The sequence below is a fragment of the Gouania willdenowi genome, chromosome 14 (genome assembly GCF_900634775.1).
Source record: "Gouania willdenowi chromosome 14, fGouWil2.1, whole genome shotgun sequence".
NCBI lineage: Eukaryota > Metazoa > Chordata > Actinopteri > Blenniiformes > Gobiesocidae > Gouania > Gouania willdenowi.
In genome coordinates, this window is record NC_041057.1 from 7,512,687 (window position 1) to 7,569,262 (window position 56,576).

The 56,576-nt window shown below is 37.5% G+C and overlaps 4 protein-coding genes across 4 annotated transcripts; 2 read left to right on the forward strand and 2 right to left on the reverse strand.

Annotated features, from left to right (window-relative positions):
* Positions 1-1,629: 1,629 nt before the first annotated feature.
* On the reverse strand, positions 1,630-15,091 carry LOC114475986 (protein unc-119 homolog A-like). The gene is made up of 5 exons (XM_028467218.1): positions 14,529-15,091; positions 4,973-5,086; positions 2,984-3,083; positions 2,727-2,899; positions 1,630-1,773 (listed from the first exon to the last, which is right to left on the reverse strand). The coding sequence occupies exons 1-5, from the start codon at positions 14,764-14,766 to the stop codon at positions 1,661-1,663; spliced, it is 738 nt and encodes a 245-aa protein (XP_028323019.1). The 5' UTR covers positions 14,767-15,091; the 3' UTR covers positions 1,630-1,660.
* LOC114475987 (beta-crystallin A1-like) lies at positions 8,419-21,105 on the forward strand. The gene is made up of 6 exons (XM_028467219.1): positions 8,419-8,455; positions 19,375-19,430; positions 19,556-19,674; positions 19,760-19,901; positions 19,980-20,122; positions 20,958-21,105. The coding sequence occupies exons 2-6, from the start codon at positions 19,392-19,394 to the stop codon at positions 21,103-21,105; spliced, it is 591 nt and encodes a 196-aa protein (XP_028323020.1). The 5' UTR covers positions 8,419-8,455; positions 19,375-19,391.
* Positions 21,106-22,540: 1,435 nt separating this feature from the next.
* On the forward strand, positions 22,541-34,755 carry LOC114475629 (Golgi SNAP receptor complex member 1-like). The gene is made up of 9 exons (XM_028466613.1): positions 22,541-22,623; positions 23,954-24,056; positions 24,180-24,255; positions 24,884-24,991; positions 25,103-25,194; positions 30,687-30,761; positions 33,176-33,205; positions 34,312-34,394; positions 34,593-34,755. The coding sequence occupies exons 1-9, from the start codon at positions 22,581-22,583 to the stop codon at positions 34,715-34,717; spliced, it is 735 nt and encodes a 244-aa protein (XP_028322414.1). The 5' UTR covers positions 22,541-22,580; the 3' UTR covers positions 34,718-34,755.
* A 688-nt stretch (positions 34,756-35,443) lies between these two features.
* On the reverse strand, positions 35,444-37,427 carry LOC114475795 (trafficking regulator of GLUT4 1-like). The gene is made up of 3 exons (XM_028466902.1): positions 36,655-37,427; positions 36,356-36,482; positions 35,444-36,261 (listed from the first exon to the last, which is right to left on the reverse strand). Exons 1-3 carry the CDS (start codon positions 37,078-37,080, stop codon positions 36,251-36,253), a joined length of 564 nt encoding a protein of 187 aa, XP_028322703.1. The 5' UTR covers positions 37,081-37,427; the 3' UTR covers positions 35,444-36,250.
* Between the last annotated feature and the right edge of the window lie 19,149 nt (positions 37,428-56,576).

The following is a 56,576-nucleotide window of genomic DNA, read 5'->3' on the forward strand; positions in this document are numbered from 1 at the left end:
TAAATTTAATATATCTTTATGCTAGAAAACAGTATAGATGAATCTAGTCAAAAACAGCGAAATGTTAAATTTAATATGAAAAATCTAAAGCAATTTAACTTTAGAGCTCAGGGAGTCAGGGCAGAAAAAGTCAGACTACAAGGTTGAAGTGCCATGAAACTGAAGACATTGTATTGTATCTTATTACCTTAAAAATAAGGAACTGGGAAAAAATGTTGGAATCAAAAGGAAAATGTAATATTTTGGTTTAAATGTGTATCATCAAAATGCTTAATTTCAGGAGAGTGCGATGTGAATATGCAACAGACTTGGAATGCATGTTTTCCATTTACACAAACCAAGAACGTACAGGTAGTTGATCTATTGATAGTAAGGACTTGTCTTGATGTTCTTGTGCCCAGTTTTCTTCCAGCAACATTATGAAGGAAACATGGGAACACATCAACACACCACTGGAATGCATTCGTGTAAAAACAAAACAGGTAACTGCACATGAAATGCTTAGGTGTTGTTTTTGTGCACACATTTTCTATTGTAAACCCAAGCTATTCGACTGTATATGAGTTATTATGACTTGGTGTGTTAAGGTGTACAGTATTACATGGGTTGGGCTAGGCTAGGAGTCAAAATAGTAAATTATCGGTACATGTTAGACTGGTAAAGAGGTGATTTTTTTTTTAAGGGGGCATTGACACACAGTCAAATAAAAGCAGTCCCTCCTCAGTTTGTCACACATGAGATCCAAAAATAAATAAATAAGCTTTGATGACAACATCTATTACACAGTGAGAAACCAGCAGGGGTTTCTGGTTGATTTAAAGCAGGTTACACACCACCACTGTCAATCAAAATGCCTTGAATTATAGAGAGAACAAGATCTGACAGTACAACAGGAGAACACTCTAAGTGCCTCGTACACAGTGCAAATTGTTTCCCAGCTGTTTCTCAAAAAATAGCATCATATTTCCAATAATGAAAGATGATTTGTGTCATCAGTCGTCAGAAAATGGCCCTGAGGATGAGGAATCTCTGACACAATGAAAGACATTTAAAGGGACAAAATATTGGAACCATTTTTGCTACATTCACCACAACATTATCCAACTTTCCATTTGCAAAGTCTGAAAGATTTTAATCACAGGGGTGTTCGTCACAAGCGACCTCATTGTCGTCACTGTAAAAAGGTTGTGCTTTTTCACAAATACAATATTCAAATGCGTTCAACAGTCCGTACCAACATCATGAAGAAAATAAATCTTGTTAATGAAAAATACCTACTTACAGTCTATGTTGTACAAAATGTAGCGACGGGTATTTGGGAAATCTATACAACTTTTGTGTTAACATGAAACAACAAGATCGAACAGACATTTTAAAGACGATCACACAAAAGGCAAGCATAACGCACACACATGCACTCAAATAAGAGTCCTCAAAGTTCCTAAAGACGACAATATAATAATACACACACACACGCACACACACACAGAGAGAGAAACAGAGTTATGTGTGCATTTTTCTGAGCAGCAATCTCTAAGAGGGAGACAGGATACACAAAGAGAAGGAAATGCTGGACAAACAGGACATCTCCCACCCCCCACCCCCCCCATCCTGCAGACTCTGGTTAAACTTAATAGCTGTGTAGTCGTTGGTGTCGTCTCTACGTGCCGCCGTTATAGGAGTAGTCTGCTTTGTTGTGCATCACCAGCTTATTGTCCACAAAGTAGAAGCTGTCAGACTGTGTTTCGTAGGGATGAAGGACCATCTCTCTGACTGCAGGAGGACACAAAGAGTTCAATGTTATCATGTTTTGTTTTTAAGAAGCGTCACGTGTTGCCTTGAGCCAATATCTACTTACAACAATGAAAAGAAACAGATTATATTGCTTTTTGATAACTGTGTGGCACAGAGGTTGAAGATGTTTGTATTTAAGAATGCAACAATTCCAAACTACACATGAAATCATTGTAAATAACTGAATAGTACAGTATGGACAAACGTTCATACATTTACTGCACATTTTCTATTCTATTTCTTTAGAGGCATGTGCAACATTGTACACAATCGCTACAATTATAATACTTTGGATGTACTGTAAATGTAGGCAGGAGCTGAAGAAAAAGCATAGCTTAAACTCTTACTTAAATATAGTTTAAAAAACTAAGTAACTTAAACAAAAATATACTCATGGTATGATTAAAAATCTGTGAAGCACTGCTACAAAATAGTGTTTCCTAAAAAAGAGGGGAGGGTAGATAAGAAAGTGAAGAAATGACACCAGAGGAGCATGCAAACTCCTCACAGTGCATTCCAGATACAAACTCACACCCTCTTGTTTAGAGGTATTAGTGCTAACCACTGTTTCTCAAAACAAAACCCGTCATTATGTTGGATTTAGGTGTGTCGTGTAGCAGAGAAGCGCCGCCATATAGTTATAGCCCAGTACTGTCATATTTATAGCCTCTACTATTGTATTGTATTGTCAGATTTATCTCCTTCATTGCACTATTTTTCGGGTGTTTTTTGGGTATTCTATGTGTTGCCTTGTGTTGTTTCTTTTTACTGCACTTCATCTGATCGCAGCTGTCATGACAGTAAATTTCCCCACATAAAGATACTTTACTAAAGACACTCTACTCTAAAGTATGGCCTACAATAACTTGACTCAAACACTGACCTCTGTGTTGTTTTCTAAAGTGTGTGTGTGTGTGTGTGTGTAAACTCACTAATGTCCTCAGACAGCGGTGGGAACTCGTAGATGTGTTCACACGTGTTCTTGCTGCTGGGCATGCAGAAGCCAAACTCAAAGTCAAAGCTTTTAAGCAGTCTCTCTCTGAAATAATGTCGCTCGATCATCCTGAAGTTTTCTATGGGCATATCACCGACTGTGAACTCAACACTGAGAGGGGAGGGCATGCAAAGGGAGAGTTCAATTATACAATATGTTTGAAGAAAACACAAAGTGAACGGCATTAGAACTTACGTGGCTCCAACTTGCCGCAGTCGGAGAAAAGCAGGGGTGAATTGGTAGCGGACAAACCGGCCAGCGTTTGGGTCGATGTCCCTCCTCTCCCCGGCTTTATCTGGAGATTGACGAGATACAGTTTCATCATAAAGGAAATTGCATCTCATGACAGTTGATGCTTTGTAGGTGAAGAAGCCACTAGATCAGTGATTTTCATCCTTGGGGTAATGAACCCATGTGGGGTTGCCTGAAATTGAAATGGGGTCACCTCACAAGTGTCTAATAATTGATTTAAAAAAAAAAAAATACTGATTCAAAATATATTTTAAAATGTTTATTATTATTTTTCATCATACAATCTAAAACAACTCTATTATCAAATATAAAGATAGTTAAAGGTATTGTGGATGATTTTATTTTGGCTTCCAAATCCGGATGGATCATCTAGACTTTTGGTCCTCCTAATTGTCAATCATTCTGATGTAAGGCTGTCGTACGTGCTCGTCCCCAGCTAGTTTTTGCTGGCTGCGCATGTGCACTAAAGGTGTGTTCACACCGAACGCGACTGGAGTGACTGAAGCAACTGAAGCGACTGAAGCGACTCGGTTACATTCAAATCAATATAAATGACGCAACTTCAAGTTATCTCCCCTCAAGCGACTTAACTTGCGTGATTTGAGCGACTAGTCAAGCGTGACCTAGTCACTCAAAGTTGAAAAATGTAAACTTTTTAAGCGACTTCAAACGACAACTCCACCGTCCGTCACTGTCTGTAGAACTGAGGCAGCAGCCCCTCCCCCACCCGCTACTGTGAGACAGCTGCAGCGGAGGTCTGCAGCCAGGACCTCTTGAATTTACTGGGGCAAAATTAAAGCGGTTAACTTCTTGATTAAGGCTACATTCTGCATGAACTCATCCTCAGTTCCCTGGTCATCATGTCACTGGAGTGATTAAGTAATCAAAAAGCACCACTATGTTCAAGCGACTCATCACGGGCGATTGAAGTGACTGCAGTCACATAAACCTTTACAATTGTTTCTGTGTCTCGTGAGCAACGGTTTACACCATTTATTGAAGCTCGTCGTTGTAAACAGAGCTGTGCAAGAAGAAAACTCGTTGAATAGGCGTTCCCTCTATAGGTAGAGGTGTGCATTTTTTGAAAAAGTAGAGAGAGGCTTTAATTTCTAAAGTTTGAGAAAATCCTCCTCTATACCTTTAAAAGAAAAAAGAGAAAAAGAAAGAAAAAGAAATAAAGAACTAAATAAAAGACAGTATAAAAATATCTGAACTGACACATCTTGTCACTTTGTGGACTAATCCTAACTAATACTCTGCATTTGTAACAAATTATGATAAACATGATCCAAAACAAATTATAGAAAAAAAAGGTCTTGGGTCACCAGAAACTGGTAATATCAAAATGGGGCCATGATCCAAAAAATGTTGGAAACCACTGCACTAGACCAATAAATAATGGATTCTTAATAAATTCCGTTATTATTAGTTAGTGTGGTTAAGCAATCTAGTGAACCACATGAGCCAGCTGGATTTATAAGTTATCCTCTTTACAAACTGCTGAATGTTGGCGCCCCTAGTGGCCGTTTTGCAAACAAAAAATAAATCAATCAAAAAATCCCTGCAAATGATGAGATGTATGCTGACAGTGGCAATAGAAGCATTTTAGATGCATTTACATTTAAATAAAAAAGCAACATTTGGTGAAGATGAAAAGATTATCTGTACAATTTTCAATTACCACCAAACTAGTCCCAAAGTATTTTACAATATCACAATCATACATCATTTGTGACAATTACAGCAAGTTCATTTTGTCTTCTTTTTGAATAATATGTTAAGGTTTCATTTATTCCGACAACATTTTTTCAGGATGTTTACTTTGATCTCCTGCTGAACTGCAGGCCTCCTCAGAGGCGTCTGCTGATCTCTTTGATGTGTCCTTATAAATTGTTGCCTGACTGGGCGTGTCAGATTGGTTTGGGGACTTACCTGTTGAGGGAGGTTTAGTGATTTCAAACAGCACCGTGCCAGTCTCCATATCTCTGATCCTGAATCGGGTGAAGTCGATGTTGAAAACGTTCTCGTCCGGGCTGCAGAGATAATCTGAGATAGATCAAGAATAACTGAATGAGTCAATGATCGGACGATGACAACAAAGAAAAAACACAGACCTTACATTTATGATCGTCTATAATATCGTGTATATAGGACTTCACTTTGTAGCCTTCTGCATAGAATGCAATGTGTATTCTTCAATCTAATTAATTCCAGCAAAATCATTTTGTCTTCTTTTTTGAATAATATGTTAAAAATTCATTTATTCTACTTTATTTTCAGGAAATTAGCTTTGATCTTGATTGAGGAGATCAAAGTCAATTTCCTGAAAATTAGTTGTTTGAATAAATGAAACCATAACATATTAGTCTTCAATCTGTTTCTTATGTTTTGTCACCTCTAACAAAGCCTTACTTTCTGTGATGGTGCCTTGTTTGAATTTGTTTCCTTCATCACTTCTACTTCCTTGTAACACTTTTAATGAGGAGTGAACAGTGAACACCCCCAACTGCGAGCAGCGCAGAACAAAACAGATTTGGAGCTGCTTTGACTCCCTGTTCCTCCAACCACATGCACACAAATTGATTTTGCTTACCAGCTATTAATACTTGGCAATTCAATAAATATCCATTAAATATTCAGTCAGTGATTTAGGAAGTTCATCAGGCTCAATCTAATCCTACGGAAGACTGAACAAGTTTGAGCCGCATTAATTGGAAATCTTTTGCTTCTGATATTCACTTTAAAAATCCCAATTTTCAAAACAGAAAACTGTCCTTAATTTAAAAGTCACATTTACCTGCAAAGATATGCATCAAACCTTTCTTATTTTCAATTTTTTAATAGAAATCTCAACTGCAACGATCTATTGCAAATACCATTTTACCAACAAGAAGACCGGAGCACATCCTGAGGTGCACAGTAAGAAAGAGAAGTGAGTTATTTTTATTCCCCTAATCCTTCCTGCTCTTACCAGGGAATGTCAGCATTCATTAGAGATTCTGCTGCATGCTTGATCCAATAACAATGCAGCATCCAATACCGACACGGGTGACAGGACAATGGATGAAGCTGCTCACTCTTATTTTTGTTAACAAAATACACTTATTAGTGCAACAGGAAGTGATGCATAGACATTAGAAAATGTCAAATCAATGAAATATGTACAGTACCAAAGGGTGTAGAGGCCAAATCATAACTTTTACCCCCATTATAAAACTCTTCTAGCAGGGAAACACACTTCCATCCATCCATCCATCCTTTAGTTCATGTCCTGGAGAGCCTGATTGTAAAGGATAACACATGATTGATGACATCATCATTAGATGCAGGCGTGTTGGTGCAGGGAGACATCTATGAAGTTAAAATGATGCCAAAACCCTCACAAACATAAAATATTTATACTCACGCCCAATGGTTCACTAACAAGCTCAGTGTGGTTTGCAAATACAAAAAAATCATTCACAAACTAATAAACTTTGTTTTGTTACAAACACAGCACCCAAAAAAACCCATCTTTAATTACAAGAAATATATTTGAGTACACTACAAATTAATACTTTCAAGTGCAAAAATGTATGCTGTAAGTACAACACAGGACATTAATGTGTGGATCTGCAAGGTGGACAATTAGTGCCACAAGTCATGTGAAAGTTCTTCATTGTTGTAAAATTGTTTTTTTGTCCTTGAAGGATTTTTTTTTGTACTTGGAGGATATTTTGTTTGTGTAAAATGTTTTTCTGAAACATGATGCATTTGCTTGACAGGTACGTTTCTTATTTGCAAAACAAAATGCATTAGTTTGTAAGTGGTGTTTTCTATTTGCAATCCACACTGAGTGCGTATTTGAATTGTTGGGTGTGATAAATACATGCTTGTGTTTTATAAGGTTTTGGCATGACGTTGTAGTACACAAACATATCAGTTGTTGCTGTTATGTAAAATTGACATTTATTGGCTTCATCCATGGGGATCTTTCAAAGTAGGTTGTTTCTGTAATTAAATGTAAATGAGGTATTATGCAGGATATGATCAACCACTGATGTTGGAATATTCATGATGCTCCCTGTGTGTTACTAGTCCTGCTTTATATAAGATAATCCCTGACGAAGAAACATAGTGTGAAGTGTCTTTGCGTGCTGTAAACCCTTTTTGCTACATGAGGTGAGCGCCTGACAAAGCTGATCTGATTTGCTTTGATGCCTTTGATCCTCCATCAGTCAGCTTGCTGAGTCCAGCTCTTCAAGACACGTCAACTCTGCATAAAACGCAGAACTCAACTACATAGAAGACACACAAATCCACACCTTGTGTTCAACAAAGCACAAACACAAGCTAGTATGAAATATATGACACTCCTTTTACTAACCTGGAGTTAATAGTTAACATTGAGCTTCTTAATCAAGCCCTGTGAGAAAAGAGAGCGCAAATGGATTTTGTGTGTGCATGCATGTTTTGTTTCTCTTTCCCTTTACAAAATCTGAGTGGGGTATTGACTTCATCACTTTATCACTGTCAAACATCGTCTGGTCTGCGACAAACACCTCCACACACAACACGTACTGAACATTCAGTCTGCGCGACAACTCAGAACGTGCAGTAAATGGTGTAATGGATCACACAAAAAAGACATTTATTTTAGCAAAATACATGCAGAATAATTGTTTTTTGCTTGTTTTTTTTTTAACAATTAAAATGACATATGTCTTAAAGCCAATTGGAAAGCAGCAAGAATGTGAATTGCTGCACCCTGTTTTGACATCAACCACATTTACCATGAATGAAAAGTACACTGAGGTACAAACAGGTGTCTCCAAAGCTCTGAACCTCATAAACGGGGCCTGTTGGGACCTGCTGCTTTAAACACTGAAGATGCTGCAGTGCTGAACTAACAAAATATTTACTGTCACTTAGTTATAACAAGCCCTACCTGACAGTAATAACAACAGCACACATAAAGACATGTGGCCGTCCACCATTCTTGTTTATCTGGTGGGTTAACTGCCCCCTACATTCCAGAATTGTCATTTTTACCCTAAAACTCAGAAAATCTTAGGAGTGGAAACCAAAAGACAAAAACTCTAAACCAGACTTGATAGGAGTGGAGTTTGACTGTAATTGGACAATATCCAGTCCTTTTTAGAGCTTGTAAAGCCAGAATAGCTTTCAAAAGCTAGCTAGCTAAAACAAGCTAGATAGCTGACACAAATGGTCAGTTTCATATGTTTGAAAGGACTTTTTGACAACTGGTCCTAAACAGCTAAAACGAATTGAACTTAAAGCTGCTATCCATGTCCCGCCCTAAACTGCTCCACTTACTCCCCTGCCTCTGCCAATCTACCAGATGCCACACCTCTACTTTTTTGCATGCACAACGCGGACATAACAAGGTTGCATTGATATCGGTCTATGGGTCAGGTAAGAGCCAAAATCATATTTACCTTTTTGCAATTGTGACGAGTGGCCTTGTTTCTGTGCAGAGTTCCGCATTCACTTTGATTGACAGTCTCAAAAACAGGAAGTTGAAGCCTATTGGCTGGGCGATCACGGCGCTTGTTTCCATTTGTATAGGGGTCTATAAGATGTAGGAGGGACTTCTATACTGTAATTAAATATATATGAATGACCACCGGCAGTAGACCATAGTAAAAGTTATTTTTTCGCATTTTTCTCAGAAACACCGGATATGAGCTTTAAGTGATACTAAAGGACGTGTTTATTCTTCAACAAACATACTGTCATGTGTCATGCTTCATCTCTTTCCAGTATAACACATGCTATTTTCGCAAAGGTTCCAACATTGATATCCTCACAGATTGGCTTCAAAGAGTATTTCCAAAAAGGTGTGCAATGCTAATTGTGTTTGGTGTTCTGTATACCGTCATATTCCGTACACCTGAATGCTTGTGTAGAATCATTATTGGGGGAACTAGACTTTGTCAATGTGTAAATACACACACAGCATCGTAAAAAGGAGTCAACGATGATTGTTGGAACAGGAACCAGACAAGAACAAAGACCCAGGAAGTCATATTGTTGGTTATCACAGGACTAGCAAATGGTGAAGAAATGGGGGGGGGTCATATCCCCACCCCTGGACTCTGAACTGTAGGTGGAATAAGAGAGAGAAAGAAGCCATTGGCATCTGGAGCAGTCTGCTGTGAATGAAGCAGAGAACCACGATCATGCTTGTAGCTTTACATGTATCAGGGTTATTGATTATGTTCATAAAACTGGTCATCTGAGAAAGAAATTGACTGATGTCCAGGCCATTAGAAACACCAGCATTAAAAGTTCTACGCTGACAATACTCATGTAGTTTGAGTGTAGAAACTACCGGTAAAGTCAGTAAAAGAGTTCTGGGTTTTTACTTTGACAAGCACAAGTTAGTGAAGCTCTAACTTGAAGTGTTACCACTTCTCATGGTTGGTAAAATGAATTTCCTCGGCCTGATATTTCACTCCAATGCCCAAGTTGTCACAGGAAGTTTAACGTAGCTGTTAAGTTAGTCAGACTCGTATTAATGATGTCACTCAAGTTCTTTTCTGAGCCTGTGAATCAAGTCTCAACACCTACACGGGTAACAGTGGTAAGGCAAAGACAGAAGGAGGAAGCGTGTGGGAGAGAGCAGTGATGCACACGGCTGGCTGTGAGCAGGGAGAGATGCGTTCAGTTGCTGTAGTGACTGAAGCGTGCATCTCTGTTGCCATGGTGATACACACAGGCCTCCTCATGCCTACAGCAGTGACGTAGCAAGAAAAGAAAGTGAGAGTTTCCAACACTATATTTGGGTCCAGCGAGAAACACAAAGTAAATGTGATATTCAAAGACTGGTCAATGAGCTTACACAATAAACACTCACACTTGCTCATAAAGGATATGATTTCCCCCTATTCTTAATCTTTACTGGGTTTAAGGATGACTTTTACTATTTAAAAACACAAAAAACACATCTTAATATTTAATAAAGTGGGATGATAATAGCAGGGCTGTTTTCTCTTTATACTGTAGGTTGTCATTTATTTTTACCCATGTAAATATAGCCAAACTAGCATTGTGTTTTTCAGTATTTACCTACTACTTACAAGATGTATTTCTTATTCTTATTCTCGTTTTTGGCTCATCTAATAAAATTATCTTAGAATTTTATAACTAATCCTCAAAACCCTTTTTTTTTTTTTTTTTTGCAGAATGTGTTTTATTTGGGTATAAATTCATGTCAACTCTCAACATTTTTGCCAAAGTATTTCAATTTGGTGTATTTTGTTGTAAAATTGGAAGAAATGATGCTATTGGCAAAGAAGGAGGTTGATGGCGTTTTGGAGGCAGCTTTCATTACAAACCACCACTGTTCACCCTGACTGAACACGTCATAACAGCTCCATCCATAATCAAGATGGGTCATTCCATGTCATTTCACAAATGGCCCATGCACGTTGGTCTGATCATTGTTTGAAATTTTTACTTATTGTTCTGTGATTATTCAATAGGCACATTGTACATTTTTAATTTTGGATGAACACTTGATGTTACTAGTGAAAATCTGATTATAAGACACAGAGGCAAGCTACAATGGCCTGATTTAAAAGATATTCAATATTTGCGAGTGGTGAAATAGCCCCAAAGTTGGGGTTCCAAAACAAAAATGAAGAAGTAAAATTGTTTCACATCCCAAGAAAGTGTCATCTTTATACTATAAATTAAAACAGAAATCAGATTTTTTACATTCCAATATGCAGTTATGGGCCAATGAAAATCATTTAAAAAAAAAGTATTTCTTCGGATTTCAAGAGACTGTCACCCAAGAACCAATGCATATATCTCACTAATTATTAGTGATTTGAACAGTCCATGTACATAGCTCAAAGCTGATCAAATTACAGGGAGCTGAGACATACAGTATGCAAAGTTGTTTACACATGTTTGTGCCCCAAACCCCAAAAAACTTTTTTCCAAATTTGAGGGGCTGGAATGTCTACCAATTAGGATGTATAGCAGATATTTTTGTATAGTCTGAGTGTGTGTAGAGCTATATTACTATACCAAATTTCAGTCTCCTATATGTTGTAGTTCCTGAGATATTGGAAGCTGAAAATGGAAGAAAAATAAGAATGCATGGAAATGGACACACATCACTAGATTGGTCACATCTCAAAAGGTATTAATCTGATCAAACTAAAAATGTACAGTGTGCCTATTGAATACTCACTGGACAATTGGTAAATATTTCGAATTTTTTTGTTTTGAGACTGAAGTGCATAGTATGTCCTGAAAATGTGTTAAAATGACATGGAATGACCCAGATTTTTCCAGTCAAAACCTCGGGGTTTAGTTATACTTTGAGTTTGTCAATTATAAATTGTCAAGATGCAGATTTTTCCACTACAGTGCTAAAAACACAGAGTGCGTACCAACTTTTCACAAAATAAAACAAAAATGTCAGTCATTCCGATCAGTTGCAAAACATTTTCACTGGTAAAAACAAACAAGCTGAAATTGAAGGAGAGTGTGTGTTTGTGCAGGACAAACCCTCCTGTGTACCTGATGGTATTTCACTGCTACATGTCAAAATGTCAGCAAGGCGGCCTAGGGATCTGGACAGTTAGAAATATGGAATAAACCAAGGTTGAAATGTACTAACTAAATCATTCAAACGCCTTGTAAAAATATCTGTGAGAAGATCTGCCAGCGTTTGGATGACATTAGCTTTTGTATGTAACACGGTTGTGTAAGTGAGGTATTATACGGGCCTTTAAATAGGCTGATGCCCCGCTGCCACCTGTTAGCTAACTAAGACCTCAGCTGATGATGTGTGTAGGTGTTCCTGTGCACATAAGAGCTTCCTGCGGGTTTAGTTAGTCACACTTTAAATGTACAGAGAGAAAAAAAAACTATGTAATCAGGACAATTTTCACCGTGGCACTCAAAGCCTGTGGTTTCAAAGTACTTTAAAGAACAATTTCAGTCCCTAAATGTTCCCACTGATGGAAATGACGATGTCAGTTGTACCAAAGAACAGGACATTAGGGGCTGTTACTGGTCTACAATGGCTTATATTGAAAACTGTTGCTGCTTTGCTATATTATTTGTGAAAAAGAAGAAAGTTGCAGATTTTAGTGAATAGAACACATCAAATCAACATATGAGAAAATTAACTACATAAAGTATTAATTCAAGTTGCACCAAATTAGTTGAGGAATACACAAAAAAGGACGGTTCAGAACAACTCAAGAATGTTTGACCAGAGAGACATGTAAACCCATGTAAATTTGCGATGGTAAAACGGGGGACGGGACCCGGATAAGCAAACTACTTCTCTCGTCTCCTTTTTCAGCATGTACAAAAAAGAAAAAAAAAAAAAATGTGAAAAAAAAAAAAGTGAATGTAACCATGTCGGAAATAAATAATAAATAAAAAAAAAATAAATAAAATTTTTTTTTTTACAGAAACATAAAAAGAGTTTTATGGATTAAGTGATGGAATTATGCCAGTATTTATATTGGATATCAGTTTGATTTGTGAAAGAAGTATTGGTTTATATCAGCCAGTATCTAAAATATCCACTAAAATATAAATTTTTTTTATTGGATTTATTTACGTAATTTCTCTAATTTCTCAGGGTATTATAATTTATTTTCAGTTTATTTTAAAGATTAGGTTAAAGTTGAGACATTTCTAATTCTATTCGACACTGCTTTTAAATAAACAGTCACACGATTTAATTTGATATTATCCTGTTTGGTTGATCGATTTTGTTTTCCCTGTTTAGATTTTTCCTCAGTTTTAAATGCAATTTTTATGGTGCGCTAGCTCTTATGTGATGCTTGTTCTTTGTTTTGTTTTTTTAAAGTACTTTGAGTTGTTCTGTACATGAAATGTGGTACATAAATCAACTTCACTCTTGACTTGACATATCTTATTCAATTGTACATTCGTAACCTATTGGTTAATAAGAAATGGTTCAGTTTCTCATACCAATTGTCTGATTGACTATTGTTTTCTGTTTGAGTAAAAATCACTTGATCGAGCCTTTTCTAACATTCCACATTACAATAATTATATGAAAACTGAACTTTTAACAAACATAACTCAGTGTTTATTTTATTTTTATTTTTTTATGTTTAGTTGCTGTGGCATTCAGACTTATATGCAAACACAACCCACCCACAGTGTACTGTATACACTGACAGGTATACAGTGTTTTAAATTAGGTTTGTATTAATAAAGTAAATAAAGTAATTATATTTAAAAATGAATAAATAAAGTACCTTCATTTAAAGTATATGTAAACACTCAAGAGCTCGACTAGTTTTGCAGGTTAGAACACGACAAACAACAGAAATGTAGGTTGATGACATTTAAATAAGTAAAGAGTGTGAGTCCACATTAATATTCATCAGTTAACCGTCATCTTCTGTTTGTATCGTATTTTTTTCTAGTTCAAGCGCTGTTGGATCATAATTTGCATACATTTTATTATTTCCCTTGATTTTAATTTAACACGTGGTTAAAGCTTTTCGTTTGTGTAAAAAGCATAAAAACAAAAACGCATAACACCAGGCATCAACTACAGTGGATTTTAAATGTACAAAGAATGCATATTGTGAGTTTATGTTGCTATTTTATGTTTTGGCTGTTACTTTTTAATTTTTTAAAGTCATCTTTTGAAGTTTGAAATTACATTTGTGAATTGTTGCTGTCGCCATGTGTGCTTTTGGTGTCATTTTGTGTATTTTTGTCGTCATTTTGTTTATTTTTCTGGAATTGTATATGGTCTTGGGAGTCATTTTGTGTATTTCTGCTGTCATTTTGTATATTTTTCTGTAATTTTGTATGTTGTTTGGAGTAATTGTGTATTATTTTAGGGGCAGCACAAAATTATCGAGGGCCACGTGTGTCCATGTCTGTTACAGCAAATGCAGACATGGCGGAAAAATAAATCAATAAATAAGATTGTTTTTAAATGCATGGATTGTTTCTGACATTCTGAACTGATACAATGAGTGATTGGGAAAAAGATTCAGGCTTTCTTCGCTGAATTAACATGCTCTCTCTGTTTGCTGCAATAGAATAGAATAGAATAGAATAGAATAGAATAGAATAGAAGATAACCTGCTGCACATCCAGGTATAAGATACACAGATTAAATGTGCCATCGCTCCAACATCTCCACCAACTATTATGCTGATTGGTTCAACTCCTAAAATGGACCAGTTTCAGTCTGCGAACCTCGGGTTTGACACCATTGTTCACAGCTGTGACCTCCATCAGTGCCACTTCCACAGGTCAGAGCGAACACAACACCATCAGAGATGTTTAAAACAAGAGGCTTCACTCACTCATTCATTCATTCATTCATTCATTCATTCATTCATCCCCATGTGTGACGGAGGCTCGTGTATGTTGCAGAATAATAGAGACATGACGTGGTGCATGAGTCATACATGTAGGATCCATCACATTTCATCTTATTCTAACTCAGGGAACTTACTCTCTGTGATCTTCTGCAAGCCCAGGACGTCCTCCGGGGTGATGACGGTGCTGGACAGCAGGTCCTCCTCCGTGGTCACAGGGACCCCCACCTCGGTGGAGCTGCAGCCTTTCTTCACCTTCATGTCCGCTCTCTGCGTCGGGTTTCCGTCGCTGGTGCTGCTTTCCGTGCCGTGTGCGTCTTTGGCCGGATTAGCAGCGCTGGGTGTCTCCTGGCTGCTGGTACAGGAATAGCTCATCCTCCTCCCTCTCCTTCCCAGGTCCAGGATCCTGCTGGGAGCCTCGTCCCTCCCTCCACCACCCTGGCCTCAGCGGACACGCACACCGTGCACTCTGTCTGTCCCTCCGTCTCTGAGCTCCGCAGTCAGGCAGCAGCAGCGCGCGCTCTGCGCAGCCGCGCTTTGAGACGCTGTATTGTCTGCGCGAGACAAAGTGAAGCTTTAAACTGAAAAGAAGCGGCAGATGGTCGTTGGTGGCAGTGATGATGATGATGATGATGAGGATGATGATGAGGATGAGGATGAAGAGGAGGTGGAGGGGGGTGGGATGCAGAGAGCGGCACAATCTGCGCCAAAACCAAGCGGAGCGGCAACAGATGACTCATCCTGCATGGTTTATATGTGGTGTTCAACATACGGCCCGCAGCCCCCATCCAGCTCATTCTAGGGTCCAAGACTTTCCGAAGTAATAAAGTTGTAAATTAAAATAACTTACATATTGTGTCGCTGTTAAATTACTTATTTGCACGTATAGGCTAAAACGAACCTTGTACATGCTACTGACCCCCAATTTCATCGTATGTGTAACTGCTCCTATCTGCTGCCGAACTGGAACTGAGCTGATATTGTATTAAAGTCAATGTGCCAATTTCCACCTCATGCGTATCCAGTCTAGCAAAGCTCCATAACTGCTCCGTGATGCCGGAAGCATCTGCAACAGATATGCAGCCCTTCTATTTTTGCCAGACAAAGGAGCTGCTTAAATTCAACAAAGATAAGCCAGTGCTTATCTTTGGGACAGACACATATTATTTTCAATACTTGTGTATTTCCATCCATTTTCTAAAACTCTTGCTCCTTTTCAGGACAACGAGGGTCTGCTAATTTCTATCTCCAGCTTTCTTCATGCGCTAGGATGGGGGTACACTTGGATAGGGCGGCAGTAGGTTGCATTTCACATATAGATATTGACCACCTTATCCATGGTTGAATCACAATAATCTCCACAAAAGCGGAAGATCTACAGGGCAGGACCGATTGGATTTTCTTCTGCTCCTCTCAAAGGACACAATGAACTGAACTGATTGTATGGCTTGGTATATTGACATAACTCACTATATTGTGCGATTATGCATGAATTTGCGGGATCTCCCGAGTCCTTGCTGCAACAGACATGCAGCATCAAAGATGGAGGCGGTGGGAATAAGCCTTTTCACACTCAGAAATCTTGCTCTCGTTCAGTTCTCGCACATGCATTCAAAGGTTGAGAGGGATAAACTTGCCTTGACAGCGAGTCTGACAGAGACTTCGATTATTGGCAGTGGTTATCCGTACGTAGCCGTATCAATATACCGACATTCTATCTGTACATATAGCACCCCTCGTTGGCCAGTTTAGATGACATGATAGCTCACGTGATTAAGACGCTATGTACTTTACTTCTGTTTGCGATTAATACCTAGATTCCTAAACTACGTTGAGGACTAACAAACCCTAACAGGGGTTGTTCGTACGGCTACATACGAATAGCCACTTCAGATTATTTTACACATTGATTCCATGAAAGATTTTTTGCAAAAACATAGCATCGGTCTCCAAGGCAGAAATGCCGAGTTAGCAGCAAAAGCTAATGCTGCACATGCAGGAGCTAAAACTTTAGGTTTTTCTTGGCTTTTCAAACTGTTTCACTTATCGGCATGTCCATCATGTGCACTTCCTTCAAATTTGTAAATTTTATTAAAATAGCTTAATAAAAATTATCATGGATCTGGTTAGTGGATGGTGTACCTCATAAATGTATATTTTTTAAGTGACAACTCATACTGTCCTTTTCACACTTGTCCGAATCCCGCCCGCTGTAGACCCAGGTAGTTGTGGCATCAGCGGAAGCCCTGGTTCTCCCCTCGAGTCTGAATATGTTTAATATTAATAATATAAACACTATTAAAACACTAAAGATCTCTGGAATAAAATGACAAACGTTGTTGTTGTTTTATTCCTGCACCCAGAGAGCTAGGGGCAGATTTGTGTACTCTAAAGTGCTGGATTTGGCCTTGAGTTTGACACCTGTAGTTTCATAACTGATATAAGAAATAACAGTTTTGATTGAGTAGTGTAATATTTTAATATAATAGCCATCATTTGAATAATAGGAGGGGAAATAAGGTAATATATATATATATATATATATTCCTTCAATTGTTGTTTGCACAATTGTTCAGTTTTTCTAATTTATGTCTGTCCTACTGTTTTTATATTTTGCACTTTCATCTTATGTTGTTTTTATTTTGCTTTCTTATTAATTGCTCTTTTTTATCGTGTTGCTGCAAAAATTGGATTTCCCCTTCTATTGCGCAGGAAGAACATGTTAATAAAACGAATGAAGTAGAAAAAGCGATAGATAGATAGATAGATAGATAGATAGATAGATAGATAGATAGATAGATAGATAGATAGATAGATAGATAGATAGATAGATAGATAGATAGATAGATAGATAGATAGATAGATAGATAGATAGATAGATAGATAGATAGATAGAATGTGATGTGTGCGAATACCCAGAGGCAACACAGGGATGTTCACAATGGCCTGCTGAGTTTGCTCGTCCCTTTGGTCCCTTTGTCACGTGTTTCTGCTGCTGCTGCTGCTGCAGTCATCAGCAGAAACACACATGGACACACACTGATGTACACCTTTATATTCAGATAACATCAACACAATATAAGCCAAGTTGCAATCAGTGTTCACCGTTTGGTATATAGACAATTAAATATTTTAGAAAAGTTTCAAATTTCCACATGCACACATATGCTAAACTCACTCACTCACACACACACACACACACACACACACACACACACACACACACACTGAGTGACACGCTCGCAGACAGAGAGTCTGGATAATGTGCTGACCTCAGTACACCATTCCAAAATCATTGTTGTTCACTGTCTGCAGCTACTGGTCACTGAGTGGAAGAACTTATCCGTACTTGATCAAGTGATTACTGTGTTTCACTTTGGCTTCTAAAACACTTAATTTACATCTGTTGATGGAGAGGCTGAGGACAAGTGATCTGAGAGGGGAAACATGTTCAGATCTGACGTTTTGTGTCAAAGAGCAATGTGTTCATTCGCTAATTACAATCTCCTCACAATGATCTCTGAATGTAAAGAGTTGCCAGTCGAATGCTGGTGGATGCCAAACTTCCCTCGGTGAGCTAATGGAGTCTTTCAAATGGTGCCATGACTCATGTTAACCTTCATTGTTGATTTAAGTGGTTACAGGGATTTTCTAAAAATTGCAGCATGTAATCTGATTCAGAGATCACAAGAATAAAAGCTGAACAAATGAGCTACAGAGAGAAGATTTAAAGGATCAGATCTGGGCTTTTTCACTTACTTCACAGGGAGTTGGTGTCAATTTCATTTTGTGTTTCCAAACCAAACGAAAGGTACAGGTTTGTCACAATAGATAGAATCAACTATTGATCAAACAGATTGATAACTTAATAACAATAGTGAGGCTGCTATGTATCCTCATCCATCCATCCAGTAATCAATCCATCCATCCTTCCATCCCACCATCCATTCATCAATCCAACCACCCACCCATCCATCCATCCATCCATCCAACCATCAAACTGACCATCTATTCATGCATTTACCCATTCAACCATCCATTCATCCAACCAACCATCTATCCATAATCCATCCATGATCCATCCATGCATCAATCCATACATCCATGCATCAATCCATAAATCCATCCACCCACCCATCAATCCATTCAACCATATATCCAACCAACCATCTATTCATCCATCGATCCATCCATATCTTTAACAGTTTCAGTGATGTAAACAGTTCATGTGTCTAAAGAGACACAAATATTAATAACGGTTGGCAGTCTTTGGTTTTTGGCTCTCTGATTTACAGTGATTATAAATATGTGAGTAGGAAGTAAATACATTTAGCAAAATAATCCAGACCCATCACCCTCAAGGTAACTCATCCAGGCCTTTTTCAGGTTTAACCTATGGATTAACCACTGTGCGGTGTGTGTGTGTGTGTGTGTCCTCTTTGTCTTGTTGTGAGTCCCCGTGTGCATGGCTTTGGGTTAACCCCTGTGTGCCTCCCACAGCAAGACAATGGAGTCCAAAGCAAAGTGCTGACTTATGATTTCAATTCCCAATGCCCCTCAGCCTCGGACACCCATGAGTGTATATATACTCCCACTCACACACTAACGCTCACACACTCCGATCAGTGGAAAGCTGCGACACACAGCTCACCAGTTTAGGTAGGTCAAAAAAACGAGGTCGACGACGTAGATTACAGCGTTCAGGGGGATATAATGCAGTGTGAGCATTGGATTAATACGCATCAGGAGTATCAATAAGCATCAGGAAATGTCTTATCTGAAGTGACATAATAGAAAACATAGTTTTTTTTTAAAGGGTGGGTAAAACAAACTTTGAGACAGAAAACAGGAACCTAAATGTAGATTTGAATATTATTACTTACGAGAGGACCTTAAGTGTGTAGAATAATAGATCTTTTGAGTTATGGGTATGTTACACTACATTTTTATGACTGTTTTTGTGTGATTTTCCTTCATGAACAGCTGAAAAACAGGACAATATGGCTCTGATAAATCCAACACCCATGGGCCCATGGAAGGTAAGCGTCTCCTGTCAATAGGGTCAACACTCAGCAATACTGTATATTTTAGCTATAGCCAGAAAATAAGTAACTGAGATAATAATAATAATCCTGGCCAATGAATTTTTTTTGTACCTTCACAGATCACTGTGTACGACCAGGAGTTCTTCCAGGGCAGACGTATGGAGTTTACCGCCAGCTGCCAGAACATCATGGAGTGTGGGATGGAGAACATCCGCTCTCTGAAGGTTGAGTGTGGAGCGTGAGTATGAAGTCAAATATTCAGGTTTTCATTGGAGAAATCAAAGGTGTGTGTGCTGATGGTGTGTTTGGCTGCTCACTTGCAGCTGGGTGGGCTACGAACACTCCAGCTTCTGCGGCCAGCAGTTCATCCTGGAGAAGGGAGACTATCCTCGCTTCGAGGCCTACAGTGGAAGCAACTCTTACCGCATTGAAAGGATGATCTCTTTCAGGCCTGTCTGCTGTGCTGTAGGTTTAACACAAAAAACAACAACTTCATAACCCTGTTTGGTTTTTGTTAAACCATTTTTCCTCTTTCCCAAATAGAACCAAAAGAATTCCAAAATCACCATCTATGAGAAGGAGAACATGATGGGCCGTCAGTTCGAGCTGTGCGATGACTACCCCTCTCTGCAGGCCATGGGCTGGATGAATAAGGAGGTCGGATCCATGCAAGTCCAGGCTGGAGCGTAAGTTCTGCACACAGTTGTTCACAAACCCAAGCAAACTCTCACTAAAAGGACTTCACATGAACACAGGTCTTCACTGAAGGGAGTTGGCAATGGCAGTAGAGCTCTGGACAAACTCCAGGTTATTTATTTATTTATCAGGCTGTTTAGAATCAAACCCTGGTCCCCCATATGTTGGTAGTTGGTTCCATTGTAGAACTTTGAGTTTCCAAAATAATTATAAACACGGGACGTGATGTGTAAATTGTCCTTTGTGCCGAAAGATGGTAGTAACATGATATTTAATATTTGAGAGTGGTGTGGGAGCTGTGTCTCACATATGGGAAGGATGTCAATTTTGGGACACATCATTAGTAGTGGTCCTTTGAATCAGGAGCTGTTTCGGTCTTTTTAACACTAGACGCCCTCATTAAAGGTGGCCAGCTACAGAGTGATCAAGCCTGAGCTTGTATCCCATAACTGTTTCCCACTCTGTCCTATCTGCAGCTTTGGGCCACTTCATATTTGGTCTGTGCCCTTTAATCTTTTTCTCCCTCTGAAGTGTCTGCTCTTTGATTTCTTCCTTTGAAATTCTTCAAAGTTTTTCCCCTCCAAAAATTGTAACAAAAAGTGGAAATTAACACCTGTTTTGCGACTGGCTTTGTTTTTTTTTTCAATTCAGTTCTTTTGAACCAGTACAATCAATCCCTTTTTTTGTATTTTTTTCCAAATTTTTATTCCTGTGTTATTGTTATGAAGCGATTTGATTTCCAGACAATTTTGCATTAATTAAAGAATAAACTGCATAAACCTGGACACAGTTGTGTGCTAGCAGTTGTAATGTGTGTTTTTGCAGCTTCGTGTGCTACCAGTTCCCTGGATACCGTGGCCACCAGTACATTCTGGAGTCCGACTGTCGTGGAGGTGAATACAAGTGTTACCGAGAGTTTGGCTCCCATTCCCAGACTCCTCAGATTCAGTCCATCAGGAGGATCCAGCACTGAGACCTTCACACCTCGCTGACTACTCTTCCACCTTCTGTTTCTTCTCCTACACTTCAATCCCTCCTTGCCGCCCTTCCTCATCCACCTCCATCTCACTGGTTCCACTGGTTCGGCTAGTTATAGCAGGATCCAGGACTGGACATAAGGTGCTTACTTGTATCAATAGTTTTCAGCACATTTGTTATTTTATAAGGAAACATCACAGAAAAAAGGTGGGAATGTCCGGATCATGAAGAAAAGTCAATTTGAGCCTCATTCTTTGAGGTTGAGTGCGCAATGATGTGTGTTTTTGCTTTGAAATTCCACCACAAGTGAAAACTTCACCATCGGCATCATTGCTGTTGTCGCCTACACATCAACACAACAAACAGTTTGCTGTTTCTGAAATCATCACTGCCTATGTTGAAGATGATGAATAAAGAAAAGGTGCCAGAAAAATTCATGTTGCAGCCGCTCACCTTAAACATAGCTGTGTGTTTTTTCTGCATCCTGACACTTTGATGATCATCCAGTCCTATGTTCATTTATTTCAACTAGCCTTGAAATTTACAATGTTAATATTATTTTCAGGCTTAGCAATTTTGTAATCAAATAAAGAATATAAACAGTGTTCATCACACGACACATGAAATATCAACAAAACCATGTGAAATGATCTAAAGCAGGGGTGTCAAACTGATTGTAGTTCAGGGGCCAAATACAGAGCAGTTTGAGCTAAAGTGGGCCACAGGTCTTTTTGATGGGGAAAAGAGCAAATTCAACATTAATGTACCCTGGTTTGTACTTCCACGTATAAACAATATATAAATCATAAAGTATGTGATGAGTAGCCTATAATAGGTCCCAAATTTCCCATATTTTGCAAATCTCTGGAAATTTTGTGGAAAAATGTGAGGAAAAACTGCCAGATTTTGCAAATCTGGGGACATTTGTGGAAAAATTAGGAACATTTGCCAGATTTTGAAAAAATTGAGAGTTCTTTCAACAATTTGAGATTTAAAATGACTGCCGTCATGTGATATATAAAGTGGAAAACTGAGCTCTGCAAAAATTGTGGATTTCAGTTTTTTTTAATTATTTTTTGTATTTGGAGGGACTGAGATAACTTACAAAATGTTTCATGTTCTTTTTTTTTGTTGTCATTTTTATTTCTCGAGCCGGCCTAATTTGATGCTTTAATTTGAGGCCCCCAGACCTTGAGTTTGACACTTGATCTAAAGCTTTAAAAAGACTGGTAGGTTAACAACAGACGTGATCACAGTATTTTCCTCTATTTAAATAGATTTATTCTATTATTTAAATTACTTCTCGTGCAAAAAGTTAATAATAGTTATTGAATGTAAACCATTGTGGTATGAATGAGGTTAAATCCCAAAAAACAAAGCGTTTTGAAACGGAAATCATTGCGAGCATCTACCGCTAGAGGCCGCTGTGAGCTCAATTGCGACAGTAGACTCTGCTTTACGGCTGATGACATGTCAACAACAAACATGGCGTCCAGTGGCAACTACTGGGAAGGTAGATGTTGTCATTTACAGTCTGTGTTTTTAAATTCCTGCTGTGCGCACATTTCAAACATAGTTCAATGATACGAACTGGTTGAGAGTTTGCCGACTGTGTAATGGTATTAAACATAAATCCGTGGGTTTGATATAAAATTGTCAGATTTAAAGCTAACTTGTTAGCAGCTAACAACAAGTTAGCCTGTTGAAAAGTTGTGAGATCTGATTTTCCTGTTTGCAGATATAAATACTATTACTAATACGAATGATTTATTGGAGACAGTTGTGATCTTATGTGGGCTGGATCACAATAATCAGGCCATTAAAAATCTAAATAACACCATAAAGGAGAACTTTGACTTGTTTATATTTATAGTACATTTTAAATCAGTTTTTTTTTTTTTTTTTAAGAACCAAAAGAAGAAAAATATTTTAAATATCGCTTATAGATTCGTAGATAGTCAACTGCAAAGCATTTATTCAGATATTTGGGTGTAATTTACTTTTATATCATAATAATGACAGAGAAAGTGTTGTAAGCAAAGTGGAAGCTTAAGCACTATTGGATTGAGACACTCATAGTAGAACCTATCAGAACCCTTTTTCTGAGGGTAATTTTACTTTATTACTTTTACTTTATTTTATCCCACAGTGGGAAAATTAACATGTTATAGCATCCAAAGACACGAAGAGCAAGCCAGAAAGAAAGCTAAATATAAATACAGAAAGGATATATATATATAGTAGGGAAAAAATAAAAAATACAATAGTAAAAATATAAAAATATTAAATTTTATTAATAGTCGAAAGCTAAAATCAAAGCATATAATTTTTTACTGTAGAAATTCCCTTAAAAAGTTTTTAGCAGTCTGATCGATTATATGGTGTTAACTTTAAAACATGTATATATATATATATATATATATATATATATATATATAGATAGATTCATTTTGTCTTCTTTTTGAAGAGTATGTTAAGTTGAGGTTTTGTTTATTCAGAGGTTTTTCAGGACATTCTCATCTAGATAAAAAGATTAAAAATTATATACACATTTCCTGAAAAACCTTGTTTGAATAAACAAAACTTAACATAATTTTTAATAGATGGTTTTTTATAGTCCACTATAGCTAACTATGAATCCACTTTTGGAACCATGGCATTATTAGTGCGAGGGATGGTTACAATGAGCAGCAAACAACAAATGACGACAGTAGAAATGTTATGCATCTGGCTTTTGATTCCATCAATACTGTTTAACAGGGAAACAAATAGTATATGTTGGTTATTTGACACAGTTTTACTAAATGTTGTCTTTTACTTCTTTTTTTTAATTTATTTATCAGATTTGCGTAAACAAGCGAGAAAGGTGGAGAATGAGCTGGACCTTAAGCTGGTTTCCTTCAGTAAGCTCTGCACCAGTTACAGCAGTGAGAGCTCGAGACCGAGGTTAGAAACATCTGTGTTGATAAAACTATTTTGTGCATGTTTTCGTTCTCAATGTCCCTCTAATCTTTATTTATTTATTTAGAAGATGTGCAAACAGGCTGAAAATCTCTGCCCTTGTCTTAGGTCAGATTCCTACGGTTCATCACATGACAACATGCTTGTTGTCATGACGACGGAGCTGGAGCAACTCTTGGCAACAGTAAGGGGGAGAAATTCGAATTTTCTATTTTGGTGATATAAAAAATGACAATATCACCTATAGATGTATCTATAATTTTTTTTATGTATACAATCACACAGTACAAATCACATCTTACAAGTATTTAATATTATTCAAAGCGTACAGCCAAACAGTGTCCTTTACCATTTTTTCACCTTTCAGAGATATATATTTTATAGCTTATTTTTTAAAATACTCGTTAATTACTTTTCTGAACAGCATGAAAGTCCCACGAACCACACAACAGAACTCACTCACACGTGCTGTCCCTTAGAGGAGAAAAATCCAAAAACACATATTGTGCAGCTGTTTGTTAATAAATGAGCCTGTGTGGCATTTTTATCAGAAAATTTAACTCAGAATTGTCTTTCTGGTATGACTTTGAGTTAAATATATTGAGATTAATATTGTATATTGCCATTTTGAGAAAAAATATTGAGACATGAGTTTTGGTTCATATCGCCCAGCTCTAGTGCATATCTCCTTTTTTTCCATTGTATGAATTTCCTTCCACAGTGAAAAGTATTGCCTGGCTTTCAGTTTCTTTTACAACATGTGAAATTGTCTCATATGATGGAATCATTTAAATTTACTCGTGTTTTGTCAGCTTTCAGCAGTCAATGATAAAATGGCAGAATACACGAGCACAACTGGAACTTTCTCATACGGCGCTGCTATGACACATACCTTACAGAGACACAGAGACATTTTGCAGGTAAAGCAGCAAGAAAAGTGAAATACAGTATGTGAATTATTTCAGCATGTATAACTCTTAGGTCTAGCTTGTGTGTGTTTTATGAATGTTAACGGTGTGTTACTGGTGCAGGATTACACTCGGGAATACCACAAAACTAAAATGAACTTCTTCAGTCTGAGAGAGCGAGAGGACCTGCTGGGCTCCGTACACCGAGACATTGAGTAAGTAAAAAAAATCTTTAATCTGTAAAGATGTGTATGTTTTTAAATGCAGCATAATTACTGATATTGATGCAATAATCCGTTTGTGACTGGCTAACCTTGAAGCTGATGGTTATGCTGGTGTTTGTACATTCTACTTGTGCAACACTTATTCTGTGATAAGAACAAATGTGATGTAAAAGTTTGTCATTAAAACGAAACACAATCCGTCACTAGAATGTGCTTTAGATGGCAGGTCTGCTTCTATGAATTCACATGGAAAATTTCCAACTTTGAAAATTCCCAGGAATTTGCAAACCTGGGTGAAATCTAATGTTTTATTTGTATTCTTTTTAATAAATGCTAATATTTGTGTGTCTATTCCACCTCTTGTACAACCTCTAAAGGACACGAGGACAACTCAAATTCCATCACTTGGTTTGTCTTTCCAATCATTAGGTTGTAAACCTTTAAAGACCGAAACAAAGTTAATATCCTAAACATTTTAACAGTCTTTTTATATGACAAAGAAAAAATATTATAACATAAATGTTCCTCATTTAGTAACAGTTTTAACAATTAACAGATTATTGGATTATCATATTGTATTTTATACTTTTAATTTTCCAAACTAAATCAAATGTTGCCTTAGTGCAGGGGTGTCACACTCATTTTAGTTCAGGGGCCAAATATGGACTACTTTGATCTCAAGTGGGCCACAGTTTTAAGGTGGTTAAAAGAACAATTTTAATGTCAATTGTGCAATAGTTTTTAATATCAGTCCCTGCCGGATCTTCACTTAAAAAAATTTAGATTTTGTAACCAATTTTTGTGTAATTTAGAGGAATTATGTGGAATTGTTCTTTTTACAATTTACAATTAAAAATGACTGAATTCATGTGATATAAACAAAGCAAAACTGCTACTCCACAAAAATATTGTAGCGTTTCATTAAATTGGTGAATCCTCTTATTCTGTTATTTCTGAATCCAAGTAACCCCTTTGTCCGACTAGAACATTAGAACGTTCTAATGGAGATCATTTCTATCATGATTTTGTGTGTTTTGGTGTCATTTTGTGTATTTTGTTGTTGGTTGTCTGTCCTTTTTATTATTCAGTATGTTTTCCTTTATTTTGTGTGTTATTTGCTGTCGTTGGGTGTTGTTGGTACTATTTATATTATTCTCTCTCTGTGTGTGTTTTTTTTGGTGTTGTTTGGTTGTATTTTTCAGTTTTTCGTGCATTTTGTAGTGATCTTGTGTATTTTTCTCTGTTTTTGGTGTCATTTTGTGTATTTTGTTGTTGTTTATCTGTTCTTTCTATTATTCAGTATATTTTTCTCTTATTTTGTGTGTTTTTGTTGTCATTTTGTGAGTTGCTGGTAATGTTTAGTATGATGACCATATTTTACTAAAAATAACAATTATGCACCCATATTTTCAATGATTTAATTTGTTAATTTTCCCCCCTCTCTCTCATCAAGTTCCCTCTGTAGTGCCATCGCGTACCCACATTTGAGAAACACTGCTCTAAAGGGCCAGAATTGGCCCCCGGGCCTCGAGTTTGACACATGCTTTAGCGTAAACCCACTCAACACAAATCAATTAAATTAATGCTGCAATGTTATATTGCTAAATAAATTAAACAAAACGTCCAAATTAAGCAGAGTTTCAAAAACCAAGACAGTAAATAAACATTTCACCAACCATTGGCGTCTTTGGATTGAATATATTGATGAACGTGGAGTGTTTTTCTTCTTTGTTTGAACAACTGAGCTTCTCACAGGTGCTCTAACTCAGTGATCAGGTGTTTCCTCCGACAGGTGCACTCTGGGAAGTGGAGTTCTGATCCATTTCTGAGCTTCAGCTCAACAATATGTGGATATAACACATTGTCACCATAATCAAGCACCTCATTGTGCACTACTGAACCTTACTCAGGGCCAGATCCTTAAACAGTTTTAATGGTGTTAAATCTTTCCTATCACTATTTTGCACAGATTACAAATTTATTATCCGGTTATTTAGACTGCATTGTTATCTATACAAATGGTGTAAGTTGATGAATTACATTTTATTGCACTCATAACTTTATCATGCTGTTGTATCTTTATTTTATTGTTTTGATGAATTGTCCTGTATTCTATCTTGTCTACCTGTCCGGGGACTGCAGATGTAAATGAGCTACTTGCTAATTCTGGTGCAATTCTGTATCTACAATATTTATGTGTCATTAGCCAATTTAGCTACAAATTGAAAAATGTGTGTACACATACTACTGTATTCGATTGCTCGAAATAAATATATAAATAAAAGTACTCGCGGGATTTCCAAGTATCTCGATAACTCAGAAAGAAAATTACTCTGAAAAACAGGTAAAAGATTTCTCCGAAAAAAGATTTGTCTGAAAAACTGAAGAAAAAAAAAAAATGCCTAAAAAACAAACCAAAAAATAATTTATTCAGAAAAAAACAGAATGTTTTTCCTTCAAGTGAATGCAATACGCTTCTGTAAATTCCAATAAATAATTCACAGTAAAAGTTCATATTTTTAAATTTCCCAGAGCACAAGTTCCCCTGTAAATTTCATGGAATGTTCCTGTTCCTGTTTTTTTTACTGGACTCTCACTGAAATGTTTTAGTTCATTGTAATTTCCTTTTTTCATATCAAACATCCAGCAGGAGGCAGAAATGTTCAGTGAGTTCTCGCACTTCCCCACCCTTTATCACCCTCTATGCCTTCGATCAATCATGTTTCATCCTCGAATTAGGGGGCATCCCTCCATCCCACCCCCTCCTCCTGCCTGTGTGCATTGACTCTCATCAGTGCCCTTCTGTCTTCCTCCTGGGACGACATTCTTAAGTGCCTTCTACAGTAAATCAAACCGCAGAGCTTTCATTCAGGCTGAGCAGAGAGAGAGAGTGGTTTCATCCTGTCTGTCTGATACACAGAAATGCTTATGGGAGAAAAAGACAGAGGGAGGGAGAGGCGGAGGTGTCATCGTGACGTGACATTGACTGATTATTAAATGTATTCACAGGGGAGCGGAGAGATTGTATTGAAACAGCTAATGGGCCGTGGCAGCCAACAGGGAGCTAATGGATGATGAATTGATTTGATGAGCAGTCAAAAAAAAAAAGAAGTGAATGATCCCTGATGGTCAGATTTAAGCTGATCACCACAAGCTCTAAGACAGGAAGTACACACAGCATCCACGCGTCACTCAAAAGCATAGAGTTAAACCACAAAATTAGACACAATCAAAGTGATTTAAAAAGGGTTAGATCAGCAGCAAAGTGTCTGAATCTGATGTTTTTAATAGAAACTTAACACATAATGAACCACGCGTGATGTTACACTAAATCTCTATTGATTATCTTGCTGTAAAGGATAAAAATATGAAATATTTAATATTTCATATTTATTTAAATTTTTAATCCTTTTTCTGGCCTAATGTTTATATTTTGTCACATTAATGGACATTGAGGATGTGTTCGAAATGTCATACTCACACTAACGTACTACTCATACTAACGTACTACTCACACTAACGTACTACTCATACTAACGTACTACTCATACTATCGTACTACTCATACTAACGTACTACTCACACTAACGTACTACTCATACTAACGTACTACTCATACTAACGTACTACTCATACTAACGTACTACTCATACTAACGTACTACTCACACTAACGTACTACTCATACTAACGTACTACTCATACTAACGTACTACTCACACTAACGTACTACTCATACTAACGTACTACTCACACTAACGTACTACTCATACTAACGTACTACTCATACTATCGTACTACTCATACTAACGTACTACTCATACTAACGTACTACTCACACTAACGTACTACTCATACTAACGTACTACTCATACTAACGTACTACTCATATTATCGTACTGCTCATACTAACGTACTACTCATACTAACGTACTACTCACACTAACGTACTACTCACACTAACGTACTACTCATACTAACGTACTACTCATACTATCGTAATACTCATACTAACGTACTACCCATACTAACGTACTACTCATACTAACGTACTACTCACACTAACGTACTACTCACACTAACGTACTACTCATACTAACGTACTACTCATACTAACGTACTACTCATACTAACGTACTACTCATACTAATGTACTACTCATACTAACGTACTACCCATACTATCGTACTACTCATACTAACGTACTACTCATACTAACGTACTACTCACACTAACGTACTACTCACACTAACGTACTACTCATACTAACGTACTACTCATACTAACGTACTAATACTAACGTACTACTCATACTAACGTACTAATACTATCGTACTACTCATACTAACGTACTACTCATACTAACGTACTCCTCATACTAAAGTACTACTCATACTAACGTACTACTCTTACTAACGTACTACTCATACTAACGTGCTACTCATACTATCGTACTACTCATACTATTGTACTACTCATACTAACATACTAACATACTACTCATACTATCGTACTACTCATACTAACGTACTATTCATACTAATGTACTACTCATACTAACGTACTATTCATACTAATGTACTACTCATACTAACGTACTATTCATACTAATGTACTACTCATACTAACGTACTATTCATACTAATGTACTACTTATACTAAGTTTGACGTCACAATGACTCATGACTATGTAGTGGTTCACATTAGATCATATGAATGAAAAGATTCAGTACACGAGAAATACCCAGATGTATACTATACTGGGACATTTTTGAAGTATACACGATGGGCAAACTTGTCATACTCAACCGCCCCATGATATAGCCCTGGTTCTGGCTTCAAGCTAAAAATCAAACATCCTTTCTTCCAAACAAAGGCATCTCTTCTCATCTTCCATTAGTTTGTTTTACTTGTGTAAATAGGGCTCTTGTTTGGTCAGTAGCACAGTGGAAGGTCACCGGAAATATGTTGCCATGAGTTTTATGGATCAAATGACCACATGTTGATGTTTTACTTGGTCACTTTCTCACTTAAAATGTTTTCAGAACTTTCAAAGGTGGCAAATCAACAGAAATATTTCTTTCTCCTGTCCTGTAAACATTTTTTAAACCCACTCAATTAATAATTTAAGTAGTTTTTCCTGTTTCTGAAACTGTTGTCGGTAATTTCGGTCCTAGAGGTGGGCAGTCCTGCATGTTTGAGATGTTGACCTTCTCGCACACATCTGTCTTCAAAAGATTGTTTGAGCAGGAAGGATATCATTTTAAGAAGTGAATGGTTAAAGAAGCGTTTAACCTTATTTCCAGGGGACAATTCAGTCTTTTTCTCACTCCACAGGACCTGCTCTGGGTTGCTGAAGTCTTTCAGTCTATTTTCTCTTAACAAATTAAAGCACAGGAAGTGACTTTTCTCACCCATTACCTTAAAACACTTACAGTATCTGCCATCATAATTTGATCTTTTCTCTCAATTGTCTTCGTGCAGGTCTATGAAGAGCAGCTCAGGGGTGAATAACAGAAGAACAGAGATCTTCCTCAAGGAGCACGAACATCTAAGAAAGTAAGAGAATCATCTTAAGGATGACAAAGTTCTGTGTCTTTTGTTGAGTTAGGGTAGGGCTGGACGATTTTGCCTAAAAAAAAAAATTCAGATTTTTGAAAGAAAAGTTCAAGTTTTTATTCGATTTTTGATTTTTTGTTTTTTTCAATACACTTAAAATGACTGCAGACATCAGATATATTGTCAAAAGTGCAACTTTATTGCTGTGAGTTAAAATACATAGAACAATACCAAAATAAAAAGTAAATGAGGATCTGTCATTCAACAATTTCAAGCTTTAATCCAGGTTTAAGCAAAAGTGCAACAGGAACTTCACAGTAGCTTAAATTTTCTGATTAAGAAATCAGATAACTACATATTTTATAACATACAACATTACAATTTCAAAAATTAACTCTTCTCTTAGCATCTCAGCATAGTGGGGATAAAACACTAAACATGCCTGTGGCACACATATAGCCTACTCAAAGGGTAAACAAAGATGGGGCTGGCTCACGTCGCGCTACGGTAACCTACAAGGACGGAACGCGAAAAAGAAAAAAAAATTTGCAAAATAAAAATAGGTTTTACCTACAAATTCAATTAATTGATTAAATCGATTTTTTTCCCAGCCCTAAGTTAGGGTAAAGATGTTTGTTCTGCAAAGCTCAGAGGGGAAATGTACGTTGGGATCTCACGTCTCTGGATCAGTTTGTGGTCGAGTTTTACAGCAGCAAAGTTCAGACTTCCCATTTCCTTCATGCCTGATGGAATAAACCGTATCTGAGCCAGATTTACGACGCACATAAAGCGTCATTAGAAGTACTTCAGAAAACCCTTTAAGATGCCATTAACTAGCTGAAGAGTTTGAAGGAGATCGGCCAGTGTCCCTGAGTGAGCTTGGATTGATCGGGGGAGGGGGGAGTTTATGGAGCAGAGGTTTGGAGATTTTTGTCGAGCTGCTGAATTTATTTTCCTCTATCTAATTTTGAGTTTTAGCTGATTTAGGGAACTAATGGAGAAAAAGCCGTTAATGGATAAATGATTAAATGTCCACAGGTTTATCATTATAGTCGACCCCCAACATGAACCCCAGAAAGAAGAAGTCAAACTACATTTTAAAAATAATTAGCCCCAAATCATGGAATATATAAATTGTGTCTTCAAACAAAAATAGTAAAATTCATAGAATTTACTGTCACTATGAGATACATTAACTGTAACAAAGGTGAAGAAAACAAATACCAAAGAAAAATGTAACTGGTACCACAATAATGTTTCACATTGAAATTGAAACATTTTTTTTTTTTTTCAATAACTGGAAATTCAAAATGGCTCCGATGTCATGCAGTCATGGACCCAAGTATTGTCACCCCTGTAAATTTTCCAGAAAATACAGAATTTCTCCAGGAAAGTGTTGCAATTACAAATGGTTTTTGTTGTGTTTATTTCCTATTTGTGCGTTGAGAAAACACAAAAAGGCAGAGAAAAAAAGGTAAAATGTACGTAATTTTACACAAAATAAAAATAAAAAAAATGGACCTGACAAAATTGTTGACATTCTTTTAAAACTGGGGATAAATCATTTTATTTCAAGCATGTGATGCTTGTTTAAACTATAAAAGTTGACTCAACCTTTGTGTTGGGTGTCAGACCAAGAAGTTTCTGGAAAAAGTACAGGTGTTCCAATACTTTAGTCTATGACTGAAAGTGGAAACGTAATTTAATAATAAGAAATAAGCAGAGATTGCCATCATTGAGTGTTTTTCTGCCGGGTATGCCTTATGTGTGTGACCCATTTTAAAAATACACCATTAAGATTATTTATTTCACTTTCATCAGAATGGATGAATATGTGCAACAACAACACAAACGGCGTCTTCCACCTATGGGAGAACTGGGCAGAGGAAGTGCTGGGCGGCAGCAGCAGACACATGAAGGAAGCATAAACCAGCAACGTATTGATTTTTGTTCTCCAGCCTGAGCCCGACAGGGTGCAGCCTGCTGTCCTTTTTACGTTCTGCTCCTCCTCCAACACTTGTGCTTCCTGTCCGTTATTAAAAAAAAAACGTAAAAAACAACGTATGATTGAGTCGTGTTAAACTTTGAGCCGTTCACGTTTGATTTGCATGAAAAGCTGCGAGTGAAGGGACGCCCCTTTTCTCCAACATGTGTGTATTCCTTTTTATTGAGGAGATGTATCACACACATTAATCGACGTTCTCCAAAGTCCTCCATTAACCAGCACTTCCTCCCTCTGTTGCACACAAAGTGCTTGAGTCGTGAGGACACACTCAGCAGGCCGTGCGGTTACATCACAGTTTTTGCCTTTTATTGTTTTACGACTCCTAATAAACACATGGAGTTTATGTTGAAAAGCTTTGTGTGTTTTAAACCCCTTCACCTGACAAGCAGCTTTTCCTCTGTGTTCACAGCTCAGATCGACTTCTCGATAATGCAATAAGGTACGTTTCATTCTTCCCACTTATCTTTAAGCCTCGCCCCTCTCCAACCAGCACACTTATAAACACATCATCACACATCAAACAACAACGTCCAGCTCTTTATATGCACACACCCTCTCAGCTCCTGGATTCTTAGCTCCTAATCCAGCTCCAGAACACATTTGATTTCTCATCCGATTTAATTTGCTTTGAATTTTTGAGCACATTTTCTTTTTTCTGCAGTAAATACACATTGCTCTGATGTTTTATTTCATCAGTAAGTTGTTGTTCTTTCTGTTTCTGTTGTTTTCAATGTGTAAAAGGAAACATGCACCAGAATGTGGAGCAAATACCATCGATCCATCCATTTTCTGACCCACTTGTTCCTTTCAGGGTGGCAGGGTGGAGGAATTCCCATTTGTGTTAATTTGAGTTGTTTTTACCTGTTACCGATTAGTCTAAAGTTGCTAATTATTAATTATATAGTTTGGTCCACTCCACATCTTGTTCAGAATGAGCTTATATATAGTCTATGAAATGGGTTTAACTGCCTAGTTTTAGGAGTCTTGTTTAATCTTAAATCGTCTCATATTGTTTTATCATGGACTGTCTTTAAATGTCTGTTGTTAAATACACTTGAATTTTTTTTCTTGTCTTATTTTGAAATCGGTGTCTTTTCCTAGATTAACTTGTCTTAAATTGTAGCTTCTTGGGTTTTGTTGTTCCAGAGGCCTCTCCAAATTTACTTAACTTTTTTTTATTTTTTTTATTTTGCTGGTTTGTGTACTTTGTATTATTATTATGTTCATGTTTTTATTTTTATCATTAATAATACTTTCTTTTTTTCTCAATTGTCATAACAAGTCTAAATTAAGTTGTACTTGACTTTATTATTTGTATTATTTATATTTTTATACTACATTTATTTTATATTTGGTATTATTAACAATAAATTTTAGTTCATGTTTTTTTTTAATCCAAAATTGTCATAAAGAACAGCTTAAATTAAGTTGTCCTTTTGTCTTGTTTCTTCCCTATTGGTGACCTTAACACATTGACTTGTTTTTACAAAATTAACTGATCTCATTTTATCTCTTTCCTGTTCTTGTTCTGTGTTCCTCCTCCAGCATTGCCATCGCCACCAAAGGAAACATCACATTCCAGCGTGGGATGCTGAAGTCCATTCAAACCAGGGTCACCACCTTGGCCCGTATCCTTTAATCAGTGCTAACATCTAATATTCTATACCTCCTTCTATTTTAACACACCATCTGTAAAGTGATCATGTTGATCAGGACAGAGACGCCGTTAGTCTGCACGTTTTCTTACTTAGGGAAGGGGAGCTAGGGAAGCTCGCTTCAGATCTTAATTATTTTTCCTTCACCACACTTTTCCCCCCATCCCTCAGATCGTTTCCCTGCTATCAACGGCCTCATCCAGAAAATCCATTTGCGCAAGAGACGGGACTCTTTGATCTTAGGCGGGGTGATCGGTGTCTGCACCATCCTTCTGTTACTTTACACTTTCCATTGACTCTCTGCTCGGCCCACTGACCAGGACTAAAAAGAACATGGGTCATCATGTGGATCGGGGGGGGTCAACAAAGGGATTTAAGGCTTATTATTGTTGATGTTAAAAGGTATCTTTATAAATATTTCCAGCAGGTTAATTTTGTCTTACTTTTGAAATATGTTATGGGTTAATTTTTTCAGACAAAATTTTTCAGGAAATTGACTTTGATCTCTTGGTTAGTTTCGACTGCCAACTATTAGTCCTCCTTAGAGGCATCTACTGATTGCTTTGATGTATCCTTACAAGTTATTTTTGGGCGTGGCCTAGAAAGGAAGACTGACAGTTGGTAGTTGAAACATAAAGAGATCAAAATTAATTTCTTGGAAAATGTTTCGACTGCCAAGTGTTGGTCTTCCTTTCTAGGCCACGCCCATAGAAAACTCATAAGGACACGTGAAAGCAATGAGTAGATGCTTTCCTTAGAAAAGGACTTGTAAGGATACATCAAAGCAATCAATAGATGCCTCTGAGGAAGGCTGACAGTTGGCAGTCGAAACATGTCTGGAGATCAAAGTAAATTTCCTGAAAAAAGTTGTCTGAGTAAATGAAAACTTAACATTATCTTTATAAATGTTAAGGTTATTTATATTCAAACGTTTAATTTTGGGAATTTTCTATTTGTTCTACTTTGTATATGCACAACACCTTGTTATCACGAGTTCTTCAATAAAGGTGATGAGTTTGATATCAAATCAGTCATGCTCATTCAAGTTTATTTCAGACATGCAGCACTATGGCACAGTAAACCAGTCATACAAGTATAAATGTATATAAACATGAACATCAGAGTGCCACGATGCATAACCAGAGGGTGAACGTTCCCTTTTCGATATCTTGCAAGAATAATGTAAACATAGTGAGGTACAGAGAGATCCAGACACTTCAGTGGATTCCAAACAGGAATCGATTCACTTCAAGTCGACACGTTAATAATAAGCAACAACTCACATGAGGACGAGGCATAAATAAAAAAATACACATTGGTGTTTTCATGTTTCATGTGTAAACAGTGTCAATGAATGGATTTTAGTGTTTCCCACAATCACAAAAAAGCAAAGCATTAGTTTACACTTTTTTTTTTTTTTTAAGAATATGACAATATTTGGATTATTTTAATAATTCAAACATCCCCTAAAACTGATTGTCTGTGACTATTTTTGGACAATGAATAGTTACTCTCTGATAGTCCCACACAATAACAACACGAGGCTTTCACTTTCCAATCCGTGATTCCTGAGTTTTTTGTTCTTTGGAAATGTTGGACAAAAGTGACACCAAAAAAAAAAAGGAAGAGAAGAAGAAGCCTTATTCTTTCTGCACCTCCTTTCCTCCTCGTCCTGTCGTCCACAGCAAAAAATAAATAATAAACCAGGGAGCCCCTTAAGTTTGACTCGCTTTTTGTGCTTTTTTCCCCCCCTCTTCAAAATTGACATTACTTTTGGGGTTTTTTCTGTGCAAATCTGAGATCAAAGGAGACTATTTCCTTCCCCTGGATCACTGGGTCTCTGTGAAACACACATATAGGAGAAGTTAAATGGAATTAGAAAACACACTGGAGCTTGTGTTAGTGCTGTGTTCTGTGGATTTCTCCATTCGTACCTAATGTAAACACGATGAAGATGATGACAGCCACACCCAGCACCATCGCCAGGATGCTGAGCACCATGACCAGACGCCCATACTTCCTCGCTCCTTCAATATCTCCTGTGAGGAGAACAGATCTGGACTGTGGAAGCAATGTGGTGAAAAAAAAGTTGCTTTAATGGTGAGGTGAGGTGAGGAGATACAATATAACAAGTTATTTGTAGAAGAAACTCAAATATCTTTATGTCAAACCCTGAAAATGACACAAAAGGCAGTATTTAGAGGGGAAATGAGGAGTTGAAATTAACACTCACCACATGTGCGAACCACAGGGCGCAGATGTTGAGCGGCACGGCCGGGCACAGGCACGACAGCACGGCCAGCCACAGGTAAGAGGGGGGCGCGTCCCCTGGTGGCACTGGGGAGGGCAGCGGGGCCAAACTGAGCCGGGACGAGGACTTGGGTGGGGTCGGCAGCTGCCCCACGCTACCGGACTTCAGCGGGGATCTGTGCCCGTTCTGGTCCGCGTCCAGAGAGTGGACGCTGCCCCTGATGTTCAGAGAGAACGAGTCGGAGGGTTTGATGTTGCTCTGCCCGCTGCAGGGCTCCGTGTTCGTGGTGGTCAGAAGCTTCTCCGTATCCTGGAAGCCCTTGGGGTGGGAGACGTCCCTCTCACCCAGGGCGTCTTTCCCAAAGGCGGCGTCCGTGTTGATGGCCATCGGTGAAAAGATGGAGATCATATCCGCGTGGCTTCCCGTGGATGAAGATATTATAAACTACTTAATTAAGCAGTCTAACGCCATCAAGATATCTTATTGATGAGCGAGATGTTATTGATGTCTGCGTCTCTATTGCGTTTAGTTGGTCGGTGTGCGTCCAGACGCACGCCTCGCCTTTTTACCCCCACCCCTCTGTGTAATGTCGTGAGGTATTACCGCATCCCTCACATCTCTCCACACCAGCATCCTTCAGTGCATGGCTTCGTGCGCACCGAGTAAAAGTGTGTGACGGCGCAAAACTAACGAATAAGCCTCTTAAGGAGTGAACGCGCGCCGTGCGTAAAAGCTTTCCATTTACGCACGGGGGCAGCAGCTGTATCAGCATAAAGGATGGAGCACAGGAGATGGATATGGAGGCTGGACCACAAGACATTTAGGAGCTGCTGACTCCAACAGTTATACATTTGCAGATTCCAAACTCTTGGTCCGGGGGTTAAAATATGGCCCTTTAGAGGATCCAATTAGTCCCACAGTAGAAAGTAAAAATGACAGAAAATCATTTTTAATGTTAAACGGTTGAAAGTTTGGACATGCAAAATACTGTGACAAAATTCACACACCGGCCAGATATGGCAGCTAATCAGCAGCCTTCTTTTGTATTTTTTTTTTTAAATTTATTTTTAACAGAACCTTATTCTTCAGCATTATTATTTTGAGATTTTCTTTCCCAGGGCGCATAATAGGTCTTCTAAAATCTAAACAGACAAGAAGCAGCTATCCCATCCCTCTATCCTCAGTGTCACCATCAATATTTACCAGATAGAGACAGGGGAAAAAAGTATCCATATAGAAATATATACAAATATGCACAAGAAATGATCGGGATACACAAAAACTTGTTTTTTAATGTTTTCGTCAGTGATTTGTATTTGTTTTCATTATTTTAGTTGTCTTTAGTGCATTTTTGTTGTCATATGTGTTTTTAGAGTTTTTTTTTTCTTTTTCATGTATACTACATCATTTTTTGTATTTTTGTTGTCCTTTTATTTGTATAGTTCTGTTATTTTTGTGTATTTTGCTGTTTGAATAATTTGATTATTTTAGTTGTCTTTTGTAGGGGTTTTTTCTTGTAATTTTGTATGCATTTATAGTCATTTGTGCATTGACTTTGAGGGCCGTATGTGGTCCCCGGACCACCATTTGCCCTTGCCTGCAGATAATGCTCGTGAAGTCCACCTCTTGTACAACCTCCAAAGGACACGAGGACAACTCAAATTTCCGACTGAAATCACTTTTATTTTGGGCTTTTATCAGTTGGTTTGTCTTTCCAATCATTAGATTGTAAACCTTTAAAGACAGAAACAAAGTTAATATCCTGAACAATGTATGCATTTTTACAGCCTTTTTAAATGACAAAAATATTACATACATTTTCCACATTTAAAGTTTAACAACTAATTGCAATATTTTTAACTTTGGATTATCATATTGTATTTTATACTTTTCATTTTCCAAAACTAAACGAAACGTTGCCTTAGTGCAAGCCCATTTATTACAAATCAATGAAATCAATACTGCAGTGTTATATTTCTAAATAACTCAAACTATTTACGTCCATATTAAGTCGAGTTTCAAAGACCATGACAATAAATAAACATTTCACCGACCATTGGCGTCTTTGGACTGAATCCATTGATGAACTTGGAGTGTTTTTCCTCTTTAGTGTTTGTTTGACTGACTGAGCTTCTCACAGCTGTTCTAACTCAGTAATCAGGACTGATCAGGTGTCAACCAGCCTGTTTCCTCCTACAGGTGCACTCTGGGAAATGGAGTTCTGATCAGATTTCTGAGCTTCAGCTCAACAATGTTAAAAAAGAATGTGCTAAAGAACTCTTCTCTCTACCCAGAGAGAAGGAAATTACCTTCATCATCCCACAGATACCAGTGACACCTGGTGGTGAGACAAGTGAAGTGCAGCTCATTTTACAAACTCATGTTTCAGAGCCAGGAATGGGAACAATTACATTTTTCAGTTATAATTATCACCCATGTTCAATTACAATTAAAGTGAGCAGCATTTTTTCCCCCATTTACAATTGTTTTTTATCCTCAGAAAGTTAATTAGAATTACATTCTCAATTACTAAAGTTCAATGACAATTTATCACAAATAAAAAGTCTGGAATAAATAAAATAAAAGTTAACCTTCTACTTGTGTTAGCTTTCTGTAACTGGTCCTAAATCAGCTGTAAAATACACTAAAAACAAATATCTATCATCTAATTTCCTTCCAAGCTATTGGTTTCTTTGTTAGGCTTCCTAATCAATAAAATACAGGTTTTTATATTTTCGGTGTGGGAATTTGAGCCTTTTTTGTGTCAGTATACCCCTCAATTTCAATTTTTTTTAAATAATAAAATGTGGGAAAGTTTGATATGAAACATTTTAATAACTATTAACTACATATGTGTAGAACTGTACAAAAAAGTGTATCATGGTGCCCTAGTTTTGTGTTAAATTATAATTGACAATTTCTTATCAAATTTTCATGGCAATACCAATTCCAGTCAATTATATTTTAATAGTTTTACCTGCATTGTTTCTTGCTTGCTCGTTCTGTCTCAGCAGAATATTAATTTACTTTTATTTTTGTAATGTTTTGCACAGTGCATATTTCCTCCGTACTTTATTTCTCTTACTTTGAACCTTTTAAAAGCCTCCTGTGGACAGGTGAGGTAAATTAGCACATGTGCTAACACACTTAAAACAATACATCTGGGCAACTAATGTACTTGTGATGTCCACATCAAATATAAAGATGTTATTTTAAATGGTGGTTCCGAACAGCCAATCAGCATAAACCATGACAACCAAAGAAGAAAGACCATGATGCTATAGATCAAAACCTAAGACAGGAGTTAATTTCACTTTCATCTTTGATTCTTTTCTGTGCACAAACTTCTACAGCTTCAGACTTTAGTTTTTTTTTTTGGCCAAATTCTCTAGATTTGCATTTGAACATTTTTGTTTTCCAATCTTGGGGTTCGGACCCCATGTGGGGTCGACTGAAATTTAAATGGGGTCACTTGAAATTCCTAAAAAATTGAAAAAGATTTTAGAAATTTTATAATTATTCTTGAAAAAAAAAATAATAAAAACTGTATTTCTATACTTTCACTTTGTCAATCTAGTTGAACTAAAATCAGTTATAACATGATCAAAATCTGATTCTAGAAAAAAATGTCTGGGGTCGCCAGAAATTCTTGATATCAAAATGGGGTCACAATCCTAAAAAGTTTGGGAACCACTGCACTAAATAGTTTCTTTTCATTTATTTATTGAGATTCGTTAAAATGTGTGTTATCACTCAATCATTCATCATTATGCTCGATAGTTGTTTTTAAATAGTTTTCTAAGCAAAATGTTGTAGTTGGACTAAGGGGGTACTTTAAACACTGCACCACATGTAGAGGAGCCTGAAATGTTGTATTTTCCTTTAAAAAGTAACAACAAATGTTTGAAAATGACACATTTTTATGCACCATTGTGTTCCTCTCTGATGTCTGTATTTGACAGCTTTCAGCGCTGGTACAGTATGTGTTTTATTGTCACGTGCAGCTGACAACAAAATCTTCATGTGAGAAAAATGCTCTGTTTATTGTATGAAGCACAATAAAACACAGACACAATGCACCAAAAAAAAAAAACAAACAGGAAGTGAGTAACAGGAAATTGAAGAAGTCGTGGCTCCGATTTGGCAGGTTATAAAAGTCCAGGCTGACGTCGGAGTGTGAAATATTTCACTCGGTCTGGTTCCCACCCCCCCCCCACACCCATCCGCTTGCTTTCCTTGGAGGAATCCGGGGCAGGGCTGACCAGGGCAGTTCTTCAGCTGGCAGCTTTAGCATGTGTAGAGGAACATAAAGCTTGCCAGTGAAGAACTGCTGTGCGTCAGCCGTTTAGGGTCAAAGGTCAGGAAGTCTGCCATAAAGCCTTGGAGGTGAAAGCGGACAGCTGGAAGTGAAGGAAGTCCTCGTCGTCTTCTTCTTCTTCTTCTGTTGCTGCTCCAGGCACACGGTATCTGCAGAGTGAGAAGAAGAAATCATTTTTACATCATGCCGTCCTAAATGTCATGCTAATGCAGTGTGGGCGTGAGGTGGCCCATGATTAATCACACTTAGAAAACAGGTGGGTGCAGACAATCCACTGTGTTACAATCTACTATAGATCAAAAACCAAAGGGACATTTTTCAGTTACAATTACGTTTTCAATTACAATTAAATTACGATTACAGTTACCCACTTTTTTCCCCAATTACAATTTTTTTTTTTATCCTCAGAAAGTCAATTTCAATTACAATTACTAAGCCTGAAATAAAATCACCAAATAAAAGTTAACCTTCCTCTTGTGTTAGCATCTCCTATGATAGCAGGTTCTATATCAGCTGTAAAATACACTAAAAACAAATATCATCTAACTTATTTCTATTTATTGGTTGCCTTGTTAGGCTTCCTAATCAATGGAAATATAGGTTTTAATACATTTTTTAAATGGTAAAATGTGGGAAAGCTTGATATGAAACATGTTTTAATAATGAACTACATGTGTAGAAGTGTACATAGTTCTACTGATGTTCTTCCTTTTTTGTGATTCATATTTTCTTTGTATTAATCACTGTTTTTGCTGTGGTTGTTTTTAACCTGTAAAGTGTCTGAGTCTCAGAAAAGCCCTTTTAAATAAAATGTATTATTATTATAGAACTGTAACATGGTTCTCCAGTGTTGTGTTAAATAATAATTCACAATTATTCTAGAACTGTCATGGCAATTACAATGTCAAATAATGACCACAACAGATTTTTTTTAAAATTACAATGATGCCATAGTTGTAAATAATGATCAATTACACAATTACAATTGACCCCAACTCTGCAAAGGATTATATTATTATCTATACACATTGTTCCCAAACAGGATTTTGGTTTTATTTATATTATTGTTTCCATGGTTACGAAGAATGCGCAAGTAGCAATCAACACTGTTACTTTTTAAAAACAAACAGAAGCTTCACTGGGTTTAATAATGGAACCATTGTTCAGATTTCACACTTTGAAGATGACCCAGTCCTGTTTGAGCAGTGAGTGTCCAACCTACGCCTGAAATATCAGCTTTGCCTCAATAGAAACTCTTCCACCATATCATAAGCGTCAGATCTTTAGCAGTGAACGGTAGCATTAGCATCTCACCGACGTTTCATTTTTTGTTTGTTTGTTATCAGAAGGATTTTGACATAAATGTAGCCAAAGATAGACCTTACCCCATGTATGAGTCCATTCAATTTTGAACAAGTTCCAGATCAATACACTGATTCTGGATCATTCTGAGTAAAAAAATAATCGCAAAAATCCCTTTAATTGGCGAAATTTCAAAAATGCGCTTTGTAATTGACTAATGCTGACTCGGCAAATATCGTCTTTGTTCCTCAAATATCTCAACAAGTTTCATCCGGATCGGATTTGAATTTAGCATCTCATCGTAATTTTTCAAAAAAAAATTTGGAAAAAGGTAGTTCATCAAATATGTTTTTTGAGGGAGTAGGCTGGGCTTAAAATAAGCATTTTGTGCTTCTGACTGTGTCTGTTTTGTCACCAATCACTGTAGAGTTGTTGTTTTTTTGTTGATGTACGACGACAAAAAGATAAAAAGAAAAAAGCAGCAAGAATGAAAGAAAAAAAAAAACGTGGGTGACTGTGCATATATTTGGACCTACTGTATGGTTATTAATGGAGATAGACATTTCTTCCAAACCTCTGAAGTGTAAATGATCATGGTACCATGATCAAGATTATTGATCCGGATAACGCCATATCTAGAAAGGAGGAGTTTTGACATTTTGGTGGAGGTTTGCACTCGCCGAGTTTTTTTTTTTTATTCCTTAAAGATCCTATATAATGCTATATTAAGACCTTTCAAAATCAACTAAAGCCACATATGGGTGATATTTCATGTTTTGCAAAATAGAATACTAATTTATTAAGAAACGTGACTTATTGTCTTTCAATCCGGAAGTAGAGACAAACGGTTTCTTGAAGAGACGCCTCTCCCTGTGTGAGTGCCTCGTATTTCATGACGTAGCCCTAGAGCTCCGACAGCATGCCTCTAGCACCAGAGAGAATAGGCATGTATGTTCACTGTGGAGGTGCGGCACCAGCAGTAGGCACTTCCTGGGGGGGGGGGGCGGTTCATAATTCTAGTGATGTCACTAGAATTTGAACCACTCGTTTTTCAGAAGAGGGCAGAAAAGCAGCTCAGAGAGCAGATCATTGAGGATTTCTCAGAGCTGCAGGAAGGAGTGTTGGGGGTGTTTTTGATAAAGAATTAACATTGTAACAAGGTTAAAAGCTCAAAAAAGTTGATTTGCATGATATAGGACCTTTAACACATTGGCTGCTATCCATCTTGGATTGTTCTTAAAGTTATTGTTCTTAAAGTTATTTCAAATGGCAGTTCAAAACCCTAATCCTTTGATCTTATTGGAGTTACAATGATTTTGACCTATTAACAGCATCTTGAAATAAATCATTTTCCTACATTTGGAGACATTTGCATTCATGCGTTTCTCTCTCATAGAGCTCCAGATGTCATGTGTATCACAAAGCAACTCAGGGCTTCACTCCACTTCAAAGAATGTAATCAGTGATGATCTTGAAGACGGCTTCAGTTCTCGGGCGGACAATAAGCAACACATGCTGTACATTCCTGCACTGGTTAGAACGAAGAAGGCACAATGCAGAATCAGGGGCTCGCAAACAACGGGACACAGGAACATTCTGTAGACGCAGCCGGAGGGCGGGGGGAAATAGTTTGGTCTTCCAGAGTCTGGATTTCACTTCAGCATCCCCCTGAAGGCTGTTCCACTTCAGACAAATAACCAAGGAGAAAAACTCACTCGGGTGGGGCCGAAAAATACTTCAGATGACAAACGTCAGACGTCGTTCTGTCTTTAAGGCAGGTGAGCCATCAAAGACTCTGATGCTTGTTCTGACTTGTGACAATTAAACCTCCTACCTTCTTTAGACACGTCCTAATCTTTTAAAGCAGATTTTTGAACGCCAAAAGTCCTTCATTCTGGATAATTTCATTTTTGCTTGATTTAGAGGGTCAAACACTGGAGTGTCCAACATATTTTAGTTCAAGGACCAGTTTGATCTGAAGTGGGCCACAGAAAAAAAAAAGAAATTTTAACAATAATGTGCCCTAGTTTGCTCTTTTTTAACATATAAATGAAATTTGAATAATAAAGCATGTGGGGCACCAATATTATTTAAGCAATGAGTGACAGGATGTTCCCTTTTAAAAGTCATTGATTTTGTGACAAATTTATATTTAATTTGGGGATTTGGAATTTTTGTGGAATAATTTTAAGAAAATTAAAGGATTTAAAATTCAAAATAACTACCATCATGTGATATAAGCATGACAATACTGAGTTCCATTTTTTTTTTTGTAGATATCTACAAATTAATTAGTGGGACATCTACATCATAAATCATGTTTTCTATGTCAATTTTAACTTCTCCTGCAGACCAAATTGGATGCTCTAAAGGGCCGGTTTTGGCCCCCGGGCCTTGAGTTTGATAACTGTAATTTAGAGTGTCTAACACAGCAGCGTCAAACATATTTTAGTTCAAGAGCCAAATACGGACCAGTTCAATCTCATGTGGGCCACAACATTTTAGGTGTGAAACCAACTAATTATAACATTATTCTGCCCTATAAATACATGTAAAATAATGGAATCTTTAAATTTCCTTGAGTTTATCACCATTTTTTATTCAATTTGGGAAAAATTTGTGGAATAATTTAAAATTGTAATCACCTTTCCTTAGAAAAAAGGTTGTTATGTCGTCTGAATGTAGGAAATTGACTTCCTGGACTCTGCATTCTTTTCCACAACAGAGTTTTGCAGGTCTGTATACCTCCTGCTTCCTGAAGAACATTTGTTTCTAATTGTTGTGTAATGCAGCCACAGACCGAGAAGTAGGAACACTACTCCCTCGGCAGCATTGTTTTCCTGTTTGTGACACGCAAAGAGGTATTATTCACTGCGCTTACATCCCAAATATGAAACAACACTCTGTGACGCATCCCATTTAATACATTTATTTTTTCTAATATTCCCCCATTTTTTTTTTTTCAAGCAATATGCTTCTTATTTGTAGCTGGTGTTACTTATTAGAAGCAACTTTGAGGAATCTTTACACATTTATTTACTTTTTGCTTAAATGCACGTTAATAGTGATTTTTACCTTTCCAGAACTTTTAAAATGTAATATCTGATAAGCAATAAAGAGATATTGTGTTTGATGCATTACCAAATATGAGCAAAAAAGCTAATATGATACCCTTGTGAGAGCTTTAATCGTGGTATTTCAGATTTTTTATCTGCACAATCACAGACAAGAATGAGTTACAGTGAACATGAATTATAGGAATGGATTATTTTTGCTAAGCTGACACCGAAATTTACATTAAATGTACATTTTGGTATGAATTAAATGTGTAAACATCACTTTATATACTAAAATGGATATAGTTGCAATATTATATTGCATTCTTTTTATAATCTTTCCTATTCCCCCACATTTTGGATAAAGTTTGGTTAACTTCTGAGCCAAAAGCCGGTGTTACGGTACTGTCGTATTTTTCGAGGTCTTTCCATCGGTAAGCATACCAAACAGCTATAAAATACACGAACCAGACAAAACAGCAGCAGGAATGCATCATCGCACATTGAAACAATGATTCAGACGCCTGTCGTGTCCTGTGTTTTGTGATCTGAAGGTTTTTTGGTCTATGTCGCCTTTAGACTTCAATGAGGCTCTAAAAGAGAAACACGGACAGCATCTTGATCTGCTTTTACTTCATGCACTGAATGACGGGAGAAGTCTGAATTAAATGCATCTGTAAAGCAATTTAAATTGCCCTGAAATAAATCTGTGGTGCAGAATATACAATGTCCCTCTTCTATTGAGGAACAACTCTGTAAAGTGTGTTTGTGATGAGGTTTAAAAACAGGTTTTTAATTAAATAAACACAGCTAATTTATAATGAGCCATTAATAATCTTTACTGTCAGAACAAGAAGATTCATTAAATCGGTTTGGTGTTGGATTATTAACTAATGTGCCGTAACACTAGTTGGTACTAGGCCTGGGCAATATATCGAGATTCCAGATTTTTATTTTGGTGACATGAAAAATTACAGTGTCGCTTATATCGATATATTTCTATTTTATATTAAAATACTCATTTTGGAAATCGCTGCTTTTATCAATTCTTCCTAACCCAGACCTTTCCCTAAACAAGCCACACTACAGAACTCACTCACATATGCTGTCCCTAATCGGAGAAAAAGTGAAGTGGCCCATATTGTGCAGCAAATTTAAGCCTGAATTGTTTTCTAATAAGACTGAGTTAAAAATATCTCGATTTATATTGTATATCACCATTTTGAGAAAAAATATTAAGATATGAATTGTGGTCCATATGGCCCAGCCCTAGTTGGTACCAGAGAACGACCAATATGGGATTTTTTGCGCCAGTATCGATATTTTTTTTTTTTTTTTTTTTTAAAAAGCCGAGAACCGATATACATCTGTCAATATATGAAATAAGATTGGTATACACAGAATATACTGTATATGAACACAAATTCTTATATTACCCCAAACATGATTCAAGACAAAGACAAAAAAACTACCAAATTAAAAACAAGGCGCTTTAGTTAGTTACAACTGTAAAGAAAATAATAAGAAAAAGAAAACTATTTCTGGAACATAATGTAAAAAAAAAAAATTGTTTTAAATATTCAAAATCAAAGTTTCTCAAATTTCCAACCGTAAACATGAATTTCTTGCACAGTTCTAATTTTGTAATCATTAATGCTGATTCAAAAGTGGCAGCTTATTATGTAGAAAACAGAGCATAACAGGTTTGTCCCGATCCTATATCAGCCTGAAAACATATCGGAATCAAATTTTTGATTTTTTTTTTTTTTTTGCAACTAATTTTTTATTTATTTTATTCAATTGTAGAATACTGTAGATATTATGAAGGTTAAAATTCATGTAACCAATTGGTTAATATTAAATAGGTCAGTTTTTTCTCATACCAACTGTTGCTACTACAAAATAAGTCATTATTTTTATTAAAAATTATAAAATGAAATAAAAAGTAATAAAAGTATGTAAGATTCATGCTGATATCGTATCGAATCAATATCATTACCGGCCGATATGCAAGGCTGCAATATTGGTATATCGGAAATGAAAATGTTGTATCACTAGAGCATAGAGCCACAGAAGTTCCACGCAACAAAAAATATTGATTAATCAGTGATGGCTAAAATCGGCTCCATTGGTAGTTGAGTGATGTGTTCCAAGACTTTTCTCAATAAACAAAGTAAAAAAACCAAACCAACATTGGTTTAGATCCATGATGAGCATGCATGCTATGACATTAGATACTAGAAGTCTGTTATTTATTATTTTCTAGTATCTGATAGGCACTTCCCTGCATGTGTTATTGATAATATTCATCTTGCCAGGCGCACGACCTGATAAAGGCTGCAAATCACATACAGGTGTTTTAAAGAAGCAAGGAGAGCGAATCCGGGCAGAGTTGAAAACCCGCTGGTTCTTCTGTTAGCTGGAAATGAGTCATCATTCAGCCATCAGTATAACAGGCTGCTGGAAAAACAGAGCACCCTTAGCCAAGGAAATAATGTCAGCTTGACTCATACGTTTGAAAGCTTTTTTTAACACGAGCAGGAGGAATGTAAGCAGCAGCGTATTAGGAAAAAGTTGAACTTGAGCAAAAGAAGGCCATCGTTTATCACATCGTTGTCCCTTTAACAACACAAACACAGATGCATTGAAGTCTGGGAGGAGGACGACACACTACACCGTACGAGGATCACTGACCGTCTGTCACTACCTTACACTGGCTATGAATTCATAATTTCTACCATTGCATGCCTCAAACTTTGTATAATTACCTTTGACTTCATCGCTGCACAACTTTTTCCCACAACCCTTCTTTTAAATCTCGTCGGCCTCTCCACCCTCTCAGTCTGTCTCTTTCCTCGTCAGATCAGACTGTCCTGGATTCCTCACATTCCAGCTGCGTATGTTAGAAATTCCATCCGGTTGCTGTGGGCTCTCACACAGTCTCTCCTCCACTCCATCTTTTCCGTCCCCTCTAGACCTCACCACCCGGCCCCTCCCTACCGTCGTCTACATCTGGTTTGCACTGGGTTTTAGCATCAGGTTGACCCTGTCCTCCTCCGCTGTTTAGTTTGTCTCAAACAAACGCACACAAAGTCGCATGACGTGCAGTGTGTCTGTGAAAGGCCTTGAGACACTGTTACACACAGGGCAACAGTGAAAAATGAGATAAGGCACAGGCACAGTCTGGAGCTCTAAAGAAGGTGTTTATCTTAGGCTGTGGAGGCACAGCACTGAAGAGAGGTGGGAAAAAAAAAGCATTACACTGGGTTCATGGTGATCTGAAGTAAATGGAAAAAGTGTGTCTAGCTACTAGCTAGGGCTAGTGCTAGGAAGACGTTAATGAATCCAGCCTGAGCTTTAAAGTCTCGAGCTGTGTTGTAAATGGCAGACTAACGTACTACTAAAAGGTTGACGTCAAAATGAGTATGTAGTGCATTCACGTTATATAGTATGAAAAGATTGAGTGCACAAGAAATACTTGGATGTATACTATATTGAGATATTTTGCAAGTATGCACGGTGGACACACTAGTCATACTCAAACGCCCCATGATGCATTGCAAGCAAAATGTAAAATCATCCTGGGATAGGCTTCAAGCTAAAAGTCAAACATCTCCTTTTCAAAACAAAAGCACCTCTTCACGTCTTCCATTAGTTTAACGCTTTTATAAATAGAGCTCTTGTTTTGAAGTTAACCAGAAGTTTTGTCAGTAGCACAAATGGCGGATCTCTGAAAATCTCTGAAATGTCGGCATGAAATGCGTTTCCACGAGTTTTATGATCAAATTACCACATGTTGATATTCTACTTGGTCACTTTCTCGCTTAAAATGCTTTAAGAACTTTCAAAGGTGGTGAATCGACGGAGATATTTAGCCTCAGTGTGATTCAGGTTTTTGTCGTTGGTTTGAATTGCATCTTGGGAAACGTTGAAGTACACACAGTGGGAACGGTACGGTGTACATTTTAGGACATCTTCAGGTCCCAGAGTGAGGGATCAGGAAAACCTCCATCATTTATTAGACCAAACAAACTCCTGTCTCAGAAAAACCTTCGTCAGATGGAACGCCATCAAATGACACAGCCTCAGGTTTCAAAATAAAAGCAGTCAGACTGAACCACCTCAGTCCGTAAAACACAACATGGCGTTTTAGTTAGAAGGAACCTGAAGTACACATGAAGAAAAAATAATAAGTTAAGATATATCACTGTATCATTTGATTAATAAATGCATAGTTATAAATGAAAGGATATATCTTAACCTTTAAAAATAAAAACAACAACTTTCAACTTACTCTCATATGCGACGCAGTACATATTGATGACGTCATGTGTATTGTCGGTTGCCGTGTTTTAGGTCCTGGGGCCTTGAGTCTGACAACTTTTATTTTGAAGCCTGAGACTGTGTCATTTGGTTTGACGTGAGACATTTGTCCGTTTGGTCTGATAATTGACAGGTTTTCCTGATACCTGAGGATGTCCTAAAATGGTCATCAGTATGTACTTATTGAATTTGCAGTGTATAGTACGCATTTCGTAGCTACAGGTGTCAGAAGAGCTTCAACCACTGCAGGACACAAATGGAAACATTAAAAGCACAAGGAGGCATCAAGTAGAATGAGCATCCGTCTGCAGTGGGGGAAAAAAAAAAAAAAAAAAAAAAAAAAAAGTATGGCAAAGCTTTCCACTGCCAGGGTCTTGCTATTTGCTATTGTGCAATAGCACTGCATGAGATAAGGCACAGGAGCAATTTTCTGCATGCGCAGCAATGAAATGTATACGTCAAAGGAAAGAAGAAAGGACAAAATCATCTGTTTTACTGTTTCAAATGTGTGACTGGAAAACACAGCAATAATTACTTGTTTTAATCTGGGTACATTCCTCAGCTGTGGGTGTGGCCCCAGTGGGAGAGTGTTTACTGCCCCATATTGCAGTGCGTTAGTTATGTAGACCAGTCATTTCAGGGCCAGTGGATGGAGAAAGAAAGGGTGGTGGCTTTTCAAAGCCCTGGATTAGAAAAGGTTTTTTTTCTGACATAATGCAGTGATCACAAGATACAAGGATGCTCGTAAATATGTCGTGTAGGAGAAGAAACAGGATTTTGTTGGTTCTGACTGAATTTAAACAGGTCATCCCTTTATTCGCTAACATCCCTTGACAAGGCATGCAACAGGAATGAAGGGTGTAACCCAAGTTGTGCAAGATGGCTTCACTTCTGCAAATGAAGGCAGCGTAGGAGCCAGGGGAGAGCAATGGGGGCCATTTGGGAGCGGAGGAAACGGCCCATGTACATGAGAGGAATTGCTTTAATGCGGACATCCTGTCACTGCCATGTGATCCCCATTGACACTGTGGCTTATGTCACACTCTGGGCTGCAGAGGCACAAACGCAGCTCGTGACAGTCTATTGCGCATTCCTACCAGCACACTGAACTCATGGCTGTACAATTATGTAAGACAGACTCCATCCAAGTCCCCGGCACACTAACAGTAAAGCCTCCCCCCCTTCCACCCACCCCTCTAACCATTTACCCCAGAGAACACACTGCTTATACATGAATGCACTTCACTGTTAAAATGCTTTATGTAACGCTTGAGTCCGAGCCTGTAAAGAAGTATGCGTAGATACATGTGTGAGATGGTGGCTCGACACACAGCAGCAGGCTTTGAAACAGTTAAATCACCTGCATCAGGATTTACTGGTTTTCACAAGCACAGGCTCCATAAAGTCGTATTTCAACATGAGAATCTGTGACTGCTGATAGATTGACTTGTGAATTTTCCCCAGCACTGCCTGTGGGCCTCAGCCATCAGCCTGGTTTTCACCTATTCCCTACTCTAGCACAGGCTTTATTCTCGGCCTGCTATGAACTCAGCAAAAAAAAATTTTTAAAGACTTTGAATTTGCAGATATTTTTTTCCCCCATTACTGACAAGTGTAAGATTTGACATCAGAGAAGTTATCAGACATTAATGAGTTATTATACAGTTGAAGTGCATATGTGCAGTTTCTTTGGCATCATTTAAATGACTTTTTAGCACATTTTAGACGTTTTCTAATATATATTATCTTTAGAAAAAAGAATATACTTCTACCAAGCCTGTGAGAACATTAATCAGATTAATAATCAGATGTAAATTAAGATATTGTATAAAGTGGATGGTGGTGGGTAAACGTCACAGTATATTAAAAAAAAAAGGCCAGGACGTACAGACAGGCCTCGACCCACATCAAACAAGCTACATGTGCACAAACTGGTCTCAGACCTGCAGAGGTGAAGGTTTCAGTAGCACAAAGTCATACAAAGGACGACTTCACAGTTACCATTTCCACGTAAAGTGGGTCATGAAGCCTCCACAGACTGGAACAGGCTGACAGGGAGGGTCGGGCCCCACCTTTCCTCTCCCAGCGGCCGGCTGCTCCTTCCCCGCATGTCGCTCCGTGCCTCGCCCCTCTCGCTCGGTGGAGTCCCGGAGCTCCAGCGGTGGGGAGTGTCCGTGTCTCAGGCTTCCACGTCCGCGGAGCGTCTGACGGTGTGACGGCGCTGCCGCATATGTGGAGGCTTTTTATCGCAGCGCAGGACTTCAGCCCCGTTTACACAACTCAGCCTCATCCCTCCCCCATGTCACTCCCTCAGTCACTCACACACGCCCGGCTTCTCACTCCGATCAGCTGGCAGCGTCATGACGTAGGCAGGACGACGTCACAGAGCTGACGCACACCGTGAGGCAGCAGTTTGACCGGATTGTTACAGATCCAGGCCAAGCTGGAAAAACCCTCGACATTTATAATACAATGCAAGTTGAATGATTTATGGTGACAATAATATTATTAATAATAATAATTAGATTATAATAATTATTGTAATAGTTGAAATAAAAACCCCAGCTGACAGATTGATTATAACCATATTTTTCTTTTTTTTTCTTTATATGTTTTTGTATGATCTCTGTATTTGTTAACATAATAAATAAATAAATAAATAAATAAATAATGATCCAGGCCAAGACCCCCACAGTCTTGATCACCAATTTATTACTACGGTCTCACTTTTTTTTTTTTTTTTTTAAAAAAAGCTTTATTATTTTTCTAAATAATTTCAAACTTTCACAGAATATCTAAAAAAACAAACAAACAAACAAACAAACACACACAAAAAAAAAAAAACCCTGCAAATATACACATCGTAGAGTAAAACTGTGGTTCTCAAACCCCAGAGGTCCTACAGCAGTAGGCTTGGGGGTCCGTAATACATATATATCATTACAAAAGTGAATAACTACAAATGGGGACCAATAAAACTTTACATCTACAGTAAATGGATACCAAAGGGGTATTCCATAAAACGGGTTATGTTCAAACTCTGAGTATGTTCGGGCTCAAATGAGGGAAACTCTGAGTATCCCATTCCTAAACTGGAGGTATGTTCTTCTCTGAGTATGTTACCATGGCAACATTGTCCGTGAACTAAACCTGTTCGCTGGCAGGTTTTATCGAATAAACCTTGGGTTTCTACCTGGCTCCGCCCACCTGAACACTTAAATGTACCTGAACCTTGGCACTGTTCTCTGAAACACATTAGTAACATCACACACCACAGACGTGCTCACATCATTACCAATGTTGTGTTGCTTTACGTTTTTTTTTTTTTTTTTTTTTTTTGTGCACACGGTAGTTTTCTTTATAACATTGTGGATGCAGAGCATTAAGTGAAAGACACTGAGAGGTTGATCTGCATTAAAACATCTACTGACGTCTGTAGTAAAGTTCTCTGAATACAAACCTGTGGAGAATATAAAGGAGAAGACACATTTTATTCATATTATTCCCCGCTCGTCACATCACTGAAGAGATAAAGTGATAAGGTGACCAAAAAGCGCAACTAATCATGAGTTATTTAAGCCAAAATAATCACTGAAGTGGCGTTCAGTGTGAACGCACATTAAGAACAGGCTCAAATTCCTCAAATGCCAGCTTATTTCACCTATCAGGGTGAATATATCACTCTCTTCCGGGTGGTTGCCATGGAAGCTTGAGTAATCTCTCATCCATTGATGATGGCTTTTTATCGCGCGTGCACAAAAGTAACCCAAGGTTTACATACTCAGGGTTGATTGACCCACTTCATACCAGCTGTAATGGAATCCGATACCCAGAGTTTCCCATCGAGGGGTATGTTGACCCAGAGTTTTTAGATAGACAGAGTTTGTTAACCCTCCTTTATGGAATACCCCTCAGGGCCTGACTGATTTTTAACTCACCCATTAATCGATATCAGTAAATAGTTGGCTGGCTCTAATATGGATTTGACATATTAACTTTGTTGCAGAGTGGAGACTGTTGCTAAGCTGTGGTTTCTGCATTATAAGCTGCTACTCATTGTTTGTAGTAAGTACATTTAGCCTTCTTTGATGTATCCATGTTTACTGTTTGAGATTTAGGAAACTTTATTTTTTTATATATTTATTTTTATACATTGTATTCCAGAAAACATTTTGCACAAGTTTTCATTATCTTACTACAGTCCTTATGTTGACAGTGTTACTAATTAAAGTTCCTTCTTTTAATTTAGTAGTTTTTTACTACTTTGTCTTGGGTAATATAAGATTGTGTGTTCATGCACAGTATTATATCCTCTAGCCTATTTACATTTTTGTATTTCATATATCGACCAATATATAGGTTATAGCAGTGGTTCCCAAACGGTGTGTCGCGGCACACTGGTGTGCCATGAGACAAGTCTGGGTGTGTCATGGGATTTTGTGACAACCATACAATATTGCAATACTGTATAACTACACAAAAATAATTATTTTTTAATTCACTACTTTGTATGCACTCATTTCATAATACAGAGACAAACTCTATGCCTATTTTTTTAATTTAGAAAAAAAAAGATAATACGTGTTATAAAGGCTATTTTGCACAATAGGTGTTCCTTCAGATTTTTACTTGTACTGTGACGTACCTTAGGCACAAAAAGGTGGGGAACCACTGGGTTATAGGCAGATACATCAAATATCAGCCTTTTAGAACCCGCAATATCAGTTTCGGCATCAGCCCTGAAAACATTTCATTACTAAATTCAATCAAACTGAGAATGTTCACAATGCAATAAGAAAAAAAAAAAGATTTAAAAATTGTCAGTGGTTTGAAAATGTATTTCTATTATAATGTTAATCATCGCATAAATGTCAAAGCAATATTTAACAAAACTAATAAAGGCATTACAAATATTTGTTTCTTTATTTAGCACATAATTCAAATAACGCAAACAGTCGAAAAACAAATACCAAAGAAGAAGAACAAAAAAGAATATGTTCAATATGTGCAGGAAGAGGCATAAAACCCACTTGTGCTTATTTGAAATCATCCACCTAATAAATAAACAGTTTAAAAAGTACATGTATTTTCAATCAGATACATAACATTAGGAAATTACACACTGACAAGATTTAACCAACATTCGAGAGGAGCTATTTATATATTAAAATATATGCACACAGTTCTTATAATAAAAGTGTTTCATTTTATTGGTGTTTTAATTGTATTTTTCAATATATTGTTTGTCCTCTTAAAATGACAACATAATAAATATTGGAATGAAATTGATGATAGGATTTCAACATGTTTTTAAACAAAGGGAAGAAAAACTGAACATTTGACACACAGAAACCTTGAAAAAATTGGCATCATAACAAAAAAATAAAGAGAGGAAAATCTTCCCAAACACAAAGACGGATATTCAGGTTTTAGAGTCAGAAAGTAATTACATCAAATGAGAGCTATTAGAAAAAAGAAGAGTGCGTAAGTGTCCTTTGACGAGACAGAAGCAGGTCGAGATGAACCTCTTTACCCTTTGGTGATGACGCACGCAGACACTGTCGCAGGAGGGACGGAAAGGCCTCTAACTGTCTCTCTGCTCTGAACCTGGGCCTGTCACTCACACACGCACACACGCACACACACAAGCCTGACTTGACATCAGCGGAAACTCCTCCTCCTGACAATCCTGGCTCCTCCTACCCTGTAAGAATGTGAGCTCCTCCCTCTTAAACTACCTCACAGGTAAAAACGAACACTGCGGTTTAATATAGAATATATACTGTACTTTATTGTCATATATGTATAGCTACATACACAAAATGTGTTCTCTGAATTTAACCCCTCCCTGAGGAGCAGCGGGCAGCAACGGTGTAGCACTCATGGCAGTTCCATTTTTAGTATCCGTTATATCGCCTTGTATCACCTTTGAGATGATCTGACGTGTTTGTGACCCAATGCGAAGCAGCAGTTGGCCAAAAAAGTGAACTATCGTCTTAAAGGCACACTGTGTAACTTTTGGCTAGACCTGTAACTTTCACGTCAAGCCCCCCTAGTGGCCACAAGCGCCGCAGCACTGTCGCTGTTGAGTGGAGTCAGCGTGTACAGACACGCCTACTCATGATTATGCATAAGTAGGCCCCAAAACTGCCCGTTTTTAGAACTGCTCAGAAAGTCTGGAAAACAGGCATGTTTGGCAAAATAAACCTCAAATACTATGAGATGGCTTTATTAATATATTACAATAGGAAGAACAATGTCTATTTGGAATATTCATTCATTCTTATTTCCGACTTTATGTATATCTTTTTTCTTTTGCAGAAGCTGCTGGTTTTGTTGCCCTTAGGGGTCACACTCAGTTTTACATGCATGATCTACTTCTATAAATTGAAATCACATGAGAGTAAATGTGTGGCTTTGCCCTTAAATAGACTCCAGTGCCCCTGACCCTATGCAGGATAACCTAGTACAGAGGATGGATATATGCGTTATCAGAGAGAGCTTTTACTGTTAAGCACTTTGTATTATCACTGCCTGTCATTGTGAACTTTGTCATGCTGGCATGGAGAAATGCAACGTGTTCTCCCTGATACAACAGGATGACTGAGCCTTTTTTCAAGCTGTGGCTCTTCCTGGAACAGCTCAGATGTGCCGCAGAAACACAGAAGCTGGGCAGACTTGTTTCACAGGCTGCCAGAGAGATAGAAACTTTTACTATAGTGAGGGCCACAAAAATGTTTTTTTTTTCCCTCAATCTGAAGGCCACATAATAAAATAATGACCAATTGAAAGATTAATACAGTAAATAAACAAAGGTTTTTGTGCATTAATGTTGTTGTATTTTGTGTATTGATGCTGTTATTTTGTGAATTTTTGTTATTATTTATTGACATTCTTATGTTTTT

What these genes read in the sequence shown, in the direction of transcription:
- LOC114475986 (XM_028467218.1), bottom strand. Translation starts at nt 14,766, where the DNA reads ATGAGCTATTCCTGTACCAGCAGCCAGGAGACACCCAGCGCTGCTAAT. An exon ending in CTTGCAGAAGATCACAGAGA is followed by an intron (nt 5,087 to 14,528) that starts GTAAGTTCCCTG and finishes GATCTATCTCAG; the next exon opens with ATTATCTCTGCAGCCCGGAC. An exon ending in CACTAAACCTCCCTCAACAG is followed by an intron (nt 3,084 to 4,972) that starts GTAAGTCCCCAA and finishes GTCAATCTCCAG; the next exon opens with ATAAAGCCGGGGAGAGGAGG.
- LOC114475987 (XM_028467219.1), top strand. Translation starts at nt 19,392, where the DNA reads ATGGCTCTGATAAATCCAACACCCATGGGCCCATGGAAG. An exon ending in CTGAAGGTTGAGTGTGGAGC is followed by an intron (nt 19,675 to 19,759) that starts GTGAGTATGAAG and finishes GCTCACTTGCAG; the next exon opens with CTGGGTGGGCTACGAACACT. An exon ending in ATGCAAGTCCAGGCTGGAGC is followed by an intron (nt 20,123 to 20,957) that starts GTAAGTTCTGCA and finishes GTGTTTTTGCAG; the next exon opens with CTTCGTGTGCTACCAGTTCC.
- LOC114475629 (XM_028466613.1), top strand. Translation starts at nt 22,581, where the DNA reads ATGTCAACAACAAACATGGCGTCCAGTGGCAACTACTGGGAAG. An exon ending in CAGTGGCAACTACTGGGAAG is followed by an intron (nt 22,624 to 23,953) that starts GTAGATGTTGTC and finishes TTTATTTATCAG; the next exon opens with ATTTGCGTAAACAAGCGAGA. An exon ending in GAGCACGAACATCTAAGAAA is followed by an intron (nt 30,762 to 33,175) that starts GTAAGAGAATCA and finishes CTGTGTTCACAG; the next exon opens with CTCAGATCGACTTCTCGATA.
- LOC114475795 (XM_028466902.1), bottom strand. Translation starts at nt 37,080, where the DNA reads ATGATCTCCATCTTTTCACCGATGGCCATCAACACGGACGCCGCCTTT. An exon ending in CCCTGTGGTTCGCACATGTG is followed by an intron (nt 36,483 to 36,654) that starts GTGAGTGTTAAT and finishes TTGCTTCCACAG; the next exon opens with TCCAGATCTGTTCTCCTCAC.